Source organism: Stenella coeruleoalba (genome assembly GCF_951394435.1).
Source record: "Stenella coeruleoalba genome assembly, chromosome: 6".
Classification (NCBI taxonomy): domain Eukaryota; kingdom Metazoa; phylum Chordata; class Mammalia; order Artiodactyla; family Delphinidae; genus Stenella; species Stenella coeruleoalba.
This window is the reverse complement of record NC_137151.1, coordinates 86,941,740-87,013,828: the sequence shown is the minus strand read 5'-3', so window position 1 is coordinate 87,013,828 and position 72,089 is coordinate 86,941,740.

The following is a 72,089-nucleotide window of genomic DNA, read 5'->3' as shown; positions in this document are numbered from 1 at the left end:
TCATAGAAGTTCATGTAAATATATACATATATTGAGATAGAATACCTTCAGAGCCAAGGAATATGAAATTCGAGAGCTAAATTAGTGTCTCTCATATGTGTGTCTAAAATACATTAATTATTTTTGTAAATACTCCTTTTAAAATATTTATACCAAGATATTAGGATGTATAATAGCAACACACAAGAGAAGTGCTGATATTCAGTGGGAAAATTTCTGCTTCTCAAGACCTACTGACTTGTATCCCTGCACCCTGATAACATGAATGAAAATACCTAGGGTTTAAAAACTATTTTATTCTAAGACTCCTATATACTGCCAGTTAAAGTGGCCAGCCCTTAATCTTGCTCATTATGACACAGCTGAAACGATATGTTCAGAGAAGTATAACAGAATATTTAGTACCTAAAGAATCAGCTGATCAAAACTACAATGAAGTATCACCTCACACCAGTCAGAATGGCCAGCATCAAATAATCTACAAACAATAAATGCTGGAGAGGGTATAGAGAAAAAGGAACCCTCTTGCACTGTTGGTGGGAATGTAAATTGATACAGCCACTATGGAGAACAGTATGGAGGTTCCTTAAAAAACAAACAAAGAACTACTATATGACCCAGCAATCCCACTACTGGGCATATACCCTGAGAAAACCATAATTCAAAAAGAGTCATGTACCACAATGTTCATTGCAGCTCTATTTACAATAGCCAGGACATAGAAGCAACCCAAGTGTCCATCAACAGATGAATGGATTAAGAAGATGTGGCACATATATACAATGAAATATTACTCAGCCATAAAAAGAAATGAAATTGAGTTATTTGTAGTAAGTTGGATGGACCTAGAGTCTGTCATACAGAGTGAAGTAAGTCAGAAAGAGAAAAACTAATACCGTATGCTAACACATATATATGGAATCTAAAGAAAAAAAGGCTCTGAAAAACCTAGGGGCAGGACAGGAATAAAGATGCAGATGCAGAGAATGGACTTGAGGACATTGAAGAGGGAAGGGTAAGCTGGGACGAAGTGAAAGAGTGGCATGCACATATATACACTACCAAATGTAAAATAACTAGTGGGAAGCAGCCGCATAGAACAGGGAGATCAGCTCGCTGCTTTGTGACCACCTAAAGGGGTGGGATAGGGAGGATGGGAGAGAGACACAAGAAGGAGGAGATATAGGGATATATGTATATATATAGCCGATTCACTTTGTTATAAAGCAGAAACTAACACACCATTGTCAAGTAATTATACTCCAATAAAGATGTTTAAAAAAAAAAGAATCAGCAGAAGATTATATAATCTACAAGCTGAAGAAAGCTGGGTCCTCTCTCCATTTAATTTTTGAGCTTTCCCTGTTGTGTAGGTTGTATATAACCTGGGATTTCTTTCGTGAGCAAACGTTTTAAGTGTTTTTGAATGTCAGGGATGAATTTCCTTTCAAAGATATTTTTTCAGAGGCAAAATTTCAAGACACCAAGAGATTTAGAGACCAGTCAAAGAAGAGGAAATTGTTTTCTCATTATTCTCTACGGAAAATAGTATTATACAATATTCAAACCTTATGAGGTTTTTCATATGACTTTTCAGATATGAATTCCTCTCTATCTTTATGGATGGGTGTCTGGTTTGTTTTTTCCATAATAGGCAATCTACCTCAAAGCATGGAGGAGATCTGTTTCTTTTAGTCAATTTCTGGGGCAGAATAGATTGGCAGTGTTAATATCCAGTCATAATTTCAGGATCTCATTTGAAGAGCCTTCAACGTACAGACATCCTGTTTCATATAACGTTAAATAGAAAGCTGGGGAAGACATCTTAAAGAGGATTACAAACACTTTTTATTACTTTTGCTGAAGAAAAGTGATATTTATTGTAATGTAAAATGCACATACAGGGATGGGTGCAACATATTTAATAAATAATACTATGCACAATTAGTTATTTTCTGGTTCCTTCATAAACCAAGAAAAAATTCTGCTTCTTCTAAACATATGTCAAACTATGTCGAATTATGGAGTGGTGGGTAAGGTATTTTCTGACCTCTAAAGGAACTAACAGAACATCAAAATTAGAACATGATTTTTTCTTTATTACATGTTATTTATTATTAACTGGAAAAATTTGTTACTATTACAATAATATAGTTAAGTTGATATCAAAGATTCTGATACTCGATTTCTTTACTCTTGTAGAAATCAGGTGTGTAATTGCTTTCCTATTAAAGTAAGTGTACCTGAAATATGTTATAAGGAAGTAGTGATAAACAAAGATGCATTTTAGGTTACTCACTTTAAATGATTTATTAATTTAGAATTTGAGATGATTTATCTATCTACAAAGAGAAAATAGCACGCCCATGATTATCATAAATAATAATTATTTAAAATCTACACATTATTGTGAATCTGAAAAATACTGTAAAATATCGAGTAGTAGTATTATCTTTCAGCTTACTTATGAATGGCTTCCCACCTGTGATCCTTTGAAAATCAATAAGATACATATTTAGTACTATATCCAGCATGAGGTCTCTTGAAGAGGATACAGTTTATCAGACAAAAAGATTGCAATAGGCACAAACATGTAAGAAGTGCTAATTTTGAGGGGGAAAGATCTGAGAAAGGGTCTTTTAAAGATATATGCTTAAAATCATCCAGCTAATTAAATTTGGTTAATGGGCATTATGATAAGGGGAAAATAATTTAACATTGTTCAACTCTGTAATATATAACATAAAAAATATTTATATATATTATTTTTAAAATGTATAATTAAACTTGTTAAATTTAATGAGGTACTATTTACAAATTATATTTTTGTCTTAATCTGTAAGTTATATATTGTATGAGACCACTTAAGTCATCTCAATATAACATCATACATTAACATAAAAATCTAATTTACCATTTTTATAAAGACCAGTTATTTTCCTAGAGGAAAAACAAGTGGCTGCTTAGTTAATATTTTTGTTGCTTTTTAACTAGTTGTTTTATTAACAGTTTCATTTCAAGACAGAGTTTCTAAGAATTTTAAGTATTCCATTATCAAATAAAAATTAAATAAGAAGCAAGCAAGAAAAATTATAGATTCTTGAATAATACAAGATTTCAGGAACAAGTCCTGAGATAAACATAATTGTACATTTTTTTGTTATTCAATAAAAGACTAGATTTTTGTATCTTTTCATACAGTTCCCAGGGAAAAAGTTATTCTTATATTTTTAGACTCAAGCTATATACCATTGGTGATAAATCAATGCTTTGAAATATACCACTTTTTTTTAAAATAAACATTTCTTCAAAATCTTCTTTCTCTAGATTTTTTATTCATATTATTTGTCTTAGCACCTGGCTGTATCTACCTCTAAAATTCTCTAAACTCCTATCTATGTCTCTAAATTTTTCATGATATTTTGAATGTAGTATTTGTTAATTGGTAATATGTGGTTTATTGCATAAACATGATTTTATTTAAAACTTAGATGTAATTTTGTATTTACTCTGGTTATTTATCCCATGAATAATTATCTTGAAGTGCAAAACTTCTTACTGGTTTAACTATGTGCAGTCTCATACTCAGGTCTTGCCTATTTAGTCATGCATTCATCTTATTATCCAAACTCCTTGGTAATCATAACCTTTCCAATTATATGACATTGAGTTACATTAAGTAATTATTTTACTCATTCCCATTCATACCAACACATAATTTTTTATGAATAGTTTTCGAATGTTCAACTTGGCATCTCACAGGGTCATTTATTCAGCATTTATTAAAGAACTGTCACTGTACAGTAATTGGAATGTGGAGACAGAATACAATATAGTCCCTGCTCTAAGTTGTGTGCATATGTACAAGGGGGGAAGGACAGTAAGCATGCAGTGTATGATATGACATTTGTGTCTTAGAAGTACAAAAGGTGGAATAATCTGCTATACTTGGTGATTCCAGTGAGGGCTTTGCTTGTCCTGGGTTTTGAATGGAGAGTGGAGGATGATAGGATGTGATGCACAGAGTATTTCATTACGGAAAATACATTCCAGCTTGAATGAACAGCTCCATTACAGTTATGCAAAACAAGCATGTCATCTATATTGTCAAGCTAGTAAATATTGTTAAATATGCAAATTAATGTAATCAGTATTTGACAATGCATGGGTAAACACATGTAAAGCTATTTAGAAAGCAAAGAAGGGAGGGAGGAGGGATGGGAGGGATGAAGAAAGGAAAGAAGGAAAGAAGGAAGGAAGGGAAGGAAGTGAAACTGAAGATTCTAGAAATATTCCTCCACTGCTCCTCTCCTTTTAATGTTTTTTTTTAGTGTACTGGTGTAATGATCTGGCTACTGCTGCATAAAAATCCATCCCAAAGTTTAGCAGCTTAAAATAACAAAAATTAGTTATTTTGTTCACAAATCTGCAATTCAGGTAAGGTATGGCAGGGAAGGCTCATGCCTGGTACAGATGGCATCATCTGCTGTCTTTGACTGGGGGTTTCAAGGTCTACTTTCATGATGATGTAATCATATGGCTGGCAAGTAGGGCTGGGGGAAGCTCAGGACTGTAGAATGAGGGCCTTGGTTCCTCTCCACGTGAGTATCTCTACTGGTTTCCTGAACTTCCTCAGGGCATGGTGGCATTTTAGGAGAACCCTGAAGGAAGACGTATTGACTTCTATAATAGAGCTTTGGAAGTCATAGTGTCACTTCTACTGTAGTCACAAGTCTACCCATCTACCCATATACAAGAAAATGTAACGTAGACTCTATTATCTCAAGGATAAGAATGTCAGTCACACTGAAATAAAACCATAAACATGGATGATGCTGTTGTGTCTTTTTTGGATAATAAAATCTTCAACAGATAAAGTCACTGAGAATTTTGTCCCAAATAGTAGATATACTTTGAGATGATCTTTTATCAGTAGCCTTCAGCTGGGGGCCTTTTTGCACACCAGAAGACATCTGACAATATCTAAGGACATTTTTGGCTATCAAACTGGAGGTTGTACTGGCATTAGTAGATAGAGGCCAAGGATGCTGCTAAACATTCTACACTGCACAGGACAGTTAACAATCCCCACCATATGTAATTATCGTTTATAAACTATTAGTACTTTAACATATACCAAATTATTTTAACTGAGAATTTTATCAAAATAAAATCACTAACTTACCTTTGCCCTAATACCAATCACTTAAAATTTTAAAGTAATAATTTTTAAATGTGACCATAAAAGAGCTATAATATGTATGAATATCTATATTTATGATTACATAATCCTTAGATATTATGAGTTGTAATCACAGGACTACTGGTAGCATATCTTTAAAACATATAAATAAGAATTATACTCTGTGTAGAACTTGCTTTCATCATTTTACTTTCATATGAAGAGCAATTTCACCATTTGAAATATATTTCAAAGAGAGTAAACCATTTGAATAAGAGGGCACATTTTAAAATTAACTTTTAAAAAACAAACCTCTTTATTCCAGTACATTGATTGTATGTCATATATAAAATAACTAATAGAAAATAACTAATATGATATTAAATCTGGGATACTCTATTTCCACTCAAAGTAAGAACAATTCCCACCATGTGTAATTTACAATTAAAACATTGTAAATTCAGATCTCTAAGATGGTGGTACAGGACTGTACCAAATTTGTTTTTATATCATAATTAGACTGATCCAGTTAATATGAGTTAGTATCATGTTGGAGTCTTGTCATGTCATATTAAAACTCTTATTTTATAAAAGGCCACTTGTAGAAAGCATTAGCTGCTGTAACCACCTATTAAGTTTTTCAGACGCAACCATGGTAAATTTTGCCTGTTTCCTCAAAATGACTGGCATATACTGTTGTTCTTGACCTTCTAAAGAAGGAAGGCTATCTTGGGTCTTTTTATTTCCTAGATTGATTAACAAGAAATCAGAGCTTTTCTATTAACCAATTCTAGAGATTCTTACTGAATTCATTCCACAATTATAACATATTTCCATATTCTTTTATGCTTAATTTCCCTCTCTCTAAATAGAAAGTATGTTTTGTCTACACACTAGATAGAATGCTATTTCCTTAAATGTTATTTCCTCTGCAAAAACAACCTTGATATTTTCAACCTTTATATTTTTATTTCTAATAGTTTATAAAATGATTTTAAATTTCTATCTCATGTACAATATTTGCAATATATTGAAATTACTGTTTATAATGAACACTTTTCAAGTCATGTATAGTAATTCACTAATTGTTCTATATAATACAGATCTTGAATTCTATATCATTTATTAGTTCTGTTTCCCATTTCTTTCCCAATCCTCATTATAAGCTGCTTGTTAACAGGGACATAGTGCTTCTCTTACATTTCCAAAATAGTCTATACAGTGATAAACAGAGTGAGGGTACATTAAAGGATTATTAGATTCATCATAACCTTCCAAATATGAAGATTTCCACAGTGTATAGCAGAAGTGAAATACAATCCTGAGAAAAGCAATTTATTAAGGGAAGTTTCAATAAATTGGAAAATGAAAGCAAGGAATAAGATTTTCATGGGAAAAAAAGGGGAGGTATAGGATTGGAAAAGACTAAGGCAGCCTGGGTAAGCTTCCTTGCCCTGGACTCCTGCTCAGTTATCACACAATTGGTAGTTTAAAAAAGAAAGAATGAAAGCGTGAATGCAAGAGAAAGAGTGAGGTGTAGACATGAGAGCACAATGGAAACTACTGTTTCCATTAAAAGTTCTCTGTAGTACTATAGTATTAGGACAATATTACTCTTTCGGTGCCCATGTAAAAGTGCCAAACACAAGTGGCTGGGGGAAAAGGGAGGCATTCTATATAGTTATGAATGAAACTCAGAGCAATCTTAGCACCTTAAAGATTCCACACAATCCAGGAGCACTTTGGAACCTTGACTGAATCACATGGAAGGACACCACAGCAAATAATGACAGGGGGAAAAGAGGGATGTAGAAAATAATGGAAAGAAAATGTATATGGCATATGTTACTTGGCTAAATATAGTTATGAAAATCAATGAGGCATTCTCTCACTGTGCAGTATAGATACTACTGGTGCTGAGGGTGAAATTTGCAGTTGGATGAAAAGTTATGCAATACAAGGTAAAGGGTAGAATAAAGAAATAACAATGATTATTTTCCTTTCTTGATTTAAAAAGTCCCAAGATCCCATAACTCAACAATACATTCTTCAACAATACTTTCTTCAAATTTGAGACTTTTTAAAGCTTATTTCTATATTTCCCACCCCTTGAAGTAATTTTTTTATCACTTTCCTTACATCAAACTTAGTATTGTATGGATAGTACTGTTTTTCCTCTTACACAGTATCTACCTTCTATTTTAATGGAATTGCTATGACATTTATTTGAAAGATAACATTTAGAGCTGACTGACCTGAGTTTGACATTATCTATCCTTCTTCAAACTATTGTATGCCCTTGCCTCATAGCATTGAAAAGCTTTCTATTTTCAGATATCTGGTATAGCATGAACATCCTTCAGTGTCCAGGCTAGACCCACTAAGCATGCATTCTATGTGTATTTCAATGCCTATCTTCCCAATTAATTGTACACATAATCAGGATATTATCTTTCCCAAATCACGATAGATATTCTTACTGAGAGTGCATGGACAAAAAAGATTCCTTAATTCAGAAATATGTTTATACTCTTCAACAATACAAGGATTCTAATCAGGCATTGATATTGAAATATTAGAAATAAAAAATAAGCAAAAATTTAAAAAAGCAAACTTTTCCTGATATAATATGCAATTAAATTCTTATACAAAAATTAATTATTTTCTATCTATCTAAGCTAAAGGCTTGAGCTGCACTGCAACACCTGCAAAGAAATCATAGCAAATGCCAAATAGTGGCAGGCATTCTGAAAACACAACTACTCCAAAGTATGAGAGAATATTGTATGCTTAGAGATAACACATTTGAATTTATGAAATTGCCTGCCCAGCATGCAATAATAGGCACTAACTTAATGAGGTCTACTTTACAAGATTTTATTGTTCTAAAAACACTGCTTGTTATTAGAGTCAATTAATATTATTTGTTACCTCAATATATAGAAAGAGAAGCAGCATATTTTACTTTATAAAATAGTCAAGCATCAAAACATCTTTTTATTTAAAGATAAGATTTTTCAACAGTTCAGAAGCTAGATGTAATTCAAATGGAGGAACAGCTGGCACAGATGTCAAAGAATTCTGTGCTCTTTGCTAGTCACAGCTGAAGTTTATATCTAGCTTTCCTTGCAGCCTCAGAGGAACATAATGAGTGGTCACCTTGAAAGAAGATGACAAATTTTGCATTTTTTAGTAGTTAATTTTATGAAAACATTACACTCCTCCAATGCAGCAGTGGTCATTATCAACATTTTAAATAAAGAAAAATGTTGAGCCACATCTGTTGTAACCTGTCAATATCCCTGGGATGTGACATAATAACCCTGCCTGTGACATTACTATAAAGGGAAAATGGACGGAGAGACTACTTAGATTGTTTCATATATCTCAGCACAAAACTTTAAAATATGCAGAAAAACAATGTGCATTAAGACTAGATTTAAAACTGGTCAACAAAAGTCCTTTGTTTTCAATACCAATGTATTTGCCAATTATCCTCAGAATGAGTCTTGTTTAAAAAATATATTTATTTATTTGGTTGTGCTTGGTTTTAGTTGTGGCAGGCAGGCTCCTTAGTTGAAGCATGCAAACTCTTAGTTGTTGCATGCATGTGGGATCTAGTTCCCTGACCAGGGATGGAACTCGGGTCCCCTGCATTGGGACCGCAGAGTCTTAACCACTGTGCAATCAGGGAAGTCCCTCCTTAGAAAGAGTCTTGATTAAAAAACTTAAGGAATGTTTGTACTCTCATATAGGTACAGAGATGTCACAAATGCTGTGCTTTTTTTTTTTTAATTCGAGAAGATTTTTGTTTGCTTGTTTGTTTGCGGCTGGTTAGAGATGGAGTTCTAGAAAAAAAAGGTGGGTCTCTCAAGTGTCTGTCCACCCTGCAACTAGAGGTACTGACTGTCTTTGTTCTGAATGACTTTTTTCAATGCTGCCTGCATATCAAAAAGCCTTGGAAGATACAACGTTTACCTCTGAAGAAAGGGCAAGCTTGTTTACTGTCCAGTTTAGTAAAGATAATGTCCCCCTTTAGGGCAAACGTCCTGCAGGCTTATAGCTTGTTGTAAAACATTAAGATTTCCTAACATCAGGGTTCCTCTCTTATAACACACTCTACTGTGTTTGTGATACCTTGTGAAAACTGGGGTTTAGGGAACAAGCACAATTGCAGATTTTCTGGCTATTGCTATTGCTGTGAGTAACAAAATCTCCTTTATTTCTGACCCAGTAGTCTTAGGTCTTTGGCCATCATCCATGAAACTCTGGCAGGCTAACTAGTTAGATTGAATATAGGGTAAAAATTTCAAACTTTTCAAAATCCTTGACAGGGATACTGTACTAAAAGATGTGGAAGAAATATTTTCACTTAAACACTTTCAGGAAGATAAAAAAAAAAAAGACAGGACATTATGTTTGGAGGCAGTTATTATCTATCTTGCTGCCCTCCTTTCTTCTACTGCCTTCAATATATTTGTTCTATTTTTCTTTTTGGAACAAAAGATGTTATCAGGGAGTTGTGCTAGTTGCCCTCCCTTTCTCCCCTCAGATCCAAACTCCATTCATATCCACCCTACTCTGTGCCTCAACCGTCCCCACTCCCATTAGTAGAACATCAATGGATTACTTTGACCCTAGGCTTATGTTTGTAATTGGATTAATGGGCACAGTGTCTTATATTTAGGGTGAGAAAGAAGAATAGGTTTTAGTGTTTATTTTTTGGCTCCTTTTGAGAAGGGTTACTATATAGGTGGACTGATATTGCTGTTGCGCCTTTTCACATGTTCTTTTGCCACATATATAAAAATATGCCATGTATACAAAAAGTATATATTTATTCCTTTTTAACACATTTTTTCAAGTCTTTTGCTAATTTTAATTGGCTTGTTTTCTTTTTACTGTTGATGTATAGAAGTCCTTTACATATTTTATATATTAGTCAATTGTCTGACATATGCTCTTAAAGTGTTTTCCCGCTCCACTGATTTTCTCTTTTGATGAGAAGAAATGTTTATTCTTTATGAAATCATTATCATATTATCTTTAATAATTATTGTTTTCTTGTATTCTTTCCAATAAATTCATCTTAATGTAAGGCATGAAGGTTCTCTTTGTTCTTCTAGGAGCTTTATGGCAATGGTATTTATGTTTAAGTCTATGATTAATCTTAACTGATTTTTGTGATATAAGGGTTGATATAAAAGTGATATAGGGGGCTTCCTTGGTGGCGCAGTGGTTCAGAGTCCACCTGCCAATGCAGGGGACATGGGTTCGAGCCCTGGTCTGGGAGGATCCCACATGCTGCGGAGCAACTTGGCCCGTGAGCCACAATTAACTGAGCCTGCGCGTCTGGAGCCTGTGCTGCTCCGCAACAACAGAAGCCGCGATAGTGAGAAGCCTGCGCACCATGATGAAGAGTGGCCCCTGCTCGCCACAACTAGAGAAAGCCCATGCACAGAAATGAAGACCCAACACAGCCATAAATAAATAAATAAATTTAAAAAAAAAAGTGATATAGGGTGCTTAAAATTGCTGACATATATATCCAGTTGTTCCAGAACCATTTGTTGAAAATATATTCCTTCCCCTTTGAATTGATTTGGTCAACATTCTATTATTCATAAATGCACACATCACTTTTTGGACTCACTCTTTTGTCCCCCTAATTTCTCTTTCCATCCTTCCACTAATACTGATTATTATAATCATACTTTAGTCTCAAAGTCAGGTAGTAAAATTCTGCAAAGCTATTTTTCTTTTTCAAGGTTCTTTTGGCTAATCTATATCTGTTGTATTTCCATGTATGTTCTAGAACCAACATAACAATTTCTTCAAAAAAATGACCTTGGGGAGAAAAGAAACCCTAACAATACTGAGTCTTTCTGCTTCAATGATCATGGTATGTATCTCCAATTATTTTATCTCTTCTTTAATTTCCCTCAGCAGTGTTTTGTAATTTTGGTGAAAACTTCTTAAACATTTATTCTTATATTTAATATTAGGTAATTTACATTGATTCTTGCTATTTTTCTTACTTTCATTTTTATTGATTTATTGCTAGAAATTCAATTTTTTTGTATAATAATCTTGTATCTTGCAAACTTGCACAATTTGTTTTTTAATTCTGATAATTTTTTTTCTTGTTACTTCCATTCGGTTTTCTTATACATAATATGTGTTGTAAATAAGGAGTACTGGAGTTTTACATCTTCTCTATCTGCATTTTTTAACTTATTTTCTCCCTTAATGCACAGGCTAGCACCTTTAGTACAATCATGCATAGAAGTGGAGAGAACTGAATCCTACCTTGTTTAAAAAGTTTTTATAGGTTTATCATAGATGCCCAATATCATGTTAAGAAAGCTTCCTTGTATTATTAATTTTCAGTTCATTTTTTATCCAATCAGGAATGGATGCTGGATTTTTTTAGATACTCTTTTTCTACAACTAATGAGTTAATCATATGGTTTTTCTCTTTTATTCTGTTAATGTGGTGAATTACCACGGTTTTGATTTTTAAACAACCTTATTTCCTAGGTAGTCCACACCTGAGTGGCCATGATGTATTACCTTTTTAACATATTGCTGGATTGAATTTGACTATGTCTTGTTAAGATATTTGTGCCTATGTTCATGAGTAATATTGGTCTATAATTTTTTAATCATTTTTGCTTTTAAATGCCTTAGCTTTTAGTATCAAGCTTATGTAGGCATAATAAAACATGTTAGAATTATTCCATCTTCTATGTTTTGAAAGATTTGTGTGATTCTGGTATTATTTTTCCTGAAATTATTAATGGACTTTACCAGTGAATCCATATGGGTCTGGAATTTTCTTTGTGGTCAGAATATTTTAAAATTCCATATTCATATATACAGTAAACATGAGGCGATTTAGACCTTTACTCTTGTTTCTTTTAGTATCAGCTTTAACAAGTATTTTTTTCAAGAAAATTTTCTATTTTATCTATTTTGTTGAATTATTAGTCATTCATATTACTCCACAAATGTTCTTTATTCTTTGTATGATCTGTATTGATTTTTTAAAATTACTTACTAATGTTAGTAATTTGTTGTTTATTTTTGTTCATGATCAGTCTTGCTAAAGCTTCATCAATCTTATTGTTTTAAAGAATTGATTTTGATGTTATAATTTTTCTCTATTTTTAATTTTATATTTCAATAATTTCTGTTATTACTGCTTTACTTCTACTTATTTTGGGTTTATTTTACTCCTCTAAATTTGGAAGCTTAAAAAATTAATTTTAGGCTTTTCTTTTTTTTAATAATGTAAGCTGCTAATTTCACTCAAAAAACTGCTCTAGCTGCATTTCACAGGTTTTGGTAGGCTGTGTTTTTATTATTGTTAAAGTAATAATATTTTCTAATTTTTCTTGTAATTTATTCTTTAGTCCATAGGCTATTTATAATTATTTTGTTTAATTTCCTAACTTTAAAAAAATCTATATGTCTTATTTTTTACTGATTTCTTATTATATTGTGGTCCGAAAATATGCACTTTGATTCCAATCTTTTGATATATATTGAGACTAGCTTTATTCTTCAATGTATAGCTAATGTTCCATATATTTCAAACATATGTGTACTCTTCAGCTGTTGGGTGGAGTGTTCTATAAGTATTATTCAGATGAAGCAGATTGATGGTGCTCAAATCTTCTTTATAGTTTTTTTCTATTTGTTCTAATCATTACTGAAAGAAAGAGAGGTGTTTACGTCTTCAATTATAATCATTGATTTGTCTCTTTCTTCCATCAATTCTCTGTTCTCTTCATGAATTTTAAAATTCTGCCATTAGGGCATATACATTTATGATTATTGTGCTATCTGATTAATTGACCCTCTTATCAATATGAACTATTCCTCCTGTTTTCCTAAATTTATCTTTAAGTCTACTTTCTGTTGTTAGGTTTCTTATTGATACTATAGGATTTAAGTCTCTATCTATGTATATATTTTTGAGAGGAGACTTCGTTTTCTTTGTTAGGGATAGAATGACAGTCAATAGCAACTTTTCATAACCTAAGTGAAGGTAGAATTCAGCTTTTATTTCACCATTCAAAAATTGCCCTAATATGCAATTTTCTTAAGAGAATGAAATCTATGAGTTATGCTCACTCTTCCTAAGAAAAGTCAGATGCCCTGTATCTACACAGAAGCCTACTCTGTGATTTTATGGGGAATTTCCATTCCAAAGAAAAAATTGTTTTTAAAATGATTTACTATCTTGGCTGTACTGTGTTATAGCTAACATCTTTTTGAGAAAAATAAAAGTAGGAAAAAACCTTTCATATGTAATCTCTTGTGTCTTCCACCTGGTCACTCACATTGCTACACTAGGCATTTCTACTTTTCAAAAGAAAACTGAAGATGAGAATGCTGTAAATGAAAACACACTTGAAAATGCCATTTTGAAGTTCCTAAAAACCTGTTTTGCTAATGGAATTTTTTACCTTATTGTCATACTGGTGTTTATCCAGTGCTTTTCTAGATGCACTTTCTCCATTTCAGAAAATCATATTGAAACAGCAAAAACACATTGAGAGAAACTCTTTATACTCTACCAACATCACATAAACTTTTTTTGAAATTGACTTAGTCTTTTTTTCATATCAAAATAAAATATCTCCTGCAAGGAAATTAAGATAATGTCAAAGTTACCATATGTTTGTTTTTCACAAATCATCAACAGAAAACTTGCTCCTGGACTGTTGATAATTTGTCAGCAATTATTAATAGGTATTAACACTGACAAAGTTCCCAGTGGGGTTTAGCCTTCAAAATATCTCAGGATTCAAAACTTATCAGTAAGCAGCTGCTGCTATCATCAAGTGCAATTCTATTTTATATGGAAGTGTTAATATTAAATAGAAATGAAGAAAGCTCAAAAGGTAATTGTTTTTTATTTTAAATCTATTAAAAAATTTTTTTAAGAGTATCAATCAGAATAGATGCAGATTGGTAAAAATCTTAATAAAACAAAAAATACAACCAACATCTCAATTTTTAAAGTGAACTTACTTCTATTAATATTCCATAGAAACATATTCTAAAAAATTAAATAACTCTATAAAAAATAAAATAAAAATATGCAATACCCAGTTACAATCTTCTCACCAACTGTCTTTGGTCAGTTGATGATGTGTTATTCTTGTCTGGGGTCATTTATTTGTCTAGGGAATCAACTAGTTTATTAGCTTATCTATGCTGCCCATGCCTGGGATGACTAGAGTGACTCTGTTATACTTCACATGTCTCTTACTATACTCCACCAGACAAGACTGGGCATATTTTTATAGTGTTGATAGAAGTACTAGAAAAAGAAGGAAAATCCAATCATGTAGGTACATTTCAACCTTGCATCATGTCTACTAATATCCAATTGGTCAAAGCAAATTACATAACCAAGCCCAGAGTCAAGCAGTGGGCAAATCAAAGTGATATGGCCAATGACATGTATATAGGAAGGAATTAAATGTAAGGGTCAATGATGCAGTAAATTAGAGATCATCTGAAGCATTATGTTATCATCAGAGGTTTGGCAAACTTCCAACAGGCATGGTCCAGACATCTTGGGAAAGCTGTCTCATCAGCTGCTTCAGTTTTGGGAAATCTTTACTTTCAGGTTACCAGATGATGTGCGGGTCCAGTCAGTGTTTGGTACTTAGGTGTGTCACATGAATCCAAAAGTCTATTCCTTGGAGTCTGGTGGCACAAGAGGTGGTTAGCAGTACCCAATAAGGGTCTCTCCGCCAAGATTTGAAGAGAGTTCTTCTGAGGTGTCTTTTCCAATAGATGAAATTTCCACGTTGCAAAGTGTGATTATTTGAGGTTTCTGTTTATTAACCTTTTACATTTCCACATTTTGATCAAGATCTTCTCTGAAAGCATTGCTGAGCAAGAATCAGGTTTTCTAGTATCAGCAGCTCTTTGCCCCTCCAAGCCAGAAGGGACCTTTCCTAGCTGTAGTGTCTCACATCAGAGGGGAAGTGCACCTAATAAGGTCACATCTGAGAAAGAAGGAGGGGTAGGAGGGAGAACTCTCAGGTACTTTTTACCTAAAGTCAAAGTACCTGCCCAGTAAAATGGGTTCCTCAATAATATGAAGTTTAAGAGGAGTTCCCCAGGCAGGGATAATCTTTCCCAAAAGGACTTTAGCCAGAGAAGAGGCAGTAGGCTTCCTGCAAGGGAAGTCTTCTGTCCAATATGAAAACATACAGACCATGTCTAAAACCTATTTATATCCATTAGATGAAGGAAGTTGTATAAAATCCATTTGCCAGACTTCAAATGGTCCATTAGTTTAAAATGTCCAGGAGCAGTGTGAACAGGCTTTCTTGTTCACTTGTATTTCAGACAAGTGGGACAATTGAGGTAGACATGCTTGAGGCCTTGTTAATGTTTCCCCACCAATACTGATTTATCAAACTATCATTTTATCAGTAGAACAATGATTTAATGTGTGTACAGTGATGAAGAGTTAGAATTTTAGAGTGTCTGGAAGACTGGGTTATTTGTTCCAAACCAGAGCTTGGACACTAGGTTTTTTAGGCTGAGCCAGAACAAACAAAGGAATGAACTAAAAGAGAGAGCCCAGGACTATATCTATATAATCTATAATGATCACTTAGGTATCACCGAAGTAAAGTAAATCCACAGTGTTAGTTACCTTGGTGCCACAAAATTGGCAAACTATATTTTTCTCACAAGCCTGGTTAAATTAATTTCCCTCACATGCAAATTTAAAAGAGTAAAAATAATAAAGTATGCTTCTCAGTAAATAAATAAAAATATAATGACAACATCAAAACCAAAAACCCCTGCTCAGCCCAGATCTAAGTTTTCAAAATGAAGAAACGGCAAGTGACTGCCTTACATAGGGATAATATTTATCAGTTTTCTAACATATTGGACTACTAAGGCATATCATTAGTTAAATTAATTGCAAATAGAGCTAAACCTTGTAGGCCTCAAATATAATTCATAGCCTTATAATATTGTTTAGGAATTTCCCAGCTCATGTATTATAAATCCGATTTTTCTGAGTTAATGCATTTGCAGCTTGAAGTTTTAGTATTTCCAATGTAATCTGAATAATACACATGACCTCAAACATTCCACACTCATTTTTTAATGTATTAAGTACATTACAGGCCAAATCTTAGAAATTTGTTTTTGATTTATCACATTTATTTATGAACTAAGAGAAAAAATGAAATGCTAACTAACGTTTCTTTTGACAAAGTCTCAAGACAATGTACCTATTTTTTATGGTTTTTCTTTTATGCAATTTTCCTCATTTTTCTTGTCAGGTGTGACTGCAGGCAGCTACCAATTTTAAATATAGGATCATAGCATCAAATTAAAAGAAATTTTAAATTCACAAACTCCTGATGTCGAATGGATATTCAAAGAACTCCATTAAATTAGACATAAACTTCTATTTTGGGAACCCATCTGCAATATTTTAATTAGGATGCTAATTTCCTGAAAATACACATTCATTCTGTACAGTATTAAAATCATCCATAACATCAAGTAAATAATGGTATTTTAAAATATTTCAATGCATTTTCCATGACTTGCCTTGCTTATGAACACAGGAGGTCATTCATAAATTGTCTTTGAGAAGCATGTGAATTTCCATACTTTGTGAATGAGAAGAATAAATTAAAACGATGTGTCAGTCTGAGTCTAATCAGGAGAAAAAGACTACAAAAAACTACACAGAAGGCTAAACGGGATATTTTATAAAAGCATAATTAACTATGGTAAAAGAGCAACTATTAGATATCAGGAAACTCTGTATGGTACCCCAGGACTGAGGAAAAGTATCTAAAGAGGGATAAACTTGGAAGGGGTTCAGACCACACCAGATCAGCTCACTGGATAGCAGCTGGTTTGGCAGGAAAGGAGCTGATCTGAGTACCTGGCAAGCAACCAGCCACCTCCAGGGCAAAGCTGGGGGAGAAGGGGATCAGCAACTGTTGGTGCGGGCATGCAGTGGATTCCAGGAAATTGGTGGGGCCAGGATACCTTCAGATGGCACAGCCCATGAGGATTCTGATTTCCTTGTGGAGAGGGCTGCGGAAAGGTTATCATCAGTCTGAAGCTGGAAAGTCACAAAGGGACCATATTCTGGACCCATGGTTTGGGCTCTGCCAGTTGTTCTCACATGTCTTGCTGATATCAAGCCTCTTCCTCCTACAGTGTTCCTGTAGCTCCCTCTACTGAGAAAGATTATCATGTTTGCTTTAACTTTATCACTCCCCTTAGACAGTAGGTTAGAAATCACTCTGAATTCTCTATGAGCCAGTCATGTCTCACACCTGATTTGCCTTGCACATACTGCCAAATTCCATACTGTAAATGTTGCTCCTCTCTGGAATTCTGCAATATTTCTTCTCCTCCCTCCATCATATTTAATCCCTGTGTGTTTAACAGGACCTCGTCATTTTTATATTTCTGTTAATGCATATTTTCACAGGCTATATTACATTGTATTGTTTACACAACTAACTCTATTAAATATTTTTATTACTGGCACCTGGTATAATACCTAAAACATAGTAAGTATTCAATAAGTTATTACTGAACACATTTTAATTTTTGCAGAGATATTTCTATTGAAAAAGATGACTATATCATTCATAAAATATAGAATTCATACTTGCGGTGGATAAAGACACATAGGAAAGTTTAAAATAATATGAATTTACTCATAGAAATAAAAGCAACTGTAATCATAAAATAAGCACATACCTACAGAGAAAAGTAATGGGCATTTTCTATCATTGACAGTTTTTGATGAAACATGCTTTGTTTAACATGATTTTTTTTCCAATTTTCACTGACTAGCATGCAGATAAATTAAATAATAGGTACGAAGCTGAGTTTAATCTCATTTGGTCTCTTGGATTTTCAGGAAAATACATAGTTGAAAATAGAAAAAAATTCCACCTTGATATTTTATTATTAAAAATTACTGAAAATTTCAGTTAAGCGTTTTCCTGTATGCACATATTAATGCTTCTCAGAAATTTGGATATTATTCCATAAATATTTGTTTCCCCAGTCCCTAACCACTACTATCTCCTAACAGATGTTAGAAATGTCAGAAGAACATTCAGTTTCAGTTTGCAAGTAACTATGTTAATACTAGAAATAAAGCAGTATGTCACGTATGGAAAACCTCCCACAGTATTTCCTTACATTCCTTTACCTCAAATCAATTTTTGTTAGAACACAGACAAATTCTAATATGAATATGAATAGTTAACACTCTAATATCTCTAAAAACGGTCTTTCATAACACAGTGTTAAAACCAATCTCACTTTCAAATCTCTTTTGAAACATGAAATTTTTAAATCTATAAGACTATATTAGGCAATTGATTTAGAGAGTATAAATATCATCTGCACTAAAGACAACAGAAATGAATTCCAGGCATTGGAAATATATACCTAAAGATCTCAAATGGCCAAACAGGATATAGTCGGCACAAGTTAATATTTCCCATCCCATAGAACAACTAGCTGGTAACTCATTCAATCCGTATTTCTTCTGATTATCAAATGTGTTTTTACTGTGCTTTCATTTTGTCTCATTGCTTTATTTAAATGTCCTACAAAAGTCTTTCTTTAAGGAAGTTGCTTTACTTGGTTTAGTGTCAGTTAGGTTCTTTTGAGATTAGTTTCTTTTCTAGTTTATTCATTGTAGAATATTTATTATTTACATTTTTTTCCTTAGAAAGTTTAGCCTCAGGGTTTCATGACAATGTTACTACATTATAGAATATAAATAGAACTTCAGTCTCCCTTCCCCCTCAACCCCTGTAAATTCATTTCTAATGACTGAAGAGCATGCAGAGGCACTCAAAGATATATCAGAGTCTTGCAAAGTCCTTATTTTCAGCATAAAAAAAAAAGAACTCTAAATTGGAACCCATTACTTATAGTTCACTTATTTGCTGGTCTAGAAAAAACCAATAACCTCATTATAGCTCAGCTTTGTCTTATACATACAAAAAATCTTTCATCATTATGATGTAGCAGTTATCTTGAGTAAAAAAATGAAATTATTCTTTTAGCAGACTGTCTTCCTCTCTACTTATTAGGTTGTGTTAAAAGTACATTTGTTACAGAAAATGCCAATGTCTGATTGGATTTTCAACACACTATGTTGAAGTGACTGCATATTAAATTAACCGAATTTTTCAAGTTATATTTTTCCTCATCCCATTTTTTCTCTTTAACTTTAGGAAATATAAAAATATGTGCCATTCTATTTTTACTTTCAAAGTTCTGCCCTATTATACGTCCAGTTAAACCAGAAACTGGACTCAGTGAATATGATCTTCAAATTACTATAATCAAGAATTATGTTTATTATATGAATAAATAGAGAAGATGTTCTAAAATGAAGGCACATAGTAAAACAAATTCTATGTTTTACACAGAACAAAGGAAGTAGTAAAATTACTGTCATATTTTATTTTTATATAGACGGCTGAAAATTTTGGTTTGTATGACAAAACACCACTATGGGGTAGATCATGGTACATGGTAGAGTTTTTAAAACCCAGACATTTATAAAAGTCAAAACAGGGCTTCTCTGGTGGCCCAGTGGTTGAGAATCTGCCTGCTAATGCAGGGGACACGGGTTCGAGCCCTGGTCTGGGAGGATCCCACATGCCACGGAGCAACTAGGCCCATGAGCCACAACTACTGAGCCTGCACGTCTGGAGCCTGTGCTCCGCAACAAGAGAGGCCGCGATAGTGAGAGGCCCGCGCACCACAATGAAGAGTGGCCCCCGCTTGCCACAACTAGAGAAAGCCCTAGCACAGAAACGAAGACCCAACACAGCAAAAATAAATAAATAAATTAATAAACTCCTACCCCCAACATCTTCTTTTAAAAAAAAAAAGTCAAAACAAAAGCTGTGCTATGTTGACAGTAATAGTAATTAAATAGATTTTTTATTCATCTACTTGCAAAAATCACAAAGTCTTTTTTTTTTTTCCTTTGTTTTGGTTTTAAGATTGCTATCTTTAATGTTTTATTATGGAACACTTCAAACAGAATTAGAGGGAATAGGAGAAAGGCGGAAATAGCAAAGTAAACCATCATGGGCTACTCTTGCTTTCTCTGATGCCCACCCAAACTTTTTTTCTCTTCACAAATGTATTTAAAAATAAATCCTAGGGGCTTCCCTGGTGGCGCAGTGGATAAGATTCCGCCTGCCAGTGCAGGGAACATGGGTTCGAGCCCTGGTCTGGGAAGATCCCACATGCCACAGAGCAACTAAGCCCGTGTGCCACAACTACTGAGCCTGCATACCACAACTACTGAAGCCCACGTGCCTAGAGCCCGTGCTCTGCAGCAAGAGAAGCCACCGCATTGAGAAGCCTTCACACCACAACGAAGAGAAAGCTCCCATGCAGCGACGAAGACCCAACACAGCCAAAAATAAATTTATTAAAAAATAAATAAATAAAATAAAAATAAACCCCAGACATCAAATCTAACAGATGATATTTTAATTTAATTACAGAACAAACATCGTACACAGCAAAATTAATTGTAATTCCTTAATATCATCTAAATTCAGTCCGTTGTGCGTATGTTTTTAAAATGATCACATATATGTTTTAAGTTGCCCTGTTCTAATTAAGATCCAAATAAATCTTTTAAAAAAATATTTGGCTGGTATGATTTCTTCCGTTGTTCTCTTTTTCCATTGTTGTTTGAAACCATTTGTCTGAGGTATAACTGACATGCCAAAAGCTGCACATATTTAAAACTGTACACTTTTATGAGATTTGACATATATATATATCCCTAAAACCATCACCAAAATCAATATAATAAATATGTATAGTAGTTCTCAGTAATCTATGAAGTTTCTTTGAATCTATAATTATTTCCTCCTCTAACTCCCATGCCATATATTTGTTGAATATATTGAGTCGCCTCTGGTAGAAACTAGTGAAGTCAGAAGATTACGTTAAACCTTTTAATGTAGCCAGTATCTGATATTTTGGCCTGGGGGCTTCCCTTAAAACTACAGAAAACCACTCTAATCCTGGATGAAAAATTAGAATTAATGCCCTTGAAATAAAATTATAACCAAAAAATGAGGGCTATTGATGCAGAAACACCCCATCTCCCTAGGCCCTTGGATGGAATGCCTCTGAATGGTATTGTGTACACTTTTTCTTAGCAGTTTCCAGCATGATGAGATTAGGCTTTGGTTCCCCCCAGTGGTAGCTAGTTTACAATGCAGGCTTTATGGTTGTATTCCCTTGCCTGCTCCAACTTGCCACTCCCCATTCATGGTCCCTGCATTATAATCATTGTCCAAAGACCAGTTTCTGAAGAATCCAAAGTAAGACATTTGTCTTACAGATATTCTCACTTTCAGGGTTTTATTGATTCCTAAATTCATTTAACACGTTCCTCTAACCCTCTTATATCCTTAAACTGGCAATTGGTGTTAGATGTTTCATTAGGATGCTTTTATTTTGGCCATGATTACCTCATAAATATGGCTGCATATTTCTTATTTTATTACAAAAAAATATTGTCAGATTGTTTCACCTTTTGTCAAGATTCATCATTGGATTCCAGGATCAGCATGATTCATAAAGTTCTCCACCAGAATTTACCTAATATTTTTGACTTCTATTGATGATCTTTGCCTATTATACATTACTTCATAAGAGACTTAAAAGTGTGATAATCTAATTAAATCATGTCCTACACTTATTAGCTCTGATTTGTTCATTATTTGGATTCCCTGAAATATAATACATAAAAGAAAGGCTGGATAAATTCTCAATTTTTTTTTTTTTTTTTACAATTTGAAGAAAAATCGTCTAATGTTCTAGCAATCTAAAGGTAACCAATGAAGTTTTAATAAAGTCATGGACGTTAATGCATTTTAGATATTTCAATCCATTGCAGTGATTATTCTTTATAATACCCCTTTTTCCATCTTAGAACAGTGAAGTCTCCTTTAACTTGGCTCCTGTATCTTTTTACATGATACTGGCATCTTTTGATAACTTCATGCCTCATCTTTCATATTTCCTGTCCCAGATTTGGAATCACCCTTTACTTTGTTCATTTTAGTGGGAAATGGTATTTAGAGACCACAATCTGGGTACTCAGGCTATTCATTACTAATGGGCTATCAGCACTTCTAAGTCTTTTTAGTGACCAGAGAAAGATATGTTTAAGGAAGGAAAGTTTGTTTCAAAAACTTTCTCTATTCCACTTCCCTTTTCGTTGTTATCTGTTTACATATTTATGGCTAGGATGTGTTCTTCATTTAATGGGGGATATTGTCTTCATTACTCTTTCATCAATCAATGTCCTTATTGAACTTAGGTTAAGCACTTCACATAAGCCTACACAATCTTCTTTTAGGAATCATTAACAATAATATATATTCATTTAATACTGAACATGCAATTCACACGTTCACCACAAAAACTCTGAGTTATGCTGGGAAAATATTGAGGTTAAGAAAGCTAAGCAACTGGCATGAAGTGACTTTAAAGAGCCTAAAACTAATTTTTGTGAGTCTTAACCTCCTGATAACATGGTTTACTCCCACTCTAAGCATTTCACACCTCAGATTTATTTCTATTCAAGAAACCCCAAGTATAGTAATTGCTGCCTTCTCCTTTTAACTCCATTTATCTGTAAGTGCCTGTTGGCCCCTCTTCTTTCCACTCTCCATCCTTCACCACTTCCAAGATTAGATCTTATTCATCTTACTTTCTTCCCATAATATCCTATATAATGTACAAATTTAATAAAAGTATGTTTAATTTCTTTTCTTTCAGTTAATGCTGTCACTATATCAGAGATAAATATGGTTTTATATTTCCAATATTAAGGCTTCCTGAATTAAGCTTTTCTAAGTTATCTAATATAATAGAATTATTACCATCTTTGGAAGCCAAAAGATCTGAGATTAAATCCTGATTCACTTGTTGATTAACGGTAGGACTTACACAAAAAACCTAAGATTCACAGTGTCATTTTGTTGTCTTTGTTTTGTTTTAATCTTTAAAATTTTAAATATTACAATATGTAACATCTAGCAGTTTGGCATTTTACAATCACTGCCATCTTAGAGTCCCTGAAATAAGGCAGTTAACATAAATTCCTGTATTTTGTTGTATACATATTAAATACTACAGGTATTTGTGTGATTTCGTAATGTTACATTACCTATTTTATATTTCTTAGTATATCTATAGGATCATTTACTATTCTTATAATTTTAGGATAGAATATATTCTATATTATAAAATTATTTAACTGTCAGTTTATCAAATGATATAATCTAACTGAAGTAAAACTACAACTTCATAAGTTCCTTCTTATGAATTGATGTTATTTTTTCACAAAGCTATGTATAAAATAATTCTCAAATATATCTATGTGTTAATTATAATGGTAAACATTATCATAAGAAACAACATACATAAAGTATATGTAGGATTGACTTCATTCACTAAGATTTAGTTCTTTTTTTTTTTAACATTGACATTGGTCCTTATGTTTTATTTCCCTACTTAACAACATTATTAAATCTTACCATAGGCCAGTCTGTTTCTAATCACTTTACAATTATCAACACACTTAATACTAATAACACCCCTATAAGGTAGATACTAATATCATCTTTAATTTACAAAGGATAGAATTAATGCAGTTAAATTAGGGAGGTTGTCCAAGACTGTAAACCTGACAATTAACCAAAGTGGAGGTAGCAAAGTCTCTAAGCATATACAGTACACAATAACCTCAGTGGGACTGAGAATGAGAATCTTTTTAAACTATCATATAAACTGATCAGATTTGCTGCTAATTGATAAGGAAACAAAAGAAAGTGCTCCTGGCACCACCTTTATATTCTCTGGGGTTTTATTGACATTGGCTTTTTTTTTCAGATTCCATAAAGTGACATGATACTCCATCTGTCTATTTCATTTAGCATAATGTCTTCGATGTTCATCCATGTTGTTACAAATGGTGATAATTCCTACTATTTTATTGCTGATTAATAATTCATTGTATTTATGTGGGATATATATGTATGTTATATATATATAGTCCCTACTATATATATATATATATATGTATATATATATATATGTATGTATGTATATATGCCTGCCACATTTTCTGTATGCATTCATCTGCTGATGGACACAGGTTTCCATGTCTTGGCTTTTGTGAATAATGCTGCAATAAACATAGGAAGTGCAGATATCTCTTTGAGATACTTATTTCATTTCCTTCAGTTATATACCCAGGAGTAGGATTGCTGGATCATATCATAGTTCTATTTTTAATTTTTTGAGAAGCTTCCCTAGTGTTTTCCATAATGGCTGTATCAATTTAGGTTCCCATTATAGTGTATAAGGTTCCCTTTCCTCCACATCCTTGTCAACATTTATTATTGTTTGTCATTTTTATGACAGCAATACAAACAGGTGTGAAGAGATATCTCATTGTGGTGTTGATTTGCATTTCACTGATTATTAGTGATGTTGAACATCTTTTTAAGTGTCTGCGGGTCATCTGTATGACTTCTTTGGGAAAATGTGTACTCAGGTCCTCTGCAAGTTTTAATCGGATTATTACTATTATTTTTCTTCTTGGGTTCTTTGAGTTTCTTACATATTTTAGATATTAACTTCTTATGGAATATATGGTTTGCAAATATCTTCTCCCATTCCATAAGTCACCTTTTCAGTTTGTTCATTGTTTTGTTTGCTGAGAAGTTTTTTTAGTTTGATGTGGTCACACTTGTTTGTTTAGATTTTGTTGCTGTGCTCTGAGTGTCATATCCAAAAAATACTAAGACCAATGTTAATATTTTTCTCATGTTTTCTTGTAAGAGTTTGAGAGTTTCAAACCTTAAGTTTAAGTGTTTAATCCATTTTGAGTTAATTTTTGTGAGTGATGCAAGATAGGAGTCCATCTTCATTCTTTTGCATGTGACTATTGATATTTCCAACACTATTTATTGAAGAGACTATCCTTTCCTCATTGTGTGTTCTTGGCAACGTGTCAAACATTAGTTGGCTGTATACACAGGGGTTTATTTCTGGGCTCTTAATTCTATTTCGTTGGTTTACCTGTTTGTTTTCAGGTCAGAGCCATAGGGTGTTGATTACTATAGCTTTGTAAGATACTTTGAAAACAGGACATGTGATGCCTCCAGGTTTGTTTTCCTTTCTCATGATTTCTTTGGCTGTTTAGGGTCATTTGTGGTTCCCTACAAAATTTAAGGTTACTATTTCTCTGAAAATTCATTGGAATTTTGATAGGGGTTGCACTGAATCTGTAGATTGCTTTGGGTAGAATAAACATTTAATAATATTAATGATTCCATTCCATGAGCACAGTATATCATTCTATTTATTTGTGTCTTCTTCAATTTATTTCATTAATGTCTTACAGTTTTCAGTATACAGATATTTCACCTCCTTGGTTAAATTATTCTTAAGTATTTTATTCTTTTTGATGCTATTGTACGTAAGATTCCTTTCTTATTTTCTCTTACAGATAGTTCATTTTTAGTGTATAAAATGCAACTGTTTTTTGTATGCTGATTTTGTATCTTGCCACCTTAGTAAATTCATTTCTTAGTTCTAACAGTTTTTGGAGCAGTCTTTAGGGTTTTCTAAATATAAGTCCATATAATCTGCAATTAGAGACAGTTTTACTTCTGCTCTGATGCGGATGTAATTTATTTCTTTGTCTTGCCTAATAGCTCTGTTTAGGGCTTCCAGTACAATGTTCAATAAAAGTGGCTAAAGTGGGCATGCTTGTCTTGTTTCTGATCTTAGGGTAAAAGTTTCAGCTTTTCACCTTGAGTATGATGTTAGCTGTGGGCTTGTCATAAACAGCCTTTATTATGCTGAGGTACATTCTCTCTCTACCCAGTTTGTTGAGAGTTTTTATCATGAAAGAATGTTGAATTTGGTCAAATGCATTTTCTGCATCTATTAAGACGATCATATGAGTTTTCTTCTTCATTCTGTCAATGTGATGTATCACATCTATTCTTTTGTAAATTTTGATCCATACTTGTATGGCTGGAATAAATTCCAGTTGAACATGATGTATGTATCCTTTTAATGTGCTCTTAAATTCTGTGCTAGTATTTTGTTGAGGATTAAATGTATTCTTCTTTTATTGAAGTATAGTTGACTTACAATGTTGTGTTAGTTTCAGGTGTACAAGCACTGTGATTCAGTTATACACACATATATAAAGACATATTTTTTCAATTCTTTACCTTATTACTACAAAATATTGATTATAGTTCCCCATGCTACGCATTAGGTCCTTATTGGTTTTCTATTTTATACACAGTAGTGTGTCTATGTTAATCCCAACCTCCTAATTTATCCCTCCCCTCTTTCCCCTTTGGTAACTATATATTTGTTTTTTATGTCTGTGGGTCTATTTCTGTTTTTTTATTATTTTATACAGCAGGTTCTTATTAGTTAACTATTTTATACATATTAGTGTATATGTGTCAATCTCAATCTCCCAATTCATCCCACCAGCATCCCCCTCTGCTTTCCCTCCTTGGTGTCCATACCTTTGTTCTGTACATCTGTGTCTCAATTTGTGCCTGCAAACTGGTTCCTCTGTATCATTTTTCTATATTTCACATATATGCATTAATATACAATATTTGTTTTTCTCTTTCTGACTTACTTCACTCCATATGACAGTCTCTAGGTCCATCCACATCTCTATAAATGAACCAATTTTGTTCCTCTTTATGGCTGAGGAATATCCCATTGTATATATGTAACACATCTTTAACCATTTGTCTCTTATTGGGCATTTAGGTTGCTTCCATGACCTGGCTATTGTAATTTAGCTCTGTTTGTTATTTAGTATGTATTCATAATAGCATTGTTTGAGCAATACCAATGTCTAATTCACTCTAGGAAGTTCATGCTTCTCAGAATATACTGCTTCAGTTATTGGCTTTGGGCACTGTTACACTGAACTGAAGAATCTATAAATTCCTTTTGCACCACGTTATGATCAATCATTTTCCTGTCTTATAAAAAAGGAAAGCTCAATTTTATAGTTTTTAATCTTATGTTTACATAACTGAGGTACTACTGTATACAATATTAATTAAATTTATGAATATTCCTGAATTACTAATTTAAATGGAACATGGTACTATTGCTGAAATGTAATTTAAGCTCACATTTCACTCATGATTGTATTTTGAAATATATTATCTTCATATTAAAATAAAACTACTTTGTCATGGATGGAAAGTTATAACTTTATTATAACTTTATTATCATTTTGTGAAGAATGACACAGCTATGTTGTGCATTTAAAATCATTTTTGAAGCTTCTTGTAAGTACTTGGAAACTTCTGTTTATGGAATTAATGATTATTTTGATATTGCTCCAGGTTTAGAGTAAATTATGTATCCTACCAAACATCTTTAAAAGTGGGGCATTTTTTCTAGACATGATTCATTGACTTCTCATGTATATTTTTCAGTCACGTCAGCATTAATTGCTTCCCAGAATCAGCATCAGCCTCAGGAAGGAGTTACTGCTAAGCAACATATGTGGAATAAGTATCCTCACCCAACTCCACATGCTTTTGTGGTTCATTGGTCTTTATTTGCCTTACACTTCTATTGATCCTATATTTAAATTTCATCAATTCTGTTATTAATAAATAATAGCATCATATGTATGCTTAATCATTATTATTAAAATGTATGACCAGAGGTTCAATACATTCAATATTATTAACATTGAGATGAATGAAAAATTTCCCATAAGTATTATTTAGCATCTATAACCAAGACATGCATAAATAGAAAAATATTTTTTAAAATAGCCTTTGTCTTAGGAAAGCAACCAATGAATCTTAGTAATGGGACAGAAGGCAGATTCAGTGCATTGCACTATTTAGTTAGTATGTAGACCAAAACATATTTCTCAATCTTTATGTTATATTTTCTACTGGTATAAAATATAAGGTCACATGCTTTTTTTTTTTCATTTTTTGTCTCAATAAACTCAAAAACTAAAAAAAAAATTCCCAAATAGCTGGATTAACATTTTAGTTCCTTAAGTTATTCTCCACAGAGTAAAACTGCAATGGTATTAATGCTTTTTCACAAATAAACTCTGAGGCTTATGTCTGAGCTTGCTGAGGAGACATATTAAACATCAAGGAATCCTCAGTGAAGCTTCCCAGGTCAAAGAATTCCATTTTCCCTGGATTCTTCTCACATGTTAGAAATTCAGTAAATAATTTGTTACTCAAAATAAATAATGTTTCAATGCCACATGGACATTTGTGGCACTCTTTTGAGTCTTGTAAATTCCTATAGCTCTTAAGTCTTACCATTTAGAAAAGGATCTGCTGTTAAGAAATGAGCCTAGTAATATATGAATTTGTCCCTTGCAGGTACTGCCAGCATCTACAGGTCACATTCTATTTGTGCTAATTTTTTCCTAATATTTAAATAAAACAGGGCCTTTAAAAGAGGATGGTGGAATCAACATCTCAAGAATTACCCATGAATAATTTCAGAAAATAAGATGCTCTTTTGAATTGCCAGATATTTTAAACATAATAATTTTATTTTGCTTCATTTTTTGTATATGAATATTTTTAGAAATCTACATTTGTTTTAATTTTATAATCTATATATAGTGTATCCCAAAGTCACTTCTGAAATAAATGATTAACATATAAATTTAATAATTACCAACATAAAAATGAGTATATGGGGCTTCCCTGGTGGTGCAGTGGTTGAGAATCTGCCTGCCAATGCAGGGGACCCGGGTTCAAGCCCTGGTCTGGGAAGATCCCACATGCCGCGTGAGCCACAACTACTGAGCCTGCGCGTCTGGAGCCTGTGCTCCGCAACAAGAGGCCGCGACAGTGAGAGGCCCGCGCACCGTGATGAAGAGTGGCCCCTGCTCGCCGCAACTAGAGAAAGCCCTCACACAGAAACGAAGACCCAACACAGCCAAAAATAAATTAATTTAAAAAAATGAGTATATGTATCTCTAGGGTTAGGAAGATGTCTTGTGCATTCTTTTCCTTGATGAACTAGAGGCATAATCACTAAGTGAGTGAAAATATAGCCTAGAAATGCAGATGATCTTTTATTATTGAAGGATCTTTTCTTTAAGGCAATTGAGAAGGAATGGAAGTAATCTTGAGGAGAACATAATGAACAAACACTACAAAAAATCTTCTTTGCCTAAAATTATAATTGTAAAAATGATCTTTAACTTCTAGACAAATGTTCAAATATTTTTTATGGATTTCCAATTAAAAAATTCACTACATTTTAGATCATTCCTGGTTTCTTTTTATGTTACTCTTTGGAGTTCTTAAATTTATATAAAATAGAGAATTGAACTTATTTTGCCTTTAAAATAAAAAAGAACACATTATATATAAAAATAAAAGTAAAATAAACTACACATGCTTATGTCGACTCTAATGTTGGATGTTCATTTAATAACTAACTATGGGCATGTACTACAAAACATATGAAACCTGCTTATGACCTGTTATTAGAAATTTAGACACTAGTTAAGAAGAGTTACAGGCAAACCTCATTTTATTGCACTTGGCTTTATTGCACTTTGCAGATGTTGCAGTTTTTGTAAATTGAAAGTTTGTGGCAGCCCTGCTTTGAGCCAGTCTATTGGTGTCATTTTTTCCAAAAGCATTTACTCACTTCATGTCTCTGTGTCACATTTTGGTAATTCTTGTAATATTTCAAACTTTTTCATTATTGTTATATTTGTTATGATGATGTGAGATCAGTGATCTTTGATGTTACTATTGCAAAATGATTATGATTTGTTGAAGGCTCAGATTATGGTTAGCATTTTTTAGCCATAAAGTATTTTTTTAATTAAAAAGTATGTATACTCTTTTCTGACATAATGCTATTGCACATTTAATAGACTACAGTATAGTGTAAACATAACTTTTCTAAGCACTGGAAAACCAAAAAGTTTGCGTGACTTGCTTTATTGCAATATTTGCTTTATTGCAGTGGTCTGAAACTCAACCCACAATATCTCCAAGGCATGCCTGTTATTAGTCATGGTAGATTCAATCCTGGAATTCGTTTTTCCCCCTCTTCCCTCCATAGTGACAAAGGAACTGAAGATAATAAAAGCAGATCAGATGTCACTAAAAGTCCAGAAAAATTTTAAAGAAATCATTAGATAAGTAGATTAGTATACTGGGAAACATGGAAGAAAGTACCAAGAAACTTATTTTCAGAATCCAGCATCAGCAATAGGCTATTTTAATATATTGATTTGTTGTTATTTCTGGTTGATATTTAGGAAGCAGAGAGACAGTAGGGTAAAAAATGGAGAAATACATAAGTTAATTCCTCTATGAACATTTATTTTTATTATCTGATATAAAACCAAACTCCTGATTTTATAACTAGGTTTTCCCTAGATTTATTTATAAATTTTAGTGAAATTATATTATGCATAAATATATAAATTAAATATATTGGCCTTTATATTTTACTCAATAAAGTTATTTAAATTCCTCTCTCTTACCATGTAAAATATTTTTAGGAAAGATATAAAAAACAAAGTAAATAGGGATGTAACATCAAAGTAAATAGGGATGATCAAGGGACAAAGAACATACAAATAAAAACACATTTTATTTTTTAAGAACTCTTTGAAAAGTCTTTTGTTATGTCTAGAATGAGGGGTTTATATATAGCTCCAAGGTAGTGTTACAAATCTGGCCATAGTTTAAGAAAGAAAATAGTTTGTTTTTGTCCTCACTATTTTGAAATTGAAAATGGTCTTTGTAATTATATCTTATATTTTTTTAAATAACATGAGAAACTATTGGAATAGTTGATAGCTACAGAGGTAGCTGTTTATTGTGGCTCTGATTTGGCAGGTTCCCAAAAGAAATTTTGAGAACAGTGCGCAAATATCCAAATTGGTTAAAATCTTTTTCTAATTTTTTCCCAAAATTGTTTGTGACAGCTAAAGGAAGAATTAAGACACAGCTGTCTATATTAACTATCCATGTATTCCCATTTCCATACTACACAGTTTCCTATTCTGTATCTAGGTTCAAGTATAGAGGGACCAAAACAATTGAAGCACGGTTGAAGGGACAAGCAGATTTTTGAAATGGGGTATATTTCTATGTGGAAGGTAAGGTAATATTTGTCCTTAAGAAATTTCAGCAAGTTAAATGAAAATGATGACCTTGATTATGTAAGATGTGTAACCAGAATCAGTAAAGTTAAACCCAGACCTTAAGTTTTATTCTAATTTTCTGTCTGTAAGAAGCACAACAGTACAGTCCAGACAACAGTCTCTTTGAATCATGGAGATTGCTAAAATTATTGATTTTATAATATAGTTTTCTATGTGCTGTACCATATACCAACAGTGCCCAAAGTTTTTTTTTACTCTTAGTCATTGAAACATATTGTTTTAAATAGTATCTTAACAAAGCAATTTGATCTAAAATCTTGAGAAAATTAGAGTTTATATTTTAGCTTTAAGACTGTTTTTATTCATTCTAATTAAAATTTACCATATATTTAAATTTTTATGTGTATGTGTATATATATGTATGTGTTTATACATATGTATATGTGTGTATATACACACATATATATCTATATCTTGTTATAAAGGGACAAGGACAAACTATAACACTTGAATATAAATGTTTAATACTTTGTCATTTGAATTTATGAAAATATATTGATTTGTTATTATTATATGCTTTATATTTGGATTTTTTTAAGTTCCAGAGAAAGGAGAGAAAAACATTTAGGTCTTGAACATAAAGACTCAAAGAGATCTCTAAATATCCTGTCACATCTTCTAAAAGTAGCTTCCTTCCTCTTGTATGTTAATCAATACCCTCACTTAAAACCTTGTCTTTGTACTAATTTCCAGTGACAGACAGCTCTCATCTTTGCTGCCTCTAGATGAAGTTTTTCTTGCTATTAGAAATATCTTCAGGCATATACTGGAAAATCTACTAAGAGACATGACATTATCTAATTTAAATTTTACTACATAAGAGAAAAATTATTAACATATTTTGTCAATGTCTTTTCCTTGTAATGGTGACTCTGACACTATTATTGGACATAATCATGGAAATATACACTTTAATTTTTTTTATATATATATATATATATACACACACACACACATGCACAAGTATTTTAAGGGTCTGCACAGAATTATTCTTTCATAGGACAAAATCTCAACTAATACATCTCATTTCTATGGCAGCATCTTCACAAATAAAATATACTCAAGTTTCATGAAAAATAACTGTTTTAATTCTCATCTTAGTTTATAATACATTTTTGAATAATTAAAATCTGGCAGAATCACAAAATTTAATCAGAAAACTACAAGTTCATTCAGACTTAACACATTTTTCTTTTCCTTTTCCCAGTATACTGTAACAGTCAGATCAGCTATCAGATCCTGAAATGCACTTTTCCTATGGGATCAGATGTCTTAGCAAGTATATCCAATCTGTCAGCAACTTGAACCTGTTGATATTAAAATCTATATTCCCCAGTCCATTGGTAGTTCTTCAAGCATCCTGTTATGTGTGACCCTTGCCCTGACTTGTGTTATGTCACAAATACTAGACTTTCCTTAAAGAATCTTGAGGGAAAGTTACTTAAGTGTGGGAAACCCTTTGGAAAGAAAATCAAGATCATGGTTAACGTTCTCTCCTCCAATGTATTTCAGCTAATCATTGTAAATTATTTCTCCTTACACTATTTCCCTTTTCTTCAGGAAAAAAATCAGTGATTTCAGTAAGTATCTGTCATAAAATGTTTAGTACATTTCAAGTTTGTCATATTGTTCCAAATAAAGGCAAGTAGTACTCAAAAACCTATGACAGGATGAATCTGCTGTTTATTCTTTAGCTCCCTATAGGCTAACAAGACAGAGAAGACAGAGCAATAGTTTCATGCTCATTTCACATAGAGCAGGTAACTCCTTGAAGTGCCATACTATTCCTGAGAAGAAGCCTGACATAGTATATAAAGATAGTATTTCAAAAAATAGCATTAAATAGATCACTTATATTAACCTTCAAATAGGTGTGTATAAGTCAGAGAACATGGCAAATTGTTTTTAAGGCTATGTCTACTTGAATTATTGATAATAGAAAAATAGAAAGATACAAAGAAATTATTTGGCTCTCTGTATCCAAAGAAAGCATGAATATTTTGAGAAACTGGATGTGGAAGTTAGAAAATAGCTTACTAACTAATCCTAGGAATTTTAAATAAAGGTATCACTCATTACATATACCTCAATTTCCATCAGCAATACAGTAAACTTTTAGTTGAAAAATTTCAGGAAATATAAGCATATATCATAGTCACATTAGTTTTGGATCTATATTTTTCTTTTATAAATCCCAAAATAAAAACCAGATTAAACTTATACTTTCAATTCATAATTTTAGAAAGGCAAGCCTATTTTTCAACACTATTTTTTCCTGGAGGATGAAAATGGCTAAAACTTCAAATTGAAGAATTGAGAGTCTAATTCACATTTGTATGTGTGTGAGTGACTTTGTGTGTATATGTGTGTGTGAAAGTGTGTGTGTTTAATGAAGGTAAAATGCACATAACACACAAATAATCACTTTAAAGTATATGATTCAATGGCATTTAGTTCATTTTCAATAGTGTATAACCACTCTCTCTCTATAGTTTCAACAATTTTTCATCACTCCAGAAAAATATCCATTAAATAATCAACTCCATACCCATTAAAAAGTCATTTTATGTTCCTCTTTTCCCCCACATCCTGATAACCACTAATCTGCCTCCTGACTCTATGGATTTGCCTATTTTGGATATTTTGTTTAAAGGGAATTGTACAACATGTGACCTTCTGTGTCTGGCTTATTTCACTTAGCATGTTTAAAAGGTTCATCCAAGTGGTAACATATGTCAGTACTTCATTCTGTTTTACGGTTGAATAATATTCCACTGTACGTATACACCAAAATTTGTTTTTACATTCTCCTGATAAACATTTGTTTCAACCTTTTGGTATTATGATTAATGCTGCTATAAGCATTCCCGTACAAGTTTCTATGTGGATTTATGTTTTCATTTCTCTTGGTATATACCTAGGAGTAGAATTGCCAGATTATATGGTAATGCTATTTTTAACTCCAAGAACTGCCAAACTGTTTTCTGATTCAGTGGCTGTATCTTTTTACATTCCCATTAGCAATGAATGTGTTCTTATTTCTCCACATCCACACCAACACTTATTTCCATCCTTTTCAGTATAGTCATTCTAGTGGGTGTTAAGTGGTATCTCACTGTGGTTTTGAAATGCACTTTGTTAATTATTAATGATGTTAAATATCTTTTGAAGTGCTGACTGGGCATTTTTAAACTGCCTTTGGAGAAATTTCTTTTCAAATATTTGGCCCATTTAAAAATAATGTTGCTTGTCTTTTTGTTGTCGAGTTGTAAGAGCTCTTGATACATTCTGGATATTAACCCTTATTAGATATATGATTTTCAAATATTTTTCCCATTTTGTAGGTTGTCTTTTCACTTATTTGATAATTTCGTTTGATGTACAAAACTGTGTTTAAATTTTTATGAAATCAAATTTATCTTTTTAAAAGTTTTATTGTGGTAAGTTTACTTTATACCCGATCTCTTAAAATTGTAAACACACAATACAGTATTGTTAAATACAAGCACTATGTTTTACAGACGATCTCTAGAAACTTATTCATCTTGCATAACTGAAACTCTATACCTGTTCAAAAACAACTCCCTATTCCCACCCTCACCCCGGCTCCTGGAAACCACCCCTCTACTCTCTGCTTCCTTGAGTTTGGCTATTCTAGATACCTCATACAAGTGAAGTTGTGTAGCATCTGTCCTTCTGTAACTGGCTTGCATCACTAGTACGATGTCCCCCACATTCATCCATGTTTCTGTATATGGCAGGATCTCCTTCCTTTTTAAGGCTAAGTAACATCTCATTATATGTATATACCATATTCTCTCCATTCATCTGTGGATGGATATTTAGGCTGCCTTTACATCCTGGCTATTGTGAATAATGCTGCAATGAATATGGAAGTTCAGATATTTCTTTTTTCCTTATGTTGCTCATACTTTTGCTATCTAATCTAAAAATCTCTTGACAAATCTGATGTCATGAAGATTTACTGTTACGGTTTCTTCTATTGTTTTATAATGATAGCTTTTATATTTAGAGCATTGATCCATTTTGTGTGTGTGTGGGGGGGGGCAGGTTTTGGCCACACTGTGAGGTTTAGCAGGATCTTAGTTCCCTGACCAGGGATTGAAACCGAGCCATGGCAGTGAAACCACTGAGTCCTAACCAGTGGACTACCAGGGAATTCCCCATTTTGTGTTAATTTCTGTATATGTAGTGAATTAGAGGTCCAACTTCATTCTTTTGCATATTGTGGCAAAAGGCCTATTATTATGGCATAATATTATGTACTGACTTGATATCTGATAAAATAGGGAGGGCTTTGAATGGCCTAACTGCAAGTTCCACTCCCTACTCTGCTCCAACAGATAAGGTCCCCTATCCAAGCAACGCTCCTTATCACTTGGACCAGGTGAACCTCCTTTTTATCCCTGAGCAGTGGGTTTCAGTTTCTTGCTAGCCCACAGAATTTTTCAAACAAACCATTACATCCTGCTGAAGGCATCAGGGACAACTCCACCTTCTTGATAATGCAAAGCCTGTCTCGCTTCATTGTTCTCTCTGTTCCTAAGTGTAACTCCAGTGTGACCTTGCATGGGATGCAGTGTCCTTCCCCCCACAGAAGTGCTCTGTGTGATTAATGAACTGCTGTCAGTGTCGTATGCCCAGCGTCAGTTCAAGATATGTTCACTCATACCCAAAACTCTAGGGTGGGGATCCCTCCATCTTAAATGGAGTGAATAGAAGGTGATTAATACAATGTGGTTATCTAGTTGTACCAGCACCACTTATTGAAGAGACCATTTTCCCCCCATTGAATGGTCTTGGACCAATGTTAAAATCAATCTGCCATAGATATTTGGGGTTATTTCTGCATTCTAAATTTTATGCCGTTGGTCTATATGTCTATCTGTATTCCAGTACCATATTGTTTGGACTAACCACGTTGCTTAGATTAAGTTTTGAAATCAGGAGGTGTGAATCTTTCAACTTTGTTTCTCATTTTCAATATTGTTTTAGATGCTTGAGGACCTCAGAACCCATAGCAATTTGAGGATCAACTTTCCAGTTCTGCAAAAAAGGCTATTGGAATTTTAATAGTGATTGTATTAAATCTGTAAATCACTTTGGAGAGTATTGTCATTTTAACAATATTAAGTCTTCCAATCCATTAACATGGGATATCTTTCCATTCAAGCAGAGTCTTCTATAATTTCTTTTAATAATATTTTGTACTTTTCAGTGAGCATGTCTTTCATCTCCTTGATTAAATTTATTCCTTGGTATTGTATTTTTTGTATGAAGTTTATTGTGAATGGAATTGTTTTCATAACCACCATCCATCTCTAGAACACTTTTCCTCTTGTAAAACTGCAATTCTATACCCATTAAACAATAACTCTCCATTCTCCTCTCCCTCCCACCCCCAACAACCACCATTTTACTTTCTGTCCCTATGATTTTTGACTATTTTTTCTGTGTGTGTATAAGACTGTCTAAGCATAATATCCTCAAAGTTCACCTGTGTTGTAGTATTAAGAATTTCCTTCCTTTTCAAAGTTGAATAATATTTTATTGTATGTATATACCACATTTTGCTTATCCATTCATCCATCAGTGGACGCTTTGGTTGCTTCCACATTTTAGCTATTGTGAATAATGCTGCTACGAGCATGGCTGTACAAATATCTATTTGAGACTATGCTTTCATTTCTTTTGGGTTTACACCCAGAAGTAGAATTGCTAGATCATATGGTAACTCTATTTTTAAGTCTATTAAGAGTGACCATAGTGTTTCCCACAGTGCCTGTGCCAACTTACATTTCTACCAATGGTTAAATAGGCTTCCAGTTTCTTCATATCCTATTTATTTATTTTTATAATAGCCATTCTAATGCATATGAGGTGATACTTCATTGTAGTTTTGATTTGTGTTTTCCTAAAAATTAGTGATGTTGAGCATCTTTTCAAATACTTATTGGCCATTTGTATATCTTCTTTGGAGAGATATCTACTCAAGTACTTTGCTCATTTTTTATTTAGGTTGTTTGTTTTTGTTGTTGTTGAGTTTTAGGAGTTCTCTATTTAATCTGGATATTAATACCTTATCATATATATGACTTATAAATATTTTTCTGTCATTCAATGTGTTGCTTTTTTATTCTGTTGATAATGTCTTTTGATGCTCAAAGTTGGACTGCAAAATCCAAGATTGTGAAGCTTTTGCTCTATGTTTTCTTCTAAGAGTTATAGTTTTAACTCTTAAATATAGGTTTTCAATCCATTTTGAGCTAATTTTTGAATATGGTGTTTGGTAAGGGTCCAACTTCATTTTTTTTGCATGTAGATGTCCAGTTTTCTCAGTATTGTATGTTCAAAAGATTGTAGTTTCCCCATTAAATGGCTTTGTTACTCTTGTTGAAAACCATTTATCCTTAGATGCTAGTGTTTAGGTCTAGTCTCTCTATTCTATCTCACTGGTCTATATGTCTTTATTTATGTCGGGCAATACTGTTTTGATTACTCTATCTCCTTATACTAAGTTTTAAAATCAGGAAGTTGAGTCTTCCAGCTTTGTGTTTCCTGTTCAAAATTGTTTTGATTACTTGAGATCCCTTGAGATACCATATGAATTTTAGATGGGCTTTTCTATTTCTGTAAAACTGTAATTGGGATTTTCATAGGGATTACATTGAATTCAGTGGATCACTTTGGGTAGTATTGACATCTGAACAATATAAAGTTTTCCATCCCATAAATATTTGTGCATTCATTTATGTCTTTAATTGCTTTCAGATGTGTCATAGTTTTCATTGCACAAGTTTTTTCTGTTTGTTTGTTTGTTTACCCTTAATTAATTGCTAAGTATTTTATTCTTTTTTAATGTTATTGTAGATCAGATAGTTTTAATAATTTCCTGTTTTGATTGTTCCTTGTTACTGTATAAAAATGCAACTAGGGGCTTCCCTGGTGGCACAGTGGTTGAGAGTCCGCCTGCCAATTCAGGGGACGTGGGTTCATGCCTCGGTCTGGGAAGATCCCACATGCCACGGAGTGGCTGGGACCGTGAGCCATGGCCGCTGAGCCTGCACGTACGGAGCCTGTGCTCTGCACAGTGAGAGGCCCACGTACAGCAAAAAAAAAAAAAAAAAAAGCAACTAATTTTTGTGTATTCACTTTGTATCTGGTTACTTTGCTGAATTCATTTATTACTTCTAACAGTTTTCTGTGTGTGGAAACATTAGGGTTTTCTACATAGAAGATCATATCTCATGTGAACAGAGAGAAATTTACTTCTTCTTTTCCAACTTGGATGCCTTTTATTTTTCTTTCCTGCCTAACTTCTCTGACTAGAACTTCCAGTACAATGCTGAACAGAAGTGGTGAAAGTGGGTATCAGTGTCTTACTCCTGATCTTAGAGGTAAAGCTTTCAATCTTTCACCATTGAGTATGATGCTTGCTATGGATTTTCATATATGGGTTTTATTATGTTAAGGTATTGTCCTTCTATTCATCTGTTGAGTGTTTTTATCTTGAAAGTTGAATTTAGTCAAATGCCTTTCCTGAATTAATCAAGAGATTTTTACTCCTTCATTTTGTTAATGTGGCATATTACTTTGATGAATATTCATATATTGAATCATCCTTGCATTCCCAGAAAAAAACCCACTTGTTCATGTTGTATAATACATGTAATATGTTGCTGAATTTGGTTCCCAATTATTTTCTTGAGGATTCTTGCATCCATGTTCAGAAAGGATAATGGCCTATAGTTTGGTTTCTTAAGAGTGTGTCTTTCTAGCCTTGGTATCAGTCAAGGTAATGTTGGCCTCAAATAATGAGTTAAGAAGTATTTCCAACTCTTTGTTTGGAAAAGTTTGAGAAGCATTGATGTTCTTCATTAAATGTGTGGTAGAATTCATCAGTGAAGTCATCACTTCTATACCTTTTGTTTGTTGTCAGTTTTTTGAATATTGATTCAATTTCCTTGTTCACTAGGCCTATTCAGATTTTCTATTTCATCATGCTTTAGTCTTGGAATGTTTCTAGAAATTTTGTCCATTTCATCTAGCTTATGCAATTTGTTGTTGTATAATTGTTTTAGTACTCTCTTTTAATCATTTTTCTTTTTTCTGTTGAAGTGTTAGTAATGCCCTCACTCTTAGATCTGATTTTAGTATTTTGAGTCTTCTCTCTTTTTATCTTAGTCCATCAAAACTTTGTTTGTCAATTTTGTTGATCTTTTCAAAGAACCAACTTCAGGTTTCATTGATTTTCTCTATTGTTTGCATATCCTCTATTTAATTTATCTCTGCTCTATCTTTATTGTTTTCTTCTTTCTGTTAGCTTTGGTTTTAGTTTGTTCTGTTTCTAGTTCCTTAAGTTGTACAGTTCAATTTTTATATCTTCTTGCTGTATTGAATTGAATCTTTTATTAATCTTTATATAATCTCTTTCTTTGTTTCATGAAACCTTTATTTATTTAAGGTCTATTTTGTCTGACATTAGTATAGGCACCTCTGCTCTTTTGTTATTATTTGTGTAGACTATCCTCTCCCATCTTTTCACTTTCAATCTACTTGTTTCAATGGAACCAAGTGTCTTGTAAATAGCATAGAATTTCAATCATGGTTTTTAAAGTCAGTCTGCTAATGTCTGACTTTGGAAAGTTTAATCTATTTACGTTTAAAGTAATCACTAATAAAAAAGGACTTATTTCTTTCATTGTGCTATTTGTTTTCTATATGTCTTACAGCTTTTTTGTCCCTTATTTTCTCCATTACTGTCTTCTTTTAAATTTAATTGATTTTTTAAAACAGTGAAATGTTTGAATTCCTTTCCATTGTCCTTTGTGTATATTCCATCACTATTTTTTGTTGTTTCCATGGGGATTACATTTAATGCCCTAAAGTTTTAACTTGAATTTATAGCAGCTTAATCTCAATAACACAAAACTCTGCTCCTTTACAGCTCAATTCACACCTTTTGCCATTGTTGATATAATAAAATTACATCTTTATATATATTGTGTGCCCCAAAAGATAAACTAATAATTCTTTAAATTGATTCATTTCTTAAATTATGTTGTAAACAAAATATGAAGTTATAAGCCAAACTTACAATAATACTAGCTTTTATAACTGCCCATGTATTTACCTTTACTGCTAATTTTATTTCTTCATACAGCTTTAAATTATTGTCTAGTGTCCTTTCATTTCACCCTGCAAAACTCCTTTTAGCACTACTTGCAGGGCAGGTCTAGTGTTATCGAACTTCAGCTTTTGTTTACCTGGGAATGTCTTAAATTCTCCCTTGCTTTTGATGGTCAGTTTTGTAGAATATAGGATTATCGGTCAATTCAGAGGTTTTTTTCTTTTAGTACTTTAAATATATAGGCTCACTGCCTTCTGGTCTCTCAAAGTTTCTGATGAGAAATGTGCTAGTAATCACATTGAGAAACCATTGTATATGACATGTCACCCCCCTATTGCTGCTTTCAAAATTTTCTTTGTTTTTGACTTTAAAATTTGATTATAGGATGTCTGACTATAGGTACCTTCAAGTACATATTACTTGGAGTTACTAAGTTTATTGGATGTTTACACTTATGCATTTCATCAAATTTAGAAACTTGTTCAGTCATTAGTTTCTTTGAATATTCTCTCTAATCTTTTCTTTTTCTCTTCTCCTTCTGGGATTCCCATAATACATATTTTTATCCACTTAATAATGTTCCATAATTCCTTAGGCTATGTTCAGTTTCCTTCAATCTTTTTTCTTTCTACTGTTTAAACTTGGTCATTCCCATTGTCCTATTTTCAATTTTACTGATTCTTTCTTCCACCTGCTCAAATCTGCCTTTGAATCCTTGCAGTGACTTTTTTTGTTTGTTATTGTACTTTTTAGCTCAAGGTTTCTTTTTGTCTTCTTTTTAGGTTATCTACATCTTTATTCATATTTTTATCTTGTCCATACTTTTTTTCCACTTTCTCCATGTTTTCTCTTAGTTCTTTGAGCATCCTTAAAATAGTCATTTTAAAGTATTTGTCTAATATATCTGCCATAAGGTCTTTTTCAAGGATATTTCTGTTGATTTCTTTTTTTCCTTTGAATGGACTATGCTTTCCTCTTTCTATGTATACTTTGTAATTTTTAATTGAGAACTGGATATATTGAATATCATAATGTGATAATTCTGGAAATCAGATTCTCACCCCTTTCCAGGAAAATTTCTGTTACTTGTTTGGGGATTCAGTTGTCTGTTTCAAGAGTTAACAAGATTATTTTTGCAAAGTCTATATTCTTTGTTAGGTGTAGTCACTGAATTCTCTCTGCAGTCAGTGAGTGACCTCACAGAAATTTCCTTGAATTCTTGGATCCAATAAGAAAGTAAAATAATAAACGTGTTCTTTCTCTTTAAATTATTTCAATAGATTCTGCCTCAGAACCCACTTGAGATCCAGGGATTGAAACAATGGCCTACCCCTTTGCCAGTTCCTCAGTTAACTACCAGGTAGATCAAAGCAGCAAACCCAGTTTTTGGAGATCAAAGATCTTATTGCCTATACTGCTACTAGCAAGACACACCAGGAACACAGGCCACTGTCCTATCACTGTCTACTGCTGGTCTTGAGAAGTGGGATAGTAACTGCTATGCAAAACAACAAAATTTACAAAAATGTACCATTTTCTTTATCAAGCGCTCCCTCAAAGCTGCAAAATTTGGCTAGTATCTAGAGTTCAACAGGAGTTCAGAACTTATTTTGACAGTTCTTACCAACCCAATAGATGTTATGTTGGACGGACTAAATTCTGGAGTTTCTTTCTCCATTGTCTTTCAACATCTACCTAATTCATGCTTTATGGGATTTTAAATATTGTAGCCAGATCACAATTTAGAAATTATATAGTCATGTCCTTGTGTTCTGGGACGGATATATTGCATTTTAATATTTTGGAATAGAAATCTTATTAGAAACAAAAATCTTTGCGTAAGAAATTATACTGACAATCTTTGTAGGCTGATGGCTAGGACCAAGATAACATGGGGAATCAAAAGATAACACTAGATGTAGAAACAATATTATGGAAAGGAAATTTACAGGAACTTGGGGGAGGGTGGAAGAGATAAGAATGAATATAAGAGGGCAGTATGGCAAAAGGATCTAAAGGAATTTAAGAAAAGTTGTGCCTATTTTTTTTTTAATTATCTTGCATTCCCCCACCTCTTCCCCAACACATACACTGTACTTCGATGTATTTTCTTAATTTAGTGTGAGGGTGTGTGTGTCTGAGGAGGGATGTATTAATGAGGAAATTAAGAGATATTTTACAAATTCAGGCTAGCAGAGTGAAAAAAACACAATATATAGAAGGAAGTAGAATGATTCAAAACAAATTAATTCATTAAAGTAGCAAATTAAAGTAGTAGGTAAGCATGAGATTCTAGGGCTCTTGGGGATGTTTTGTAGTCTTATATAAGGCACCAATCTTTACAGAGCATGACCTGGGATTTGTGACCAATTCTATATAAATATTACTGGGCAGGAAGACCTAATTAACAATATAGTTAAATATGTTTTGGGCAGAGAATTTCCAAACATCATTCAAGCTAAGTTAAAAAAATGTATTGGCCTTGATTGTGACCAAATTTTTAGCCTAATTTTCTTTTTCATGAATCAAAATATGTTTTTTGCTTAGATTGAATGCTAGTGCTCTAATATTTTGACTTGTGTATGACTGTCCATTTTTCTTAAGTTACAAATTGCTTTTTAATTTTTTTTGGTCTTTAGGCTTGGCTTTTAGAATCCTCAACAAGCTGCATTTAAAAGCTCTCAAGATACAGTTAATAGTATCTGCATTTTCTGGTTGCTGTGTCCTTCCTTATCCCAGGAAAAGGAAGTGCCTTCTGTTCAGGGAATCTGGGGCCTATTAAAGAGAAATATTGTAAATATCTAAATTCCTGGCACAGAAAGCCCCTAGAAGTTTATTTCTTTCAATTCTCATGTGTAAAATCAAAAATCAAACAAAACCAAACCAGCTGCTTTGTTCTAATCATTGTTTTTTACAGCCAAATATTTTAGGTAAAAATAGTGAAAAAATAATGCTTTCTAATGCTGAGTTTTCTGGATTATTTTCTATCTTGTCTTTCTTTTCATTAACAGATCTTGGGTATATTAAATATATCTTATTTTGTTTGATATCATCAAATCTTTAAAATAATCTTTATCAGAAAATAACAAACCAAATTAAAAAAATAGGTAAATGATTCCAATAATAATCATTGGAATTATATTTACCCACTGAGTTCAATGCTTTTCATATAAATCTGTGAATGCTTCATGTCAGTGCCAGGTCCTATAACAACCAGAGTACAAGAGTAAATTCAAAGCAAAAGTGAAGAAACTTTGCATAGCAATAATGTGTAATTACGGGACTGTAAAACAACCCATTCTGACTCCAATATATTCTATATGTAATTCCATATTCACAAAATTTAAAGTATAAACTAATAATATAGCTAATTTTCAGCCACTATTGGAAAGAATATATCATCCTACCTCACCCACCTCCTCTTAAAAAAATAAATGATGGAAAAGCATAGGAAAAAGTAAATCTAGGTAAATGCCATTATGCAGTAGGTACAAAATATTAAAACTATTTCAAAGATAAATATCCAAGCATATGTCCTCTATTTTTCAGTATAATATAGTTTCACACCCTCATCAAAGAAAATAACTAAAATTATAGGTATTTGGGTTGAATCGTTTCCCAATCAAAAAGATATGTTGGAGTCCTAACCTTTAACATTTCAGAATGTGACCTTATTTGCAAATAGGGTCTTTGCAGAGATAATAAAGTTAAAATGGGATTATTAGGGTGGGCCAATGACCAATGTGACTGGTGTCTTCACAGAAAAGGGGGAAATTTGGACACAGAGAGGTACACATAGAAGGAAGATGATGTGAAGAAAGTGGCCATCTACAAAGCCAAGAAGATAGACCTAGAACATATCTTTCCTTCATAGTTCCTATGAAGGAACCAATTCTCCCAACACCCTGATTTCAGACTTCAAGGCTCCAAAATTGTGAGAGAATTAATTTCTGTTTTTTAAGGCACCAGTTTGTGGTACATTGTTATGGCAACAATAACTAAATTCAAGAGTAAAAATTCTTATCATTCAAATTAAGATAAGTAAATGCTATCATTATATTAACAGAAACCAGTTAGATTACTATTTGTTTAAATAATTCCTCCACATGTTTGTGTTATTTTATTCAAAGGAAGCAATTTCCAAATTTTCCCATTCAAGTAGAAGAAAAAAATTAACTTAGATGATCCATGGGTATTGGTCATTTAATTTTTATTTGGTAATTCATATTTACCAAGGTTTTATCTATATCTTTATATATACATAATATTTTAATGTTGAGTAGAAGTAGTACTCTATGCTAATTTTAATTATTTCTATATTGTTAGGTATAATTTTTTGTTTCTAAGTTTATGTCCCTTACTTTCCTGAACAACTTGTCATGGAAAGTGTGTGTGTGCGTTGTTTCTTATAATTTTGAGGATTATACCTTAGTATAATGAACATGAGTTCCTACGTATATTTTATTTATACTTTGAAAATTAACATTTTGATGCTTCCTAAATAAAAGTGAACATTCAAAAGTATATTTCTTCACAATGCATTCCATTGACACGAAATAAAACTTTTTCTAATAATATAATGCTTAAATAAGAGAGGAATAATTATATTATTAATATTACATACAGTTTAAATATTAGAAATCTCTAGTATATCATAGAAGATTATTTAATTGAATAACTTGTTCTTAATCAGAAAAAAATTTTTCTGTCTGGCTGATATTTCCTGCAATCATTTTCCTATATAATTTTTGTGAATGAGTGTGTTTATGTTGTAATCTGAGGAATGTTAATATTTAAATTCCTATTATTTTGTAGTTTAGTATATAATTTCAAATGACACATAGCTTTATTGGAAAACTTTTGTTTCACTTTACCTATAATGTCTGAATCAGCATTTCATATGTTTAAGATATTAATCAAATAAATGTGTAATTAAACACATCATTTTGCCTTGCTATTTTATTGACTATAGTCATTTTAGTTATTATTCTGTATTCTTACTTCCCCTTATTTCACTTGAAAAATTAGCTGACTGATAAATTTTGGTCATCAGATTATTTCTTTTATTTTTTATTGCAATTTCAAATAGCTCTTCATTTGAAAATATATAAAAAGGATAACAATAAGCTAACTCTTGCATGGTGTATTATTTAATCTGACAAAAATTCTGAATGATGCCATTAGTATTTCAAATGTCATAAAATAAAATGTATTCTAATATTTTAGTTTTTTAGGGTTCTACAAATACTGACACTGTGTAACATTTAGCAGAATGCTATTTTACAGTTTTCTGGGATTTGAAATCTCCATGCCAAAAACAATGTCTATATAGTAAGGTTATAGGCTTCTCAGACAACTAGAACATATTACCTAACTGGACTTCAGTAGAGTTTTTATTCCTCCTCCCTTTACTAACATTTGTAACAACATATCATGCCAGTAAAATTATTTAAAAGTGTGAGGAGTCAAAAAATTAATATTACCGATATTGCAATTGATTAACTTTTTTTAGAGAACAGTGTGAATCAGCCATTTTATTGTAATAATCTTAAATCTATTAATGACAGACATCAAATAGTTCACTAGAATTAATTTAAATTTATTTAAAAATATATACATATCCTCTGATGAAGTTTTTATGTAAAATGGTATAAGGAGATCAGGTATTTGCTTTACCAGTCTACCTACTAAATAAATAATAAGCATAGGGTTATTGCTCAGAACTATTTTTCTACAGCCTAAAATACTGAAGGAATTCCTGTTTAATGCAGTGCTGATATTCTCAGTTTGAAAGAGCAAGAGAGGATCAAATATAAACAACCCTCATCATCCCCACCTGAGGTTCAGAGTTTCTAGCTCCTAAAAGAGGACTGATTTTATAAGACATGGATCCTAGTACAGTTCAAACAGGTAATTTTTCTCTATATTCGCTTTACATATAGCCATGTGTGGCTCTAAAAATTAGATTTCTATTTTTAATAAAGCTCTGAGTTCACTAAAATATTTACTTTGTCTTAGAAATCCTCAGCATGAAGAGCCCTGAGTTTAATCCATTTTTTTCACTTTTATTAAATTAACAATCCTATATTTATTAACTGTTTATTCTAACTTTTGTCATTCTCCAGCTTTCATGTATCACAAACAGATTAAAGGGATGCAATATATAGGTAAAATAATAATAGCTAAATAAAATTTATTAAAATGATATTTTATTGGAAAGGACAGTGTAATAATTAGCTCCAATCTCCAGTTAGAGCCTGTGCCACCACCCACATAGCTCACAAAACCACCTTATGAATTCTGCCATCTTCTGCCTCTCAGAGCTTGCCCAACAGCTCCACCTCCTGAGCCCATTGGGCACACACCTGCTCCACAACACATGACTGCCTGAAACTTACACTTAAATTTTTCCAGCAAATAAAGAGGTATGAATAAATAAGTACAATTATTCTTTTTAAAGAAGGTTTGAAGTTAAATTTTTTTAATATTTTTCACTTAAAAAACCTGAAACTCTGCATAAAACAGAACAAAAATTATTTGCATGGCTGAGTGGCCAAGAAAGAAATATGTCCCAAATGCTCAAAAAAAGATGAAATTGCAAAAAAAAAAAAAAAAAAAAAAAAGAATCTCAGAGGGGTAAAATCATGAGTGGTTGCTGTCTCCTAGGGCTGGGAATGGGGTAGGGTTTGGGTAAGAGATGTAATCTAGTGGCAACAGTGTTATTACCCCCTCACTCCACCCTCCCACACAGGCATAGGAGGCAAGGTCTTAGGGGATTGAAACTACCATTTCTGCAAAAATTTGGGATTCTCAGAGTCATAGTGGAGTAGTGTTTTAAAGACACCTAGCAGGCAAGGGAGATGATAGGGAAATGTGTTTGATTATGTATGAGTCCAAAAGAAAGGAAAAATATCTCCCCTAAGAATCTGAAGCTGTAGGTTTAAAACTCATGCAAATTTGGGATTCAAATTTATACTACTCAAGTATTCAGGGAAATCTCGAGTTTTGAAATTGCATTAAAAATTGGTCAAAGGCCTAGAGTATATTTCAGGTGTCTAGCAGAAACTAATGCAAAACTGGTCTGGAAAGGCAGCTTCACAGTCAAACCTCAAGGTTTTCTTACAGAGAAAGAACCCATGCAGACTATAATGCCATAATTAAAATACAAAAAAGACAATAGCAGAATAGATCAAAAAGGACTTGAGAAAATAGCATTACAATGTAAAGAAATACAAATTTGTTCATTTAGAAACTTAAGTAAAAATAAGTCCCCTTAGAAAAATAAGAGTAATGTTTTTAAAGAAGCAAATAAAACTTGTAAAAATAAAAAAATACTTTCCTTGAAATAAACTCAACAAATAATACAGCAGGATAAAATAAACAAAGCTGAAATACTGATCATATAAAACAACATGCAATGAAGTAAAGAGTAATCCATTTCTTTTTTTTTTTGGCCACACCACTTGGCTTGCAGGATCTTAGTTGGCCAACCAGGGATAGAAACCAGGCAACAGCAGTGAAAGCACTGAGTCCTAACCACTGGACTGCCAAGGAATTCCCAAGAGTGATTCAATTTTAAATGGCCTAATACTCTTGTATTGTTTCGGAAGTCTGTAGAAGTACTGATTCAATTAAGACTGTTAAAACAAGTATACATGTGAAAAACATAAAATTATTCACTAAAAGAATAGAGTACAATGTAAATATTCTAATCTATTAAAGAATGAAAAAGAATTTAAAAATTTGATCAATATAATGAAGACAGAAAATAAGCAGTTTTTTAAAAGCTTGGTCCATAAAAAGATAGATCATTTTAATATATAATACACAGGTATGCTCACAAGTAGGAAACAATATAACCATTCATGGCAAATATAATTTTAATATTTGAGGTGGCGGATAATTTGGGGAGGCCAACAGTGAGGTAATAGTTGTAATACATAATTCTTTAGAGAGAGATCAATGTGTAGCAAATAGGCCAAAAAAAGATATTTATTAAAATATGATCCTGAGTAATATGTGTCTGTTATAATATTATCTGTGTTTTTTATGTTCAGATATTTTATAATTTCAATAAAATATTATCTATCTTAACTCCCCAATATTTTCATTACACTGATATGAAAGCCAGATAAAGTTATCACTAGGAAATTAAACTGCATACTGCTATCCTTTATGAATATAAGTGCAAAAACACTTAGGAAGATAACTAGCAAAGTGAAACAAGCAAATTATGTAAAATATTATGTATCATAACTTAATGAGATTTCTCTCAGGAGTATAAGAATAGTTTAATATATCAAATCAATAAATGTAATGCATCATATTACTAGAATAAAGTGCATAACTTATTATCTCAATAGAGGTAGAAATAGAATTTGATAAAATTCAATACCCTTTCGATAGTTAGAAAACAAAACAAAACAAAAAAGAACATCTCGACAAACTAAGAATGAAAAGAAAAAGAAATACCTTCAACCTGATCAAGGGTGTCTACAAAAAAATCCCACAACTGACATCATAATTAATTGTGAAAGATGCAATCCCTCCCCACTAAATTCAGGAAGAAAACAAGGAAGTCCAATTTTGTCACTTATATTCAACATGTTCTAGAGGTTCTGATGAAGGAAATTAGGGAAAAAGGGGGGTGGGAGGGATAAAGTAGATTAGAAAGAAATAACTAAATATGTATTTTCCAATGACATAATAAAACATACCACACATGAACAATTGTATGCCGCCAAAATAGATCACTTATATGAAATAGACCAATGCTTAGAAAGATATAAACTACCAAAATTGACTCAAGAAGAAATTAAAAAATCTGAATAGATCACTAAAGAAATTGAATTAGTAGTTAAAAGCTCCCCACAAAGAAATGCCCAGGTGCAGATGGCTCATTCATATAATTGGTGCTCTGGTGTTTGATAATTATAAGAATTTGCAAAATTCTTATAATAAATTTAACAAAAATTCTGTAGACTGTATACCCTGAAAACTTCAAAATATTGTTAAATAAATGTAAAGAGGCCTAAACTAAAGGAAATACATCCTATGTTCATGGATCACAAGACGTTGTTAAACTGGCAATAATCCTCACATTGATCTTCAGATTTAATGCAATCCCTCTCTATAAGAATCACAGTTGGTTTCTTGATGAAACTGACAAGCTGATCCTAACATTCATAATCACACAAAAGGGAACCAGAATAGCCAAAACAATATTAAAATATTGAAAGAGAAGAAAAAAATTGGAGGACTCATACTTTCTGATTTAAAGGCTTTCTACAAAGTAAGTTTAAAAGACAGCGTGATACTGGCATAATCACAGTGCCATGTGCCAAAACAATTCAATGGAACAATTGGGATTTGGACAACTGCAATCTAAATGCAAAAGAATGAATTTACGTATCTAATCACACTATATGTAAAAATTGTCCTAAAATAAATCATAGGCTTACATGTAAAAGCTAAAACTATAAAACTCTTAGAAGAAAACAGAGGAAATATTTTTGAACCTGGTTAGACAATCACTTCTTAGATATGACACTGAAAGCATAAATGATAAAAGAAAACATTAGATGAAATGAATTTACCAAAGTTAGAAATGTTTGTGCAGTAAACAATACCATCAAGTGAAAAGACAATCCACAGAAAGGGAGAATGTGTTTGTAAATTACACAGCTGATAACGGACTTGTATACAGAATACATAAAGATCTCTTACAAATCAAAAATAAAATGACAACTAATCTGATTCAAAAATGGGCAAATGATCTCTACAGATTTTTCTCCAAAGAAAATATACAAATAGTCAGCAAGCACATGAGAATATGTGTAAAATCAATAATCACTAGGAAAATGCAATGCCAAATCACAACCATCTACTGCTTCACACATATGAGCATGTGATATCAAAAGTCAGACAATTAAAAATGTTGGCAAGAATGTGAAGATATTGGAACCCTCATACACACCTGGTGCAAACGAAAAATAGTTCAGAAATAATCTGGCAGTTCTTCAAAATGGTAAATATAGAGTTATCACATGACCTAATAATTTCACTCTTATGTAATACTCAAGAGAAATAAAAATATATGCTCACTCAAAAACTTGAACATAGCAGCATTATTCATAATAGTCAGAATGTAGAAATGATCCAAATGTCCATCAACTTTTAAGTGGATAAATAAATGTGATATACCTATATAATTGAATATTATTTGACAATAAATAAAATGAAGTATTAACATATGCTCAGCATGGATGAACCTTGCAAACATTATACAAAGTGAAAGAAGCCAGTCACAAAAGATTACATGTTGCAAGACTTCCTATATAGAAGTGAAAATAGGCAAATCTACTGAGACAGAAAGTAGATTAGTGGTTGTATATGGCTGGCTGGCAGGGCAATATGTGGAGAGTTATGGTCAATGGGCACAGGGTTCCTTTTTGGGTGATTAAGTCTAGATTTAGATTGCAGGGTTGGTTGCACAACTTTGTGAATATATTAAAAAAACATTGAATTGAACACATTAAATGGTACATTTTATGGTGAATGTGTCATAACTTAATAAAGCTGTTTAAAAATAGGTCATGGAATAAGGGTCCAAAATGTAGGATGGCAAATTATCATTTGTATGTTTCCACATTACGTGAATATTTAATTCATCACTAAACTATAACACATGGATCACACTTAAAAGAAAAATAAGTGCTGAAGCCAATCAATTAGGAAAGGATTTTTGGAGAGACACTGAATATGTAAAGGCAGAGATATTTAAGCCACTTATCAATCCATTTTACTTAAGAAAAATATCCTGTATGTGTCTGTGTCTCTGTGTGTTTGCATTTCAGGATTTAGTATGAATTTATTTTACTAGTGGCTGTGTTCATTTATTGAGATGTTCCTGTGTCAAAGAAATTATCATATGGCATAAATTGCTTTTTCCAAGTATGTATATCTCATGATGATTTTTCATTAAAAACTCTCAGTTATACTGGCAGTCATTATAATTTTTGGGTAATCATACAATAAATTATACAAAGTGTTAAGTAGTAAAAGCACGACACCCAAAAGCCTTTTGAAGAAAGAAAACATACACTTTACATAAAAAAAATTGTAATAATCCATTGATTCTGTTTACTAGTAATAACTAAGATTTTATTATAACAAGCTCCAAACTAAAATGATGGATATAGCTTTGCTGTACTAGTTATGTTCACATTCATCATCTTTGCTTCATATAGATTGAAAATTTATTATTCATATTTAGGATGATGAGAAACACCATCTTTTTTGCTCAAAATTAAGAAATAAGTAGTAAGTTTAAAAAGTCATGGAAGAGAGCAAAAATGTGTTTTTATATGTAGAAGAGTATATATAGTATATATGCCAGGATTATAAAAACTGAATATGTTTACTTGAATTTAGTTTGCTATATTAATTAATATTAACCTTATTACCTTGCATAGCAAAGAAAAAAACCACTGTATTTTTCAAGGTATAAAACAAAATGCTATTTTTTCCAGCATAAAACCAAAAGAGGCTATAGGTATTCTGCTAACTTAAAGTCAGTGGAATAAATATCTGTTTGTTTGTTTTAATATTTATTTATTTTTATCTATTTGGCTGCGTCTTAGTTGCAGCACGCAGGGTCTTGGTTGCTGCATGCAGGATCTTTTTAGTTGTGGCATGCGGGATCTCTTAGTTGTGCACGCAGGATATAGTTCCCCGACCAGGGATCGAACTCCCCCTGCATTGGGAGCATGGAGTCTTAACCACTGGACCACCAGGGAAGTCCCTCTCTGATTTTTATTCTTGTGTTGTTTGATTTTTCTTGCCATTTATTCTATCAGCCAGTCATTTCCCTCTATCTATCTATCTATCTATGAGGTATATGTATGAGCACCTACTAGGCACTTAGATATTGATTTGCACAAGATGCTAAATAAATATTTGGAAGATATAGTATTTGCTTTTAGCATTAATAACAGACTATATGTGATGCATTTATTCTTTCCTTTGACCACATGATTTTTTTCTATGACTCTGTGACTTTCCAGAAGAATAGTAGCTTTCCTGATGACTCAGGTACAACCTTGTCATTATCTTCTTCTGGGAAAAAGTTTTATAGAGGCATATTTCTCTTTTATCATCTTCTCCTTTCCAGAAGACTGAGTGAACAGTCTTGTATTACAGATTACCTCTAACCTTGCTGTATTTACTTGAAGCTACCTTTGAAAAGGTAGACACTCATCAAAACTAACAATTACTAAATAGATGGTAACAGATACCTTAAAAATATAGATATAAAAAAGTTAATATTTATTATATATATACTGCATGCTAGCCACTATGCTTAACTTTTTGGATTTTATTATTATTCAGTCATTTTCATAACTTCATGAAATAATATGTAAATTTACAGATGAAGAAGAATTTGCTTCTGTTTCCTTTTTGTAGCTCTCATCCAGTGTTACACACCAGACTTTGTCATAAGCTGGCATAACCTGAAACCACACACATACTGAAATTTAATATTGTATGCTCTGTTTCCTGGTTACAATCTCCTTTTTCCTTCTTTCTCAATTTCTTATTTTTCAAATATTAGAACCTTAAGATCTAGTATGAGCAACCAGCTTATTATTCTACCTGCATCTCAATGTATCCAAGATTCCATGATGAAAACTTTTAGCTATTACTCTTCAAACCTCTACTTTTTTTTTCATTCCTCACAACCCCTATCAAACAAGAACTCTAGAATAATTCAAATCATTCAAACATATTAAAATCGTCTAAATAACCTCAAAGATGATGGCAACAAAACAACAACAAAGGCTAGATACCACATAAGTAACACTCATCCTGGTCTTCAAACACAGTTAAATCTTCATGTGACTTTTGTATACCCAACAGTCTTTGCAGAAGACTCTAGTCATTTTCTTCCTCATTTTCTCAGTGACTATCTTAATATCTAATTTAACTTTTAATGTATCTTCATCTATCACTTTCAGAACTTTCTTTGTGTCTTTCTTCACTATGAAAATTGAGGCCTTCTGACAAGACATTCCTTCATTTAGTTCCATGTCTTCTGCCAACGGTTTCCATTTAAATAATCCTACATTGTTAATCATGGTTACCCTGGGGTTCACTTCTACTTTTTTTCTCTCTCTTTATTTGCTTGGCATCTCTCTCAAATTAAAAATAAATACAATTGGGCTTCCCTGGTGGCACAGTGGTTGAGAGTCTGCCTGCCGATGCAGGGGACACGGGTTCATGCCCTGGTCCAGGAGGATCCCACATGCCGCGGAGCGGCTGGGCCCGTGAGCCATGGCCGCTGAGCCTGCGCGTCCGGAGCCTGTGCTCCACAGCGGGAGAAGCCACAACAGTGAGAGGCGGCGTACAGCAAAAAAGATAAATAAATAATAAATAAATAAATAAATATAATAATTGAATAATATATTCCTCTATCTACTTACCTATCAATACATTTATGTTTCCACTCATAATCTGTAACTCCCACATACTATTAACTTCTTAGGTAATTACATGCACCTTGAAATAACCCTAACATCATCGATGACCTTCCTTCAGCCCAAGAAAATGAAGAATTAACTGATAAACTTTTTGTAGTATTAGAACTGGTCACTCTGTTTTCTTAACAGTCTCACTTTTCTAATTTGCCATGTTAATTTATTCTTTGGATTTTTGTGTTTCCTTATTGGCTATATTTTAAAGTCTTATTTATGTATACATATGGTTCTGATAATGCCTTAAATATTCTCAAGGGCTAATCCTTTAGCTGTTGCCTTTTGCAAATTATATACTTTCTCACAGATTTCCTCTAAATCTATTTTTGTACTGCCCAAGAGACTAACATCTATGGGGTCAGAGAATGATCTGATTTAATATAGATATTCCAGTTCTTAGTACACTACACAGATTTTCAACAGGTGTTTTTTTTTTTTTAATGGTTATAAAACTTATACAAATAAGTCTAGAATTCTCACTGAGCTCCAAATAATTGTATTCAATTTTCCATTGGGCTTTTCTACTTGGAAATCTCACAGCTACATCTGATCAATATACCTAAACTTCAGCTTTTCCTCAAATATATCGCCCCTACAGAAACATATATCTCCATTCCCTTTCATGGGCACCATAATCTACACAGACATTCTAGCTATGTGATTTGCTCCTTCTGGACCTTGACACGTATGATTTCCTCCTCCAGATGTGTATACACTTTATCATACTTCATTTGACCAATTCCTGCTTATATTAAATAATTCTTCTCAAATTCATCGCTCCTGAAAGGTCTTAGCTGAACCTCTACGTTAGACTGTTCTTCTGTGTAATCTGCTACCACTTACCTCTTTACATTGTAAGAGCTCTCAAATGGTTTTCTTCACAATACTACCTTGAGATGAACTTCAAAAAATGTTCCAGTAGCCAAAGAGCTACATCTTTGTCCAGAAACATCGCTAAGTTTTCCTTATGGATTTTGGATTTTGTCTGTGAGAAATTTCTTAAACTTCATAGTCATAATGTTCTCTTATTAAAAAGAAATGAATGCAAAGCATACAGCATAATGCCTGACAGATGCATGTTTTATGTAAAAGTAATCTAATGTCTTTCCCGTTATGATAAAAAAGCCAATTTCATTTACTGATAATAGATCTTTTTAGATCTGTATTGTCCTATATACCTACGAGGTATTTAAATATGGTTACATAATTCCATGAATTTTATTTTTACCAATTATACTTTGTCATTTCAATTGTTTTTTTTTTAATGGAAATGATGAAAAATATATCCATGAACAAAAGTTTTCCCAATTAAAGTATGTTTTTTATATATATATATATATATATATATATATATATATATATATATATACACACACACACACATATACACACAGGGAATATATAAAGGTTTTGTTTCCTCCAACATTAAAATGGTGAAATATTATATTCTGGGGCAATTGAGAATGCACTTTAATAATCTTGATATAAAGCTGTGCTAATAAAACTTTTCAATTTTTCATAGAAATAAAAACAGCAAGAAAACATGTTACTCCGCATTACAACTTAAATTTTTACCTTGACCTCTTCAATGTGCTTTAAGATTTACAGCTTCTGACATTTTCCTTACAATATCTATTATATCTGCCAGTGAACATGATTAATAATGATGAAAATGATCTCTGTATCTGTGGCACATGTTGAACATCGGTTTTAGGCCATAATTTTAAATTTATGCCTTGTATTTAAAACTGAAGTTTTGATAAAATAAATTTTCATTTTTCAGGTTATTTTTAAAATTGTTGGCTGACCATTGAGACTAAAATTATAGTAGAGACTTTCACTTTGAAATTGGGTATCCCAAGAAGAATACAGAAGAATCAGAAGCACACCCATTTAATTATAAAAGATATCTATAAAATATTTGTTTTTCTAATTTCTATGTATCTATATTCATCTTTGTAATCACATGGGCATGAATATGTAATTTCCCAAGTTTCAGACATCTATCCAAAGCTCACCATTCAGTAAAATGTTAAATTGTGAACTATGGCCTAAACTTTGCCATACAAGTATTGTGAGAAGGAAAAGAGAGTGAAATTTGGAAAATTCCTGTTTACAAGCTCTTTTGCCTTGGCCAAAATTAATGTATCTCCATCTCTGTGAAACCAGTTAGACTTACACATGTTGTGAATATTTTCTTCTTTTTCCATATGGCATCCTTTTCCCCTTTGTTTGGTAAAATCACTCTGTATTTCCTAAAGGGAATTTTCACGCTTCATTCTATGTGGTTCTGGGGAAGATTCTGTTCACAGAAACTCACTCACCTCTTACTTACTATTACCTGCTATGGGAGGGTGGTGGGCAGGTGATCCAATCAAAGCAATCAACCTTTAACTCCTCATAAATTAAATCCTGAGTGCAATGTCAAGTTGAGGTAAGGCTAAAGTCCATGCAATCCCCAATATGCAATCCATATGTTCCTGATGGAAATTTCTAGGACTGAAAATTCCTGACCTTCATTAGAAATGGTTATTTACTTTTTCCTTTTCCCTCCTCTATCTTTTTTAAAGTTATAACTATTTGTTAAGCTAATTTCCTTTTTAAAAATTAAGTTAGCCTGAGTAGATTTCTATTCCTTGAGACAAAAGAATTCTAACCAATTTAGTGGTTCAGAGTTATTGTGAGAATTATTTTAATTGAATGAAATAACATGTGAAATTGCCTATTTAATTTGGTTATTTGATTCTAACAGGACAGGCTGGATAATTATTTTTTTGCCACCTCTGCTACATTGGCATCTTCCCTAATTCCAACTAACTACTTTCATGATTGTTATAAGCACTTCATGAGTTTTGTTTTAGAATTTGGGAGTCACGGAATGTCACACCACAAAACTTGCCTAGTCTGAATTAGACAGAGTTTATCCAAACCAGGATTCTTATTTTATAAGAATATCAATGTAGGATTTCAATATGTGACTTTGTATTTGAGGAAGTTGACCATGACCAGATTTCATCACCTATCTTTTTTGCTTGAAGAGAAAAACATTTGATGAGTCATTAAAGTCATGGATTATATCTGAGATTGTTTGCATATATGATTGCAGCCTGCAATTCCTGGAATATTACTCCAGTGCCTTAAATAATGTATGTCACACTATAGGTATGAGGTAGATTTCTGTTGAGGGAATTATCATCTTCAAATGTTTCTTGCTAGATAGGTTTACAATGATCACAATCCCTTTTGTTTCAAGTAAATCACAGTTTTCATCTCTAATTACCTCACAAAAAGTAGTAAATGTACTTAGCTTAGTAAAGGTATGAATGAATTAATAACATACAAATAAATACAGTTTAAAGATAGATATAGAGGTAGATGTAGATGTAGAGATAGAGATAGAGGTATAATCTATTCTGTCAATGTTGTTCTTGATTAAAGTTTTGTTTACCAATACCTCTGGAGATAAAGAAATTTTATTTATTAATTCCCAGTTTTAAATGACAGAATTTAGAGCACTTGCCCTAAAACATGTTATAGTAAAAATAATGCCTTAAAATTGACTATTAGGAAACTATAATTTTATAAATTACTCATTTTGGGGAGGATATGTAATACATAACCAGAGTAACAGGGTAGATGTAAACATGATAAAGTGGAATAACACTCTAAATAAAAATAAAAAATATAACCCTATAATCATGTATCTTATCTATAAATAATATTTCAAAGTATACAAAGAAAGTTTGTTTAAAATTTACCATAAAATATAAGAACTTATATCACAGAAATTTGCTAATGTGCCAATATAATAGTCTCATAAATAGGAGAAAGAGTAAGGAAGAAAGAGGAGACTTAACACCTAAAGTAGAAGCTGAATTTGTTTTGTTATGTTTCCCTCCAAATGGAGCACTCAGATTTATTTTAACGATTATCTGCTTATAAATACAGGGTAGAATTGCAAAACTAGTTACATCAAATATAATGTTGTTGAGAGTGTAGGTAAGCTACTCCATGATCTTGCTGCCTGAGCAGTCATTTTGTTTGACCCAGAGGGCTGCAGGAACTTTAAACTGATGCTAGCGCCCTCACAAAAGTGCATACCCTAGATAACAGCCCACAGAGTCACAAGCAAATGTAAGTTTCTGATGTCTAACAGCCCTTGTGCTCAACAGGTTCCCCTGCCTCCCAGTGCCTTCCCCTTGTGATAACACTTAGATAAGACCCTATGGAACTTACCAAAATCCTGGTCATTTAGTTTGAATTGACTAATCTGGTCTTAGCCCAGGAACCCCAAAGCACTCCACTCACAGACCCTAATAGAAGGACATGGCCCAGGCCCTATCACTCTCTCTCTGCTCTCTGCACTGACTTCCCCATGTGGTCCCTTGAGGTATGCCTTGTACTTCCTCCAGGACCTGTGAGTAATAAACTTCTCTGTTTCAATTTCTCTTGTGGTCTATTGTTGCTTGTGCTTACCATCCAGCACCCTGTGTACCACTTAACAAATGTTAATTTAACAAAGTCTTAACAAATGTAAAAGGATTAAGAAACATAAAGACTGTTGATGCTAGAATAATAGTCTGTGGACATCTAGACAAACTTACTATAGAGAAGGAAGACTCAGTACAGAGAAGTCAATGAATTTGCTCAAATTTACACAGTTGGTTATTTGAAGAGTTAGGCCTTCTCCTTGGCTTTGTCCCTGGTTCTGAGCCTTTGTCCCTAGTCATCCTTTTCCTTGAGCACTTTGTTCACAGATCAGCACATTCAGGTCTCAGATTAAGTATCAAACCTTTAAAAGATATCCAGGCCACTTAAAAACAGTGACTTCTCCTCACCCGTACCACTTGCTTTTTTAAAAAAACAAAAAACAAAAAACAAAAACGTGTTATTTTGTTTATAGCACTTAATGTATAAAATTAACTTACTTGTTTCCTCTGGCTCTGTCTCTGTCATTCTAGCTCCTCAGAGGCAGGGGCCTCATCTCCCTTGTTTTTGGGGCCGTATCTCTGTAGCCTAAAACAGTGACACACAGGAAGGATTTAATAAATGCTTGTGTAATGACTTGTTGAGGATTGCTCACATCTAAAATACCACCCCATCAGAGGCTTTTACTCACCATCCTGTCTGAAGTAGTAGCCAAACCTTGCCAGATGCTACAGTACTGAACAGTCTATTAATAGAAAAATTACTATATATTTACCATGGGCTACACATAGTTTGAGCATTTTAATTTAATCAAATCAGTGTGAACAAGTTAATAACTTTGGCTTTTAATTATATATGTGCTCTTTCTATTGATCAAACTCTCTGAACAAATTCTGTGCTGTGCAGAAATACTTTAAAAAGAAGCTGAAAAACACTTTATCAAACATACTGCTAATATCAAGATGCACTTTCTATGCCTCAGTTTTCTTATCATTAAAATGGTGATAATAATAGCACCATTCTTATAAGGCTATAAACAATAAATGAATGACTATAAATAAATTATTTACAGTGTTTTGTACAGTGGCACATAATAAAAATTGAATAAGCATTAGTAATTATTACTTGCTGAAATTTAATTTCCTTTTGTATTTCTAATGATGTTTTAAAATTTAGAGGTTGATTATATTTAGGTAATAAAGAAGTTTACTTATGTTTAATTGTATTTGACTCATGAATACCTCTAAACAATGTAGTCAATTTATATTTTACCAACAATCAAGTATTTTACTTTCATAAAAGTCTGATATGTTAAATGCATTTCTTTTCTATTATCCATTAGGATATATTTTAGTTTCATTATTAAAACATACAACTCCAGCATGAAAGATAATAGTAGGGCTATTAATGGAAGCCACAATTGTTATTATAAAAGTCATTTTATGACTCCATTTTATCTCCACTATTGTTTTATTGACTTTATCTTTTTTACTTCTTTGATTATGCTCTAGAGCAGGGGCCAGAAAAATATGTTACTTACATATCCTAATATTTGTATCCTTATATCATATGTGGTCTACAAATTTTAAAATATTTTTATCTGACTTTTTAGAAAAAAGATTTGCCAGACACTAAAGGGTCACATATAATCACCTCCTTTTATCTTCCTCGTCCTCCTCTTTCACCTCTACCTTTCACTACTTTTTACTTTTTATCCTTTTCCTATTTCTCCTTCATCTACCTTTTTTTCTTTAATATTTCTTTAAAAATAAACAACATTCCTAGCAAATAGGGGTGGGCCAGACTTGGCCCCCAGGTCATAGTTTGTTGACCCTTAGTCTAGATTTTACAACATACAAGTTAAATTTATTATACTCTACCTTTAAATAATATTATACTAATTCTCCAAATAGTTTAGTAATTTTACTATAGTTCCATCCTCCTTCTACAAATCTTATACATTCAAGAGTGCATAGTTGCACTGTTATTTTTACTTTGAATAGTTAAATATTTAAGGAGATACAAAATAAGAAATAATGTATGTTATATTTACTCAGAATTTACTATTCTGGCCTTATCCATATTTTTTGTTCATCTACAGCCATATTTCCATTTGTTTAACTTTGAATTTTGCCTAAAGAACTTCCTTTGGCATTTCCTGCAGTGCAGTTCTTCTGGCAATGAATACTTTCATGTTTGGGTTGTCTGAAAAGTATTTTGCCTTAAGTTTTGAAAAATATTATTTCAGGGTATAAAATTTCAAATTATCCACATTTTGTTTGCTTGCTTGTTCCCCTTTGGTGCTTTAAAGATGCTGTTTCATTGCCTTCCAGATTGTAGTTTCATTGAGAATATTCATATTTTGTATCTATATAAGTTCCTTTTTAATTGGTTACTTTTAATATTTTCTCTTTATTAATAGTTTGCAGTAAATCAATTAAGACATGCCTTGTGCTTCTCTGTTGATTCTTCTTGAGTTTAGCTGAGCTTATTCGACCTGTGGTTTATAACTTTCTCATACTTTGGAAAATCCAAGGGAATGATTTCATCAATCTTTTTTCTTTTCTGTCTTGACTCCTTCTGGAACCCCAACTGCTTATTTATTAGACATCTTGATATTTTCTCACTAGTTAGTAATGCTCTGTTCAATTTCAATTATTCTCTCTTTCTCTGCTTTCATTTTGCATAGTTTCTATTTCCTTAGCTTCACATTCACTGTTTTTTCCTAGTGCCCAGCATGTTAATTCCACCAACTGTATTTTCATTTCAGATATTTTGTTTTATCTCTAGATGATCCATTTAGAGATTTTATACATTCCATTTTTCTTTTTATTATGATTGCCCTTTCTCTTTCATCTCTGAACACATTTGTAATAGACACAATAGCTGTATTAAAATGTTTTCCTAATTCATTTGTCTTTGCCATCTCTAGTTCTACTTCTACTGAATATGCTTTTCCTGGTTATGGGTCATATGTTTCTGACTTTTTTGCCTGCCTTCTCATTTTTTTATTGGATGTCTGAAATTGTGAATTTTATATTGTGATTACTGAAATTTGTAGCATTTTTAAGAGTATTGGGCTTTGTTTTGGTATGCAGTTCACTTACAGATTAGTTTGATCCTCTATGATTTTATTTTTAAGCTTTGTTAGTACACAGAATAGACTACTTTAGGGCTCCTCAATGAAGGCATAAATCTGAGTACTCTACCTAATCCCTTTTTATTACAAGGACTTTCTACTCTGACTCTTGGAAACATGAATAATTTTAGTTTTTTTTTTATAATGACATATATAAAGTTTATTTTATTTTTTTCTATTTTTATTTATATTTATTTTTTAACATCTTTATTGGAGTATAATTGCTTTACATTGTTGTATTAGTTTCTGCCATATAACAAAGTGAATCAGCTATACCTATGCATATATCCCCATATCTCCTCTCTCTTGCATCTCCCTCCCACTCTCCCTATCCCACCCCTCTAGGTGGTCACAAAGCACCGAGCTGGTCTCCCTGTGCTATGCTGCTGCTTCCCACTAGCTACCTATTTTACATTTGGTAGTATATATATGTCAATGCCACTCTCTCACTTCGTCCCAGCTTACCCTTCCCCCTCCCCGTGTCCTCATGTCCATTCTCTACATTTGTGTCTTTATTTCCTGTCCTGCCCCTAGGTTCTTCAGAACCTTTTTTTTTTTTTAGATTCCATATATATGTGTTAGCATATGATATTTGTTTTTCTCTTTCTAACTTACTTCACTCTGTATGACAGACTCTAGGTCCACACCCCTCACTACAAATAACTCAAGTGCGTTTCTTTTTATGGCTGAGTAATATTCCATTTTATATATGTGCCACATCTTCTTTATAATAATTTTAGTTTTATATGAGCTTGGGCAATTATTCACGCTGTTGTTTTCTAGTAGGTCTTTTCCAGCCTCAAAAAGTATCACCATATACAAGAGCAAATCAATACACAGAAAAATAACCTAGGCGATTCCTCTTCAGAGCTCCAAATTTTCTGTGTACAGGTCTCTAATCACTGATATTCTGTTCCACGGATCCTAACTGCTTTGGCCTCTCTCTGTCTACCCAACTCAGGTCTTTGGGTGCTGTTTGGGTTTCTTCTCCCTTCATTGCAACCATGAAGCTATCTCCAGGCAGTAAGCTAGGAAAAATTTAGGGCTCACATTATTGGTTTCTTTCTCTAGGGGACAAAGTCCTGTGCTGACTCTAGTTCAATGTTTGAACACTGTTGTTTCACATACTTTTTTTCTAGTTTTCTAATTGTTTATGAAGAGAGGACGATCTCCCTAAAAAAGAGCCTTCATAGTTTGAAGCAGAAGTCTTGAAATAATTTTTTATTTAATATCTTGGCCTATAAGGTGGACAATTTTAGAGGTTTATTCTTGAGTTTCACCACTATAGTAGTTATTATCTGACAAGCCAAGAAAACAATGTATGGGCTCGGTCAAGTATTCTAGACCAGCACATTACCACTGGTTTGATTTGAAGATACAGCAGAACAACTATGAGCTAGACCTGGTCCAGGAGTCAATTTATTATGTACCCACTACATGACCCGTTCTAACAGGAGACCACAGTGATGTGTTAAGTCCCTGGACATTAAAGATAGATTAGACTCATTATCCAATATTCCACAAAATGCAACTTTTTTCTTGTCCCCACTATATTACTCATTAATGAACATAAGTCTCTCTGAGAAAGGATTGGGAAGGAGTTATTATATGCATTTTCTATAGTGATGCAGGGTCCTCCTTCCTAGGGACTCAGACTTTCCATCTGATGATGGGTTCCAGAACTGAAAATATATTCAGGACTAGAAAGTAGGCAAGATATTGTAACTTTTCACTGTTGCCACTGTTCTTACTATCCTGGTTAATTTTATAAATTGAGTCATCTTTGATTTATTTTTCTTGTGTAGGTTAAAAAATTCCTTTGTTGCTACCCTTCTGTCTTCTCCCTAGGGACACCATATCCTAGTAGCCATCTTGATAGCTCTGTACAAGACAAACCCTCTGGCTGCCATTCTGTCATTGCCACTTATTAAAATAATAGCCTCTGCCTTGTTACTGATGGTTAAAGGTCACTATATGGATGTTGTTATATAGGAATAATATATCTCACCAGCACATTTCTTCTCACTCTGGTAAATAGAGAGATTTCTATACCATCCCACAGAACATATTTGGCTTGTATGTTTTCAGCCTTCTGAGATATCCTGCCCATTTTTCTGAGCTTTTTATTGAAATTTTTCACTGGCTTCCATGGAAGTCCTGGAATTTCTACTTCAATTAGTATAGATCTTTACTATTTCCAGGCTTTTAAGAATCAAAACAGCTGTATGTAAGCAGATCTCTCTCTTGATTCTACTTCCACCTCTGGATCCCTGACAAAGTTTTAAGTTTCGTATCCAAAGACAGTGCTCCCATAATGATAATTGGTCCCTTATCAAACTTTATGTTACATCCTACTCTTAATCCAGGAAACTTAATATCCATTCTCCTATATACTTGTCAGGCTTCTGCAACTCCAACGGAGTATAGTGCTTTTTATCTCTTAGGTAATTGTATGAATTGAACTACTAGTTTCATAGCTAGGAAGAGAGATGGGGATAAACCCTAGTAAGTATTTTTATTGTTTGATAAGGCAAAGGTGGTTATATTGCCCTCAGCAAGAGTCAGCCTTCAACTGAAAGGACTGGGTAATTTTTATAGGCCAAGAAGATGTAGTAGGATCTATGATTTGAGATTCTCAAGTGCTTTAATTCAGGATGTCCATCTGATATTGCAAGTTTACAATTCTATACAAACAGTCCTCTGACACTGGCATAACAGACTTAAATTAATAAAATATTAACCTCTTCTTAGAGCTCTGCTTCTCCCCAGTTAAGTATTGGGCTCAACTTACAGCTTTTAGTACCCGATAGTTGAGGTGTGAAATGTTTCATATGCTGCTAAAGGCATCCTATGGCTGTTACACTTCACCTAAATTGGTGGTCGATTACCCTCAGACTTTCTCTGTCATCCTCCAATGCACTGATTGTCCCCACAACAACTATCAAATGTCATCCTTATTATAATTAAGTTTACTTATAATTACTTTTTCTATACCTCTCAAAGGCCTGATATGTTGCACTCATCAGTGAATTAACCTCCACTGGTATCCTATTTTAATTCACCATATTATACTCATGAAAATTATAATGGCATTGCTAGATAATTCCAGGATTTATCCATATTCACCATACTACCAGTGATGTGGCCCTCACTGCCAGCTGGTGGTGAGTGGTCCAACTGCACAATTATATATCAGTGTTAGCTTCCTAGGACCCTGCTGAAAGAAATGCCTTAGGTTCGTGTTCTTAGAAAACAGACTCTGAGATTTGCATGCAGGAGGTTTCATGAGAAGTGCTCTCATTTGAAGCAGAATTGGTCAGAGAGAGATGTTGAACTGTGATGCAGCTGCTATAGTGGCCTCAGTCAGTCCCACAGAGAGTGGTGAAGCTAAAACAGCCCTTTAGAAATGTTCTCCATAGAGGCAAGGGGAACATGTTTTATATTGCCTTACTGACCAGATGAAAACATGTGTGAGGCAGCTACCTTCAACAAAGCAGTGCAAGCATAGGTCATCAATACTCAATACCCTAGCAATTGGGTTATTAGCAGAAGATCAAGATGGTGCACCATACCAGGCCCTATAGGGTTACAAGTTATTTAAAGAATCAACTGCAAAAGTTGTCATATATAATATGACTATGAAGGAGAATTAGAGTATGTTATGACTGCACATATTTGTCTCTTAAACCAAATCTGGGGGCCAGAGGATTTTTTCTGGAAAGAAATATGTTTATGTTGAAGGCATATAACAAGTGTTTTCTAAGACATGGAGAAAAAATCATGTTAAAAATTCAAGGAAATGGTTTAAACTTTGATTATATTAGCTAATACTCAGGAAAATAACTCAGTTATTTTGTAAGCATTAATATAACACAGTCAATTACACAAAGACTTGCATGCCTTTTGATTTCCAATAATATGTACATAAATACAGGACTATAATTTTCAAAAATTTTGATAACTTTCATATATCTAAACTGTGTTGTCATAAGAACCAGTCAGTGTATGTGGGGAGCTCCATAAATACTGAATAACATTTGTATAGATTGAAACAACTCTTTTGGTATTGCCTTCTGTAAAACAATCCCATTATTTTTAATCACACCACAAATTTCACCAGAAACCATGTACCTTGATTGTTAGGTGAGAATTTTTATTTTTATTTTTTTGGTTAGGTGAAAATTTGAATGAGTTTGAGATATTTACAATTATAAATTACTATCAAAAGAATTAAGACATTACCATTACTGAGGATAATCAAAATAATATGACAGAATCTGAATGAAATTCCTACAACTTATTGCTTCTTTATAATAAAGGCATTGAATTCCAAAGTTAGTAGTTTAAGACTCTAGAACTCTGGATGATTTTTTTTTACTAACAATACAAATTCATTTCGTTGAAATAATAGCTGACTGTTCTCTTTTCTTCACATAATACCAAAAATTCTCCCAATTCTTCTGTCAAGATGGTCTGCATTTTATTCCTTATTTTTCATTACTTAAATTCTCCTTATATAGTCTGTAATCAATGAAAAGGGCTGAATAACAATAAGAAGCCAAATCTTACTATAATCAGATATTTTAATTATACTGCCCTATCTCCATATTTTCTTCAAACAATGAGTTTCAGTGGTCAAAGAGTAGAGGAAGAGTAATTTGCAAAAGGCATCTCAATGGAGAATGAGTGTTTCTATATTTTGAAAGCATCAATAATTTTTGAGTGTTTCATTGTGCTTTACTTTATTGTGCTTAGCAGATATTGCATTTTTTACAAATTGAAGGTTTGTGGCAACTCTGTGTTGTCAGATCATGGTTAGCATTTTTTAGCAATAAAGCATTTTTGAATTAAGGTATATACATTTTTTAGACATAATGCTATTACCTACTTAATAGATTACAGTATACTATAAATATAACTTTTATATGCACTGAGAAACCAAAAACTTTGAGACTCACTTTATTGATATTTGCCTTATTTCAGTGGTCTAGAACAAAAACCTCACTATTTCTGAGCTATGCCTGTGATGAGATAAGTGATATAAGTATACGTAAGGGAAAAAATGAGGGAGAAGACTTCACTGAATAATGTGTTACCAACAATGGCAGCACTTTCTTTGTGGTTAAATATCTTGTCTAAATGCTTGTTTAGGGATAAAGAGGAATAAGGAAGAAAAAGTTTTAAACAACTAGTATGTGTCAAACTTCATATGCATCTTTTAATGTAATTTTACAATAAAATTGAGAGATATGTTCCATTATATGTATGTAGAAGAAAAAGAAAAATTATAAATATTTCTTAAGTGAATGTACTAAAATTCAAACATACATGCTTCTCATCTCTTTACATATTAGTCTCCAAATATTTAATTCTAAGTCTATACTACACAAATGAGTTACACTATTGGCTCATTAAATAGGCAACTAACAGTACTTGCTTAACTGATTTTTCACCAAACTGACTGACTCTTTTGCAGAAAATTCTGCAATGACAATTACATTTAGTATTACTTACATAATATGCAGATTTTCTGTTAAATTCCTGTTTACAAGATTCTGATTATAAATAACACATAATTAAGATATAATGTAATCATCTTAAATAAAAATTTTGAATAACAAATAATAAAATGCATTTATTTTTTCAAAAAAATAAAAATTGATAATGTAGCACTAGAATTATACTGAGCATGATCTAGTCTCCTTTTGATTGTGCCAAAGCACTTCATGATATTGCAATTATTCAAAGTCTCCATGTGAATATTAATATTATGATGGTGAAACAAGAAAATGACAACTAATAGTCTCCTGTTAATAAAATGACAAACTAAGTCAACTTCTTTCTTCTATATTCTCCCCAAATAGTGTCATGTTTAAAGCTCTCCACAGTATAGGTTCTCAAGATATCTTTCTTTATTAATGTGCCTTAGAACCATTAGCTTTCACCCTCTCTCCCTCCTCCAACTTCCTTTTTAGGTTTGCTTCTTCATATAAACAGAGGTAAGAGGACAATTTTGATCATCTGGCTTCCAGGGATTTCCACTTACAACTTGCTCCACAGCATAGTATGCCCACCTCTGTCACTTCCAGCAATGTTAAAGAAGTTCCCTTTGCCCCACCTGGAATTCCTCCATATGATATGGTTCTTTCAGGTTTATGCCAGTAGTATGAAGAATACTATGATCTTCAGGTCTCTATAATGTCACTTCAGAAGGCTGAATACTGAATGGAGTAATACTGTAGATTACTCCATTTTACTTTGGGACTGTTGAAAAATTAAATATAAGAGGAAATCACCAAAATTTAAAGCTTCCAGATGGAGGCCTTTTCTAGGAAGATCCTTAGTTACTAAGCTATCTCTATTGCCTTAAAATTGTGAGGCTATACTGAACATATTTATGAGGATCTATAGTAAGTCCCAAGAGAATCTTCACTGTTTTCACACTAGGCATAATCATCTTTTTTTCCTCATAAATATAGTTCTCTAAAACTGTGTCTCTGTTCAATCTGGAGGAATATGCATAAATATTTACCAGATTTATTAGTGTTGGCCAAGGCTACCAGTATCCTGAACACCATTTCCAGGGGTATTTAAAACTGCTTCTCCCAAATTTTCCTCATTAAATGTTTCATCTGCAGTACACATAAATATGAATCCTCTGAGCAAACACTTATAATCCTAGACATCAAAGGATTTGGCTTAATAAATATCCAATGGCTCTCAATTTCATCATTTTCTTTATGGGGGAATAGGAGGAAGTAGGTAATATATTATTTCAGATAAATTGCATTTTCTTACCTGTAGAGTAGGGTTATATTATAGATTAGATTCTATAACTCTCATGTTTTCCCAATATTTCTGGAATCCCCTATATAAAACTGGATTTCCATTAAAAAAATAAACTACTATACATGTTTTTATGCATTCAAATGAGAGACTGTCTTTGTCTCTATATATTCTCCATATGATTATGACCACCAAATGCTTCAGCAGTTTATTCTTTCCTTTTTGCCTAATTTATATTAAAACCTATGGTAAGCCAATGTAGGATGTGATGCTTGTGTACTCAAGAAAACTCACACAAAATTATTGATGCTTTCAAAATATAGAAACAATAATTGCAATTGTCTAAAACTTTAAAATAATATAGCAAAACTGAACAGATTTACAGTGATAATATTTTCTACCTAGTTTCTTCTGATATAAAATGTGTCATGGAATAGCTTTATAAACATTGTATTTCCAATTTTGAGTTCACTTAAAAACATTTAGAGTAATTTCAGTGGAAGTGTCTGTTTAGATATTCATCATATTAATATCAGCTATCCACATAGCACAAAGAGTGGCAATTAACAAAATGTCAAATGTTTTATATTTATTCTGTAGGGGAATGTACAGGGATATGTATGTGTTCAGCAAAAATACTTTAGTCTTAAAACTATTAGAAGAAAGTGAGACAGGGAAAGAAATTTTCTTATTCATTACCTGGTAGTAAATTTCAGAGACAAAAAAATTACAAGATATATGATACTAATCAATAACAAATGAATTCATTTCAATAAGCAATCTACCTATGAATAGCTAATGAATTTGGAATAATAGAGCAGTAAGTAATTATATACCCAAAAGCAAAGGAGTCAGCAATGCAGTTTTACTTTTCGGCTTTATCCTTCACATTTATACATGAAAGGGTTCTGCCATGCAATATAACTCACTAGTCGAGTTTAATTTATTTCATATTTACAAGATATGTGTGTGGCTCCCAGAAAATCCAAAATCCTCTGTATCCAACTCATAGATTTTCTGACCAATTCAGGCACATATTTGTTTTTTAAAAATGTTAAAACAAGTTCTCTATTTTTACATATTGCCATCAAACTTGTTTCAATTAATATTAATTTTTGATCAATAAAAAATGATATTTGTATTAGGGACTGTCAACATACCAATTATTTGGAGAATAGCCCTCCTTGTCATTGCCAAGCATTTATATGTGTACAGAATTTACAATATTAGTTTAGGTAATTACTGAGCTCTTGTTTGCAATTAATTAGCATTTTAAAATGTAAGCATACAAATTTGCATATAAATTTGCATAGATTGTTTCACTTCTACACACATAGTTCAGAAATGCTCTAACTATTGAAGTGCATTCAAAATTTCATTTTACCCACACACATTTATTTTACTTAAATTTTTGTAAAAAAGTCTATGGAAACAACAGGATGCAATGATATTTTATTTGTAACTGTCATTATTTTATTGTGTTTTGGTTTTATTTGTCCAAACAATTTGATTTGCAACTTGGGAAACTAAGTACAATTCTTGCTGCCTCTGAACCCTTCATATCCTTTTACTCTTCTATAATATTAGTTATTCCTCTGCAACTTCCAACTTTCTCTAACAGATATTTCTCATTGTTTCAAAATTGTCTTAAATATCTCATCTAAAAGATGCTACCAGGGCTTCCCTGGTGGTGCAGTGGTTGAGAGGCTGCCTGGTGATGCAGGGGACATGGGTTAGTGCCCCGGTCTGGGAGGATCCCACATGCCACGGAGCGGCTGGGCCCGTGAGCCATGGCCACTGAGCCTGTGCGTCCGGTGCCTGTGCTCCACAACGGGAGAGGCCACAACAGTGGAAGGCCCGCGTACTACAAAAAAAAAAGATGCTACCAAAATATGGCTCATATATTCTCTATTCTTTCCATTGTAGTAGGCAGATACCTTTGCTGAAGTCATCACTAAATTGTTTAAATTTAATTTGTCTTTTAAATAATTTATATTATCATTTTTAATCTTTCTAGTACTCCACTTTATTTCACTAAGGATGAAGAGAGACTTTAAAAATTTCGAAGTGGGCAACAGACCAAATCTTGAGCTTAATACTACTAATGCACATTCCTTTGGTCACTATACCACTGTATCCATCATCAAATGGTTGGACAATAAAGAAAAATTCTGATTTTCAAGGATGAATATATTATTCAAAAATGTTAACTAGGCAAAATAAACAAAAAAATAGTATGTGAGAAACAACAGATATAATATCATAATTAAAATGTGGCATTCAAAGTGAAACTTTTGATCAACATAGTTTTATTGAAATAAGAAAATATTGATGAAAAACATGAAAGAATTCTATGAAGTTTAAAACCATTGGTTTGCATATGTTTCATTACAAATACTGTGGAACATAAAAGTTAAAAATATTAATAATTAGTGAGAAATGAAAAATAGAAAGTAGAAAAAGAAGATTCAATACAATAACTAATTCCCTAAACAAGAGAAAAAACAAGTGAAAGAGAAGTGTTTTCAAAATGTAATTTAATAAAACTACATTAATATTAAAAAGAACTTTCAGTCTAAAATTTGAACGGAAAGAATTCATGAGAAAAAAAACTAATATTGACCCATTAATACTGATGGTAGCTGAACAAAGGCAGTTCAAAGGTTAGTAATTATACAGATTTCTAAACCCTCTATCTCCCCTCCCAACAAAAGAAATAACCTACAAAAGGATAATATAATTGAACTGGTTTAAAACTTCTATAAAGCAACATTTAATATATGGACATTTTGAAGTCTATAAATCTTCTGGGGAAAAAATGGGACCCAAATGCCGTGCAAAGCATATAAACCATCATCCATGTATAAAGGAAAGAGACATATTTTCAAGCATACAGACACTCACAGAGAACATAGTTCCAATAATCCTGTCACAAAAAATTAATAAAGTAAATAATAATAATAATATAGGATCAGCTTTACCAACCAAGATATGAAAAGTGGAAACATGATTAAAAGTCTGTTTTTTAAGTTCATTTAAATGTAGAACTAATTTCCAATACATAACATAAACATTATAAGCTACTGTAATACAAAAAATAATAATAATGAACAAGAACGGGGAGAAAGGTATAGTAGGAAGAGTGAGAAGGAAGCATATAGATTATGTCATCTATCATAGATTGAACAAATTGACACTATATAAAAGTAATAACGAAATGATTAGATTATTAAATGTAAGATAAGTATGAGATGTAGGAATAACAAAAAACAAAATTTAAATTTGCTTTTTGGAGAAAAAGATTTAAAATAGAATGAGTCCAAATTTAAAAGATTAAAAAGATTTTGGAATTGAGAGCTCAGCAGAATGGCTATATAAAGCCATCCACACATCCCTGGTTAATGAAAAAGCTGTGTGCATGCCCAGAGAGGACTTGAAGGAGCTTGGCATAGAGTGAAAGAAGTCAGTCTTGAGAAGTGGCTGAACTTTGTTTGAGTATGCTAACAAACCTACACTTTGAT